This window comes from Salmo salar, chromosome 29 (genome assembly GCF_965601325.2).
Source record: "Salmo salar chromosome 29, fSalSal1, whole genome shotgun sequence".
Lineage (NCBI taxonomy): Eukaryota > Metazoa > Chordata > Actinopteri > Salmoniformes > Salmonidae > Salmo > Salmo salar.
This window is the reverse complement of record NC_138319.1, coordinates 21,166,959-21,237,152: the sequence shown is the minus strand read 5'-3', so window position 1 is coordinate 21,237,152 and position 70,194 is coordinate 21,166,959. Positions and strand designations below refer to the sequence as shown.

At 41.9% G+C, this 70,194-nt stretch overlaps 6 protein-coding genes across 9 annotated transcripts; 2 read left to right on the top strand and 4 right to left on the bottom strand.

Moving 5' to 3' along the window:
• Window positions 1-1,555: 1,555 nt before the first annotated feature.
• Window positions 1,556-20,152, bottom strand: LOC106590260 (phosphoenolpyruvate carboxykinase 2 (mitochondrial)). 2 transcript variants are annotated; one of them, XM_014181075.3, is made up of 10 exons: window positions 20,007-20,152; window positions 9,928-10,140; window positions 9,374-9,558; window positions 7,249-7,455; window positions 5,409-5,596; window positions 4,881-5,043; window positions 4,369-4,584; window positions 3,360-3,497; window positions 2,950-3,045; window positions 1,556-2,733 (listed from the first exon to the last, which is right to left on the bottom strand). In XM_014181075.3, the coding sequence occupies exons 1-10, from the start codon at window positions 20,075-20,077 to the stop codon at window positions 2,255-2,257; spliced, it is 1,956 nt and encodes a 651-aa protein (XP_014036550.3). In that variant the 5' UTR covers window positions 20,078-20,152; the 3' UTR covers window positions 1,556-2,254. The 2 variants fall into 2 exon arrangements, with proteins under 2 accessions (XP_014036550.3, XP_014036551.3); XM_014181076.3 differs by lacking the exon at window positions 20,007-20,152 and adding an exon at window positions 17,557-18,146.
• Window positions 20,153-28,749: 8,597 nt separating this feature from the next.
• LOC106590261 (proteasome activator complex subunit 1) lies at window positions 28,750-32,799 on the top strand. Its single transcript, XM_014181079.3, has 11 exons — window positions 28,750-29,010; window positions 29,316-29,348; window positions 29,450-29,512; window positions 29,668-29,769; window positions 29,912-29,969; window positions 31,214-31,311; window positions 31,476-31,544; window positions 31,690-31,757; window positions 31,897-31,951; window positions 32,055-32,141; window positions 32,478-32,799. Exons 1-11 carry the CDS (start codon window positions 28,972-28,974, stop codon window positions 32,556-32,558), a joined length of 753 nt encoding a protein of 250 aa, XP_014036554.3. The 5' UTR covers window positions 28,750-28,971; the 3' UTR covers window positions 32,559-32,799.
• Window positions 32,800-33,071: 272 nt separating this feature from the next.
• On the bottom strand, window positions 33,072-34,208 carry LOC106590238 (fat storage-inducing transmembrane protein 1). Its single transcript, XM_014181038.2, is given in 6 exon segments — window positions 33,072-33,272; window positions 33,274-33,363; window positions 33,365-33,620; window positions 33,622-33,693; window positions 33,695-33,772; window positions 34,030-34,208. Coding segments are annotated over 6 exon segments (876 nt in total).
• A 1,355-nt stretch (window positions 34,209-35,563) lies between these two features.
• Window positions 35,564-51,457, bottom strand: dcaf11 (ddb1 and cul4 associated factor 11). Of its 2 annotated transcripts, none has more exons than XM_014181081.3 (15): window positions 51,295-51,457; window positions 48,761-48,983; window positions 48,319-48,446; window positions 47,932-48,050; window positions 47,779-47,843; window positions 47,464-47,564; window positions 47,157-47,303; window positions 46,743-46,797; window positions 46,162-46,230; window positions 45,972-46,029; window positions 45,517-45,702; window positions 42,111-42,264; window positions 37,363-37,515; window positions 37,055-37,161; window positions 35,564-36,828 (listed from the first exon to the last, which is right to left on the bottom strand). In XM_014181081.3, the coding sequence occupies exons 2-15, from the start codon at window positions 48,970-48,972 to the stop codon at window positions 36,757-36,759; spliced, it is 1,626 nt and encodes a 541-aa protein (XP_014036556.1). In that variant the 5' UTR covers window positions 48,973-48,983; window positions 51,295-51,457; the 3' UTR covers window positions 35,564-36,756. The 2 variants fall into 2 exon arrangements, with proteins under 2 accessions (XP_014036556.1, XP_014036557.1); XM_014181082.2 differs by lacking the exon at window positions 51,295-51,457 and adding an exon at window positions 51,001-51,287 and having other exon boundaries at window positions 36,070-36,828.
• A 2,539-nt stretch (window positions 51,458-53,996) lies between these two features.
• On the bottom strand, window positions 53,997-56,108 carry thtpa (thiamine triphosphatase). Its single transcript, XM_045710521.1, has 4 exons — window positions 55,987-56,108; window positions 55,687-55,762; window positions 54,738-55,292; window positions 53,997-54,227 (listed from the first exon to the last, which is right to left on the bottom strand). Exons 1-4 carry the CDS (start codon window positions 55,990-55,992, stop codon window positions 54,127-54,129), a joined length of 738 nt encoding a protein of 245 aa, XP_045566477.1. The 5' UTR covers window positions 55,993-56,108; the 3' UTR covers window positions 53,997-54,126.
• A 731-nt stretch (window positions 56,109-56,839) lies between these two features.
• Window positions 56,840-69,957, top strand: zfhx2 (zinc finger homeobox 2). 2 transcript variants are annotated; one of them, XM_014181083.3, is made up of 5 exons: window positions 56,840-57,007; window positions 58,928-59,086; window positions 62,268-62,322; window positions 62,599-66,788; window positions 67,090-69,957. In XM_014181083.3, the coding sequence occupies exons 1-5, from the start codon at window positions 56,909-56,911 to the stop codon at window positions 67,489-67,491; spliced, it is 4,905 nt and encodes a 1,634-aa protein (XP_014036558.3). In that variant the 5' UTR covers window positions 56,840-56,908; the 3' UTR covers window positions 67,492-69,957. The 2 variants fall into 2 exon arrangements, with proteins under 2 accessions (XP_014036558.3, XP_045566476.2); XM_045710520.2 differs by lacking the exon at window positions 56,840-57,007 and adding an exon at window positions 57,219-58,334.
• The last annotated feature ends 237 nt before the right edge of the window (window positions 69,958-70,194 follow it).

The following is a 70,194-nucleotide window of genomic DNA, read 5'->3' as shown; positions in this document are numbered from 1 at the left end:
TGTGCTGTATTTTCAGGGCAAGAAGAGTCTGTTTACCTAATGGTTTTTGGGATTGTAGCAGAAACGTTTGGGTTCTTTTTGCTTGGCAGCCTGGGTGGTAAAGGATATTCCTGGCCTCAATGCAAAATTATTTATTTATGTTGTGTTTGTGCTTTGTATATATTAAAACCTTCTCAGTGCATTCAGAATACCTTTCTAAATGTCTTCCAGGAGGAGAAAATCTAGGACTTTTAGGGTGATGTGACCACACCGATGGCAATGCCACATCCTGTAAGAACATCGAATGATAACAGCATAGCTATGCTGTATCTTCTTTGATTACTAAGCATTTAGATTGTAGCTCATTTATTGACAAAATGCCAATCAATAATGTAATTCTCTGCTTCTCCTGAACCTACAGAAGACATTTGTATTAGCATATCTTCAGCATGTGTTGTTTAATCTGCTGTAAGGTCCTTAGAGCTTTACACCTGTTCCTCTCTATGTGTTCTCTTCACAGAACTCCCTGTTTGGGACGGTGCACACTAACCAGGCGACGGCCGAAGAGGAACCAGCAGAAGACCAGCCTGAGGAGATCTACTACGGCGAGGAACCAGAGGAACCTGCAGAAGACCAGCCTGAGGAGATCCACTATGGCGAGGAACCAGAGGAACCTGCAGAAGACCAGCCTGAGGAGATCCACTATGGCGAGGAACCAGAGGAACCTGCAGAAGACCAGCCTGAGGAGATCTACTACGGCGAGGAACCAGAGGAACCTGCAGAAGACCAGCCTGAGGAGATCCACTATGGCGAGGAACCAGAGGAACCTGCAGAAGACCAGCCTGAGGAGATCCACTACGGTGAGATAGACTTCTCCAAACTTCAGCTCAAAGAGACCCCAGCTGCAGCCCTGGACAGGGAACAGGGGCAGGAGAGTGAATACGCTGAAGTCAGTGTGACCGGGAGAGGGGCCCAGGAACCTCCAGTTAACGACCTAGATAGGGTTTACGCACAAGTGGATAAGAAAAGTACTTTTTAAGTATTTTTGGTATGTACAGTATGTATTGAGTATTTGTTTTCTATTGGCAGATTTTTTATTTCTAACTTTGTGCAACTCAATTATTTGCATATATGTTGAATTTTCTGGTGTGAAAAGTGCTTAACTGATTAAAAGTGTGGGTTCCACAAGCTATAGCGGATTCACCTGATTGTGCAACTGAAGGCTGTTTAAAGCCACATAAAGTCAACTATGACTGCAGTGCTTGCTCTCTTTTAGGCTCGGTTTCTGTATAAGCACTTTGTGACAACTGCTGTTGTAAAAAGGGCTCTATAAATACATTTAAATGGTTGATTGCATGAGGAGAGACACAAAATGAGCTGGAGAAAGTGGTTTGAATCAAGACAGGAAGTTGGTGAAGTAAGTGTAAATAGCCTGACTGATGATCAAATCTATTGGTCACCGTTTCCCTTTTCTTTAATACAGTTATCTTTATAATATTATATACAGCCCATGTATCTTTTTAAGAGTTATCATGTCCATTTTTATGTTGAGTGTTGATCAAAAGACACAATTAAGGCAGATTGAGGTTGTTTATTAATTGCATTGAAATAAAAACATTTAAATAACATTTCCATTGAATGTATTATTGGTCCAATATTGAACATAACGTAAACATTATATCATAATCATGCATTTTTATTGAAGACAATACAAGTTGCGAATCTTTCACCCAATGGAATTCAGTTAAAATGTTTTGGTTTCCCTGAGCCAATCAGATGTAATTCCTCCACATGTTCCAAGCCAATGGCCATTCAGTAATCTCAGTGACTAGTGAGAGGCCAGCAGTGCATTTCAAAAGATGTCGTTAATATTCTGCAAAATGTTAAAATGTATATGGATATTAAACCTTATGATAAGAGATGATTATTTGGGCTAATAGCTTGTAAACAAACTTCCAATGCCTTTGTACTTCATTGCAAGATGTCAGTAAGGCAGTACTACACATTGATTCTACTCAAATATCCATTGACAGTGAGTGGCGACTGAACTGCATTCATTAGTGATGCAGTCGCATCATATCATTGTATTGTCTTACAATTTAGAACCTTTGCTTTACATCTACCCACATATACTCAATGCAGTTTCCCCCAAGCTGCAATCAGTTTGTCAGTCACTTTTTCTTACCCCCCCACCCTACCCATCCCCACCATATTGCAACATAAGTGTAGTGTAATGTCCAATAGTCTAAACTTTCTCTCTTCGACTCATCTGGGTCTATGCCTCTCCATTCCTGACCCTGTCCTCCAGAGCCTTCAGCTCTCCCTCCACCTGTTGGGGGAGGTCGGCTCCCACCTGCTGGGTAAAGTACGCCCGCAGCTCCTGGGTCTCCTTCTCCCAGAAGGCCTTGGGCAGGTCGAAGAGGGCCCCCATGTCCACCTTGCTGCCCAGGCCCTGCAGGTTGATGGCTCCCTCCTGTGGCACCCAGCCCACCAGGCTCTTCTTTGCTGCCTCGTCCTCCCTCTCGCGGCCGCAACGCTTGAAGATCCACTCTAGCACGCGGGCATTGTCCCCGAAGCCTGGCCAGAGGAAGGAGCCCGACGTGGGGTCCTTACGGAACCAGTTGACGTGGAAGATCTTGGGCAGGTGGGTGGGGGCCTTGCGGGTCTCCATGCTGAGCCAGTGGGCCAGGTAGTCACCGAAGTTGTAGCCGAAGAAGGGGCGCATGGCGAAGGGGTCATGCATGATAACTTTGCCTGGGGAGAAGAAAATCGTTTTAATCAAAAGGTCATTGCTTTATACATTGACACTGCTGGAGAGGAATCAGGGGATATTAGCCCTAGATATGTTTTTCCTGTTCTATTCTATAATTTTACATTGCACCTTATAGACAGTTCATATTCACTTAAATTACAAACTAACAAATGTAATTCTATGACAAGCTCTTTAATGAGGTTTATGGGGTACTGTACCTTTGTACTCAGCAGCTGCTGTGGCCTCAGACCTCATAGAGGCTCCCACAAACACACCGTGACGCCAGCTAAACGACTCATACACCAGTGGGACACCTGGGAAACAGAGAGGTCAGGGGTCAGGACATAGCCAACAGTGTGACAGTGTCCCACAGTGTGACAGTGTCCCACAGTGACACACTGGGAGCAAGAACTTTAGAACATACAATTTCAAAACAGTTATAATACAGAATAATCTATTTTCCAGTTACATTAACCAAACGGTATAATTGGAACACTGGATATACCACCAGAGGCTTGCTGATTAGGAGTGTCTACTACATGAATACAATGACAATATAATATTATTCCTGTGGTATATGAGTTCCTAAACCAGTGTTTCAGTCATTGGATCAGTAGAGGCCACTCACCCTCTGGCCTCCTGCCCCCAAAGATGATGGCATCGATGGGCACGCCCTCGTCACTCTCCCACTGGGGGTCGATGATGGGACACTGGGCCGCCGGGGTACAGAACCTGGAGTTGGGGTGGGCACACGGGGCAGAGTCTCCTGTGGAAGAAGAGAAAGAATACTATTAACAGAATAAAACATTGACTGTATAGAAATTAGAGGGTACTAGTACATTAACATTTCTACATTTGATTTGATGGTATGCATATAAATAACATAGAAACATAATTAAATTGTTCTTAATGCTACTAGATTCATGGATACATGCTATGTAGTGATTTACAAAGAGTTTACTAATGGCTAACTATAAGTAGTTTATGAGCAGACATTCTACTGAAGTGTTACTGTGTACTTTCTACCCAATGACAACACAAGGACAGTGTCACACCATGTCTCCACGAGGCACTGTTAACACTGCAGTGGGTCAACTCTACCTGTCCACTGTTAACACTGCAGTGGGTCAACTCTACCTGTCCACTGTTAACACTGCAGTGGGTCAACTCTACCTGTCCACTGTTAACACTGCAGTGGGTCAACTCTACCTGTCCACTGTTAACACTGCAGTGGGTCAACTCTACCTGTCCACTGTTAACACTGCAGTGGGTCAACTCTACCTGTCCACTGTTAACACTACAGTGGGTCAACTCTACCTGTCCACTGTTAACACTACAGTGGGTCAACTCGACCTGTCCACTGTTAACACTACAGTGGGTCAACTCTACCTGTCCACCATTCTTTTTTTATTTTACCTTTGTTTAACTAGGCAAGTCAGTTATGAAAAAAATCTTATTTTCAATGACAGCCTAGGAACAGTGGGTTAACTTCCTTGTTCAGGAGCAGAACAACAGATTTTCATCTTGTCAGCTCGGGGACTCGATCTTGTAACCTTTTGGTTACTAGTCCAACGCTCTAACCACTAGGCTACCTGCAGCCCCACTACAGTGAGTCACTACACTACAGTCAACTCTACCTGCTTTCCAGGATTTGCCGTGCCAGTCGGTCAGGGAGACCCCTGCAGCAGGGGGGTCCAGTCCCTCCCACCATACCCCTCCGTTGCTGGTCTCGCCCACGTTGGTGAACACTGTGTTTTTGGCGATGGTCGCCATGGCGTGAGGGTTGGTCTTCAGGGACGTGCCAGGAGCCACGCCGAAGAAACCGTTCTCTGGGTTGATGGCCCTGAGTTTACCTGAGGAGAAAGGGACAAGGTGAGTCACAGACATACATTAATGGATTTGTTCCTTGAAGGAAGTGATGCAGTCAACTTAATCATTTCCTCTCTAAGAAAAGGAGGGGAAAGGACTTGACAAGTGGGAGTTGCTGGTTATAGTTGCAATGGGTTGTACAATTTGTCTGGCCATGAAACTAATAACTTGAGTGTGAATGCTCTAGTGTGTTACTGTTTGAGCCTTTACTAGTCTGTCACTGTCTCTACAGAAGCTCGGAGTCTCAGAGTGTGTGTTGAGTGTGCATCCCTCCCCTCACCCTGGCTGTCAAACTTCATCCAGGCGATGTCGTCTCCCACACACTCCACAGTCCAGCCAGGCAGCGCAGGCTTCATCATGGCCAGGTTGGTTTTCCCACAAGCACTTGGGAACGCCGCCGCCACGTAACGCTTCACTCCCCGAGGATTGGTGATGCCCAGGATCTAGTGGGGGAGGAGTGACAGAAAAGAGAGAACGAGAGAGAGGGAGATATTTTCAGAGAGGGTAGGTGTTGCATTGACTGGGCAGTTTCTCCGGTAATGTAGGAACATCAGAAGGGACTAACTACTCACTGCTACTGCATGAGGCACTGACTGTGTCACATACAGTATGCTCAGATTTGAATCTGGCAACCCATCTCCTGATATCGCAGGTCAGCACAGAATTCACTCTTTTACTCATTACTATGTTCCCTGTCTTCAACCCCTGTCTGCTCTTCATGTCTAAGATACAGTATTCCTGTTGGAACCCCTTCAAAAAAAGGGAATACATTCCTGTCTGTGCACTCCTATCAGGTCTCTGTTCTCACCAGCATGTGTTCGGCCAGCCAGCCCTCATCCTTGGCGATGCGCGAGGCGATCCGCAGAGCGAAGCACTTCTTGCCCAGCAGGGAGTTGCCTCCGTAGCCGCTGCCGAAAGACAGGATCTGCCTGGTGTCTGGCAGGTGGGAGATCAGCACCTTCTCTGGGTTACACGGCCACGAGTTGACCAGGGGAGCTGGGAGGAGCGGAGGAGGAGGTGGGGAGCATGGGAGGAAGATGGTGATGGAGGGGTGGATTTGAAAGCAAGGGATGGAATAGATGGAGAAAGACAAAATGAGGTGAGGCAAATGGTGAACGGAATACTGCTGAACATGTATAATTATGTAGGATACAGTTGAAGTCAGAAGTTTACATACACCTTAGCCAAATACATTTAAAATCAGTTTCACAATTCCTGACATTTCATCCTAGTAAAAATTCCCTGTCTTAGGTCAGTTAGGATCACCACTTTATTTTAAGAATGTGAAATGTCAGAATAATAGTAGAGATAATGATTTATTTCAGCTTTTATTTCTTTCATCACATTCCCAGTGGGTCAGAAGTTTACATACACTCAATTAGTATTTGGTAGCATTGCCTTTAAATTTCTTAACTTTGGTCAAACGTTTCAGGTAGCCTTCCACAAGCTTCCCACAATAAGTCATTGTCCATTTGGAAGACCCATTTGCGACCAAGCTTTAACATCCTGACTGATGTCTTGAGATGTTGCTTCAATATCTCCACATCATTTTCCATCCTCATGATGCAATCTATTTTGTGAAGTGCACCAGTCCCTCCTGCAGCAAAGATGATGCTGCCACCCCGTCCTTCACGGTTGGGATGGTGTTCTTCGGCTTCCAAGCCTCCCCCTTTTTCCTCCAAACATAATGATGGTCCTTATGGCCAAGCATTTTTATTTGTTTCATCAGACCAGAGGACATTTCTCCAAAAAAGTACAATCTTTGTCCCCATGTGCAGTTGCAAACCATAGTCTGGCTTTTTTATGGCTGTTTTGGAGCAGTAGCTTCTTCCTTGCTGAGTGGCCTTTCAGGTTATGTCGATATAGGACTCGTTTTACTGTGGATATAGATACTTTTGTACCTGTTTTCTCCAGCATCTTCACAAGGTCCTTTGCTGTTGTTCTGGGATTGATTTGCACTTCTCGCACCAAAGTACATTCATCTCTAGGAGACAGAACGCGTCTCCTTCCTGAGCGGTATGACGGCTGCGTGGTCCCATGGTGTTTATACTTGTGTACTATTGTTTGTACAGATGAACGCGGTCCTTCAGGCGTTTGGAAATTGCTTCCAAGGATGAACCAGACTTGTGGAGTTCTCCAATTTTTTTTCTGAAGTCTTTTGATTTTCCCATGATGTCAAGCAAAGAGACACTGAGTTTGAAGGTAGGCCTTGAAATACATCCACAGGTACACCTCCAATTGACTCATATGATGTCAATTAGCCTATCAGAAGCTTCTAAAGCCATGACATCATTTTCTGGAATTTTCCAAGCTGTTTAAAGGCACAGTCAATTTAGTGTTTGTAAACTTCTGACCCACTGGAATTGTGATACAGTGAATTATAAGCGAAATAATCTGTCTGTAAACAATTGTTGGAAATATTACTTGTGTCATGCACAAAGTAGATGTCCTAACCGACTTGCCAAAACTATAGTTTGTCAACAAGAAATTTGTGGAGTGGTTGAAAAACGAGTTTTAATGACTCCAACCTAAGTGTATGTAAACTTCCGACTTCGACTGTACGTGATATGCAACAATGTTGTTGTTTTCCAAGTTTATGATATAACTTACAAGATGGGGATAGAGAGAGAGTCTCTGGGCAGTGGTACCTTTCAGTGGGAGAGGTTGCCCGAGGGAGTGCTGGCAGCGCACAAACTCTGCCCCCTGTGACAGCTTGTCCATGACTGGGGTGCCCATGCGTGTCATTATGCCCATGCTGGCCACCACGTAGGGCGAGTCCGTCACCTGCACGCCAAACTTAGACAGCGGAGAGCCCACCGGGCCCATACTGAAAGGGATCACATACATGGTTCGACCTGAGGAAGAATGAGGAAATTAAGTAATTAACATTTTTATTGAGTGTTAGACATTTCCCATTACAGACAAGTCTCAGTTGGCTAGTTGAAAGCCTTGGTGTCTCAATAAAATGTTACTGTTTCAGAGATTCATTAAACCCCACACTTCATTCCTAAACTCTACCATTTGATATTTAATGACTCTTGACCCTCTTACTGTCTAAATAGTCTAATTAGTCCAAATTGGACTTCAGTAGTGTAACATTATAACACAACGTTGATAGACAACTATAACATTTGCCACTGACGCCTTAGCTAGTTATTTTAGAGGTTTAGGCCGGTTTTCTGTGAGGCAAAAATAGGCATTTAAAAAAGTGACAAACCCAATTTGAATGAAGACTGACAGTCCATTACAGACAACTGATACAGACAGCTGAAACTATAGAGAGGTTGTGTTAACCTCCCACCCTAGTCAACAGCCAGTGGAATCCCGTGGCGCGATATTCAAATACCTTAGAAATGCTATTACTTCAATTTCTCAAACATATGACTATTTTACACCATTTTAAAGACAAGACTCTCGTTAATCTAACCACACTGTCCGATTTCAAAAAGGCTTTACAACGAAAGCAAAACATTAAATTATGTCAGCAGAGTACCCAGACAGAAATAATCAGACACCCATTTTTCAAGCTAGCATATAATGTCACAAAAACCAAAACCACAGCTAAATGCAGCATTAACCTTTGATGATCTTCATCAGATGACCCTCCTAGGACATTATGTTATACAATACATGCATGTTTTGTTCAATCAAGTTCATATTTATATCAAAAACCAGCTTTTTACATTAGCATGTGACTAGCATGTGACTAGCATTCCCACCGAACACTTCCGGTGAATTTACTAAATTACTCACGATAAACGTTCACAAAAAACATAACAATTATTTTAAGAATTATAGATACAGAACTCCTTTATACAATCGCGGTGTCCGATTTTAAAATAGCTTTTCGGTGAAAGCACATTTTGCAATATTCTGAGTAGATAGCCCGGCCATCACAGGCTAGCTATTTTGACACCCACCAAGTTTGGTACTCACCAAACTCAGATTTACTATGAGAAAAATTGGATTACCTTTGCTGTTCTTCGTCAGAATGCACTCCCAGGACTTCTACTTCAATAACAAATGTTGGTTTGGTTCCAAATAATCCATAGTTATATCCAAATAGCGGCGTTTTGTTCGTGCGTTCAAGACACTATCCGAAGGGTAAAGAAGGGTGACGCGCCCGGCGCGTTTCGTGACAAAACATTTCAAAATATTCCATTACCGTACTTCGAAGCATGTCAAACGCTGTTTAAAATCAATTTTTATGCGATTTTTCTCGTAAAAAAGCGATAATATTCCGACCGGGAGTCATTGTTTTCGTTCAAAGACAGAGAAAGTAAAATGGACTCTTCACGTGCACGCACGCACCCGTCTCATTGTTCTCAGATCGACCACTTACCAAATGCGCTACTGTTTTTCAGCCAGAGACTGGAGAGTCATCATTCAACGTTCTGGCGCCTTCTGAGAGCCTATGGGAGCCGTAGAAAATGTCACGTTACAGCAGAGATCCTTTGTTTTGGATAGAGATAACAAAGAAGGCCAAGAAATGGTCAGAGAGGGCGCTTCCTGTTTGGAATCTTCTCAGGTTTTGGCCTGCCAAATGAGTTCTGTTATACTCACAGACACCATTCAAACAGTTTTAGAAACTTTAGGGTGTTTTCTATCCAAATCAAACAATTATATGCATATTCTAGTTACTGGGCAGGAGTAGTAACCAGATTAAATTGGGTACGTTTTTTATCCGGCCGTGCAAATACTGCCCCCTATCCCCAACAGGTTAAACCTCTTGTCTGAAAGCCCCAGAGTAGAACGGTGTGTACAGTACAGTACCTGCCATGCAGCCTGGGAAGCGGTCCTTCCTGGCCTTCTGGAAGTCACCCTCACTCATCCAGCTGCCCAGCTGGCTCTTAGCCCCCTCACCGGGGATGGGGATGGTGTCCCTCTGGTTCTTGGTGACGATCACCGTCTTACTCTCCACGCGAGCCACATCCTTGGGGTCTGTGCGTGCCAGCCAGCTGCCCAGAGAGAAAAGCCATAAACAGACTATTAATGATCTTGTAATTCTTTATGGCAATGAGTATAACAGGCCTGGAGTCTTTTGTTGATCTCAAGGGCCACAGTGGAAAAAGTGACCCAAGAGATTCTTTGATGTATGATTGAAATTGTTTCAGGTTAATATTACAGAGTCAGACAGATAACTTTGTTTGACAGACTTAGTACTCTAAATAACGTACATTCAATTTAAGAATTCTTCACTAACCAGAATATTTGTAATGTATTCTGCTCTACATTAACTTAGATCACTAGTGAACTTAACCTGCTTTGTGACATAAAGACCCAAATTCCTACTAAACCTGTGTAGCAGTGATCACAGCAGCACTCACCAGTTCTCATACTTCGGTAGCTTCTTCACCATGCCCTCCTTCTCCAGGCCAGCTAGGATGTGGGCCGACTCTTCTGCACTCCCCGTCACCACATACACATTGGCAGGCTTGCACTCATCCACCGCCCCCTTCACAAAGTCAGCCACCGCTGGGGGCAGAGAGGGGATCGAGGCCAGGGAGCGGACCCCCACAGATGCCCCCACGCCAACCCGTCTGTACCAAGACACAGGGAGGTAGAAGTGGGTGTGTTACAGAGGTTTACAGGGGAGGAACTGTATTCAAACATACTGTACCATACAGACATGATATTAGGTTGCTGGCTGATAGCAGCTGTAAGACGAGCAATACTATGATAATTTAGCAACTCGCAAGATGTGCCCCAAATGGATATCAAATTTAAATCTGGTGTTAAAATAGGCAACACAATAGGAACAACATTTAAATACCGGGTAGCAAGATGCACAATCAACCCCTTCAGTATGGTTTCAGGGATGCAATTCTATTGAGAGTAGATTACAGGAAAATGTGTCACTACATTCTTACTATTAGTGCTAGTATTAGAGCAATCCACAGGTAAATAATGCAATGGGGTAATCGACTAATGTAGTGTCACTGAGGAGTAGACTTGGGTTCTTCTCCAAACACATTCTTGGGAATTTTGTTTTACCTAAACCCCGGCAAGCACTGTGAATGTGTTACTTCTGAACATATTCTAGAATAACATTTCATTATCAGGTGTATGGTTAGAAACAAATAATACCCATACATGTTCACTATTATTTAATCATCTGCACGAGACAGACATCACTATGACCTAAAACTCAAATGACTTTTAAGAGGACAGGCCATCGACAGCCCTGACATATGCCTAACCAGCTTGGCTTTCCTGCTCTTCCTTGGGCTCCTTAATTATATAACTGAGTAGCAGGAAGTTGCCATTGGGATGCAAACTACAGCCAAGGGCAGTGCAACCTGAGACTTTAGCTCAGAGCTCTTTATAATGGTGGTGGCACGTAGGGGGGCTTTCTTTTGTTTGTTAACAGCACAGTGTTCACAAGCAAGGCTAAAACACAATCAGTTACAACATGTGTGAGAGCTCTGGCTAGCTGACTAGAAACACCAGGCGAGATGGTTGATGGTCTGACTTAAAGACAAGTCTGAGGAGGATTCTATGTGTGCTCAGATGCACTCTTCAATTGAAACTTTGTTAAAAAAAAATACAAAATAACTCTTTATACTGACTTGTCTAGGAACCTCTGGAGCTGGTTTGGCTTCCTCTTCGTCTCTAGGAGCTGCATCATAATTTGACTTGCATTCCAACTCATGGCTAGGTCTACTGACTAATTTGGCTAAGAATTTAAATCACACTATTCTTCCTTGGTTGCTAGGTGAAAGACAGGTTCCGGTAAAAGGGCTGACAAAGTCTGTCCCAATTGGCTGCATTGTGGGTGTCATTAAACTTCCTGTGTAAACAACGGCCATTTCTAAAGGAAGGGTTAAAGGCTGCCCAGTGTCCTAGGTGCAAACTGAGAATATAGATTGTTGTTGATGGGAAAGTGCCCAATGTCACAGGGAACAAGTATTGTTTAAACACTGTTTAACCATTTATGTGATGAGAAGTCATCTTAGATCTTCTCCAGTTTATGAAGTCTATTATAAGTAATTCATTTCTGCATGCAGTCGACCAGATGTGTGTATTGAGAAACTTCAGACTGGGAGGGAAGGAGAGAGAGACCTTTTGCCCACAAAGTACTGAGCAGGAAAAGAGAGAGCAAGCAAGAATACAAAAAATGAACCATAAGAGGAGAACTGTTAGGCTTTCCACCCTTTCCTCTGTGTAGATTGCCATTCTCAGGAACAGGTCACTGCAAGCAGACTACTGAACATCTATTGAGTACATACTGTAGGAGCTTTTGTCCTTTCATGTTGAGCCCAATTGTTAGAGTAATCACTTGAGCGTCTGTCTATAACTTAACTCACAGTAAATAAGAATTAGGGAGCCAAGAGTGAGTGGAGGTTGGTTTCTCTTTTTCCATTAAACCAGGGATCATCAACTAGATTCAGCCAAGGGGTGATTTCTTTTCTTGAGCAGATGGTCAGGGGTCCGGAACATAATTACATATCATTTGTAGACTGCAAATTGACCGCAAGAAGCCCAAACAGATATAATATTTGACTAAAATTTCATAATTTCAAACCTTGCTTACATTTCTATACATTCTCGCTATAATGCTTGGGAATTCTTGAGAACAGATTTTCAAAATGTAAATAACTTGGAGCTGATTTCCTGGTGTTTTTACAGTGTTTTATGTATGTCCAACAATGAAAATAAAAATGAATAAAATAATATATATTTTGCTCAGAAAACTTGGGGGCCAAATAAAACCACCAGTGGGCCAAATTCGGCACACATGTCGTCAGTTGGGGAACCCTGGTTTAAACTTTCTTCCTCTTTTCTTACTTTTCAAAGGTCTCCCTCTCCTCCGTTTCACCTTTGACCTTTGATAGCTTATTTCATCCTCCTGCCCTCTCTCTCTCTCTCTCTCTCTCTCTCTCTCTCTGCCGCCCCATCAGTCCTCTTTATCCATCCCCCACTTTTGACAGATTGCCATGGTAGATTTATAAGGTAAAGGGAGGACTGTGCTCAACATATAACATGTGCTCGTATGTATTGTATAAGCGCAACATGTTTCCATTTAAGGGTATGGCAAAAGTCCCAGCTTCCACTACAAGTACCATAGCAGCACTTCTGTAGAAATCTGCTTGTGTAATTTTTCAATGTAGCTCACCATACCTATGTATGATATGTTACGAATTGCATTTTATAAAAAACATTTGGGTGGTGGTATGTGCTTCAATATAAAACACTTCTTTGGGCGAATTCACTTATACCCAAGTTTTCAGTCACAATTTGCTTATACCACATAAAATGACTTGCATGATATTAATAAAAATGAAGCGTGGTTTGTTGAAATGTTGTAAGATAGGCCTAATGCACTTTTATATTCGTATGAAAGGGTTAATAGTTCCTTTTTGATAGGCTAACGTTACTTGATGAAGACATGCTGTTATAGCAACTCTGTGCTTTTGCCTTGAAACTAAAAGGTAATGAGTGTAGCCTACAGACAAGAAAATAAACCCTTTAACTGTCTGCACACACATGCTTGTGAATTGTTGCATTATTCAAGAGTGTAATATGGTTTGGTTGCATTAGATTGAACTTCACTCAACTTTCTAGAGTTTTCCCCATTAGTTAACACTATCAATGTTTCCCTTTACTGTGGGAATTGTGATCGAATCAACGCAATATTAGCCACTTTCAATGCAACATACCGAAACAAAACGAACTATACAAGATTTAGTATGCAAAACTAACTATGCAAGAGGTTTTGTTCTAGGCAAAACGCATCGGAGTAGGATTCTATTGCATTGACAGGCGACTCAGGCCCATACTCTACACAGACAAGTGTGTCAAAGCCAATCAGAGCTGCAGTAGGCCAATATATGCAAACAGACCATTGCCATATATGGATTTGTACCATTCACCAGTGGTGTAAAGTACTTAAGTACAAATACTTTAAAGTACTACTTAAGTCGTTTTTTGGGGTATTTGTACTTTACTTTACTATTTATATTTTTGCCAACTTTTACTCCACAACATTCCTAAAGAAAATAATGTACTTTTTACGCCATACATTTTTCCTGAGACCCAAAAGTACTTGTTACATTTTGAATGCTTAGCAGAACAGGAAAATGGTCCAATTCACACACTTATCAAGAGAACATCCCTGGTCACCCCTACTGCCTCTGATCTGACAGACTCACTAAACATAAATGCTTTGTTTGTAAATGATGTCGGAGTGTTGGAGAGTGCCCCTGGCTATCTGTACATTTTAAAACAAGAAAACTGTGCTGTCTGGTTTGCTTAATATAAGGAATGTGAAATTAGTTATACTTTTACTTTTGATACTTAAGTATATTTTAGCAAGTACATTTACTTTCGATACTTAAGTATATTTAAAACCAAATACTTTTAGACTTTTATTCAAGTAGTATTTTACTGGGTGACTTTCACTTAAGCCATTTTCTATTAAGGTATCTTAACTTTTACTCAAGTATGATAATTGGATACTTTTTACATCACTGCCATTCACTTTGAACTTGACTGTGTTTACAGCATGAGCGGTCGTGAGTAGATGAGCTTGTTTTAAGATAAAAGCAAGAGCTACAGTACCGTTCAAAAGTGTGGGGTCACTTAGAAATGTGCTTGTTTTTGAAAGAAAAGCAACAAAAAAATTGTCCATTAAAATAACTTCAGATTGATCAGAAATCCAGTATAGACATTGTTAATGTTGTAAATGACTATTGTAGCTGGAAACGGCTGATTTTTTATGGAATATCTACATAGGCGTACAGAGGCCCATTATCAGTAACCATCACACCTGTGTTCCAATGGCATGTTGTTTTAGCTAATCCAAGTTTATCATTTTAAAAGGCTAACTGATCATTAGAAAACCCTTTTGCAATTAAACAAAGAAATCTGTTGTCCTGATTAAAGAAGCAATAAAACTGGCCTTCTTAAACTAGTTGAGTATCTGGAGCATCAGCATTTGTGGGTTTGATTACAGGCTCAAAATGGCCAGAAACAAAGACCTTTCTTCTGAAACTCGTGAGTCTATTTTTGTTCTGAGAAATGAAGGCTATTCCATGCGAGAAATTGGCAAGAAACTGAAGATCTCGTACAACGCTGTGTACTACTCCCATTACAGAACAGCGCAAACTGGCTCTAACCAGAATATAAAGAGGAGTGGGAGGCCCCGGTGCACAACTGAGCAAGAGGACAAGTACATTAGAGTGTCTGGTTTGAGAAACAGACGCCTCACAAGTCCTCAACTGGCAGCTTCATTACATTTCTTGCATGGAATAGCCTGTAGATATTCCATTAAAAATCAGCCGTTTCCAGCTACAATAGTAATTTACAACATTAACAATGTCTACACTGGATTTCTGATCAATTTGATGTTAATTTAATGGACCAAACAAGTGCTTTTCTTTCAAAAACAAGGACATTTCTAAGTGACCCCAAACTTTTCAACGGTAGTGTACATGTTGCGACTTGTGCACATTTGTACATTTCCTTTGCTAGTTAGTGAGTTATTAGCCCAGTTATAGCTAATTTGTAGTCAGCAATGGCACAAAACATGAGCACAAAACATGTGCATTTCTTGACATCTTTGAAAAGCGAGTCAGGTAAAGAGCTTTTTTTGTCTTAAAGGGGCAGTGTTGTATTTTGAGACAGGCTAAAATAAGCTAAGTAGCCAATAGGCAGAGGGTAGCATAATTTGGATGATTCTCTGTAATAATGGTATGAGAATATTTATGCATTTTATTTTGAAACAATATTTTCAGTCACATCCTTGTCTGAATGACAAGTGGATAAACAAGTTAATGTCACGCCCTGCATGTTTTTTCAAAATTCGCATGGAATGTAGGCCTACATTGAACACCACGCATTGGCCGGCTCTGTAGGCTGAACGATAGAACAACTATTTCCATGTTAAAATGTTATGGGACGCATTTTCTCCATAGTTTTTTATGGTAGGCCACTCTGGTAGGCCTACATTATGATCAAATAGCCACAGTAGCCTACTTGAACACTGTTAAAAATTACTTAAAGCGGGTACAGCCTCAGTGTTCACAGTAAATGTGCCCCGGAAGTTACACAGAATTCTCACAACGTTCAAGTTTGCACTCAGCAGAACGGAAGTTTGTTCAGTGACAACAACAACAAAAAAGAGGGAACATTGCTTGTGACTACTGTGATATTTACAGTCAATTTGAGCTGTGGACCAAGAATGTTGCTTTGCCAGCGAAAACTAAAGGTAAGGCAAGGATGTAATGTGAATTGAAAAGTAGAATTATCTTTAGCCACCACGCTCCTCAGACTCTCCTTCAGATCTCGTAGTGGGAATAGGGCCTAGTCAGGGAGAAATGCGAGAACAAAGATAGCCATGAAAATGTATAATTTCTCAACCCCTGTGGCCCTCTCTTTGGGTTCCAGCTGGGCTTTGCTTAGTCTCATTTCCACAAGGACAATGCAACACACCTCCAAAAATGTAGACCAATCACTGTGCACCACACACAGTCACACCCACACTCCCCCCAAATTGAATGTTAATAACTTGGTCCATAGTGCATTTTCAGGAACTGAGCAGAAATGCACATATCACATGCAACCTACATACAGAAAAACATATTTCATAACACATAGACATGCAGAAGTAAGGCATTGAAACTTCTATGTCAGGCGGCTACACAAATCCTGACAATCTCGAATTCACTATGATGCTGTTTCAACACACACACACACACACACATAGAACCCTCTCAAGTTTGTAAGACTGACAGTGTCATGCAGTTCACTCTGAAAAGTAAGGCAAGATGCACTCAAGACTGCTCACATACTTGTTAGTCTCTGTGTGACGTCACCAAACAGCCTAGAGAAAGAGTGGTGAAGAGAAAGTGGAATGACAGAGATTCAAAGCAATAGGATCTTGAAATTCTGTCCGTCATTTTCTATCTCAGAGGCGAACAACTTTTGAAATCTGTCCGGTCAGGTTTGTGTACCGCCAAATCGGTCAGACACAAACCAAGACGCACAAAGTTGTGTGTGCTGTGCTATATGTCTGTGGCATTTTCTATTAAGATCTTTCTTTATAGTTCAGTGACATTGGGGTCATTCCATGTCATTTCAGCAAGCCATTACACCCACCATCTCAGATTGTTTTGAAATCATTTCTGCAGTTAGAAACAGATAAGATTAGCATTCCTGAACCATTATTTTGTTGAAATTTAATTTGATTTATGAGAAATAAACTATTTGATGGCACTCAAATTGTACCTTTGAATTTATAGGATTCACATAATATTCAACAAATTATAGTACCCAACATCTGATTTGGACCAAACTTAATCCTACCATTGAGTAAGACATGAGGAATCCAATAAAATGGTCAAAAGCCTGAGATCTGAGATGGTGTGTGTCGAAATCCTCTTTCTTGTGCTTTTTGAGGTGGAATGACTACTCATTGGCTAGCTTGGACTTATTCTTTCCTCTGATCATTTTAAAACAAGACTGTCAATTTAACAACAATTGACAATCAAGTTGGAGATGAATGGCAGTGCCTTGCATAGTCTTCAATATGACTTTCCATTCAACAATGAGGATATTTAATCCTAACTTTACGGAGATGTAATCTCTAGTTTATGTGTCCTTAACATTTGGTTACAATGCATCTTTGATATTCCCTGAGTTTTCCATCATAAATGTATACCCTATCATCATAAGGATGTTTACATAGGATTGCTGCCAACAGCCATATCATGAGCGAAATTGAGATAACTGGTAAAAGTATCCTATCCACTATAGTGATATTACTAATTCATGACAACTCATTTTATACCATCATCACCATTTAATAATTTGCCTACTGCAGTTGCAACATTTTAAATGTAGCAAGGCTGGGAACAGTTCAAATAGACATCGAATACACTATGTACAGCATACTGTGCCATGGTTAGTCAATACGGAAATAATAAGTTTCAAATTGCAATATGCTAGATACTCACCTTCTGATAACTCCAAGCAAAAGACACGACATCTTGTAAAATATGAAAATTAAATAGATATCTTTACAAAAAGAGGAGAGACGTGTGCGCTTTAGGACCAGCCACAACTCATATCGTATTGGCCTATGAAAAATAACTCCTATGTTGAGGTAACCTGGTGTAGGCTAATGAGCAACGAGAGAACCTTGTACTTTGCAACACGTGTAACTTATCGGAGAGGCATACGCCTTGATCCAGGTTCTGCGCTTCGTTGTCCAAACAGCAGCCTATTGACGATGCCTGATAACTTCAATGCAAACAAATAGCCTACCGATTGCATATATACACCAAGCTAAATGTATATTTCTTTCGTCAAGTAATCCAGCAGTAGTCTTGGCTATTGATAACGCTGTCCGTTCAGCAAAGGTTAGGCTATTAAACAGGACTGTCTGAAAACAAATAGGTCTGAGTGGTGTCTCTCATGTTAAACTTGTTTGTTTTCTATAACACTGCAAACAGGAAAAACAAAGTAGATCATTTCATACAACTATCTTATCCTGTCCCTGCTCCTACTGTACATATCCACTGTTTACAGCCCATGCAACAAAAACGCCTCTACCGGCTGATGCAAGTTCTGACGTTTCTGTATCAGCCAAGACAGAACAGCCACCGTGGTGACTGGCACGTACGGCATATGGATGGAGAATCAAATGTTTTGGAAGATAGTTGTCCACTTTTGGGTTGTGCTCGAAAGGGACGTGAAGAGTCAGCTGAATAAATGCAAAGTCGTTGAAAAAGTAGTACAGCGGAAGGATGTCTCATAATGACAACTGGCTATTGAAATTCTCTTGACCCAGATGGTCTAGATGCGGGCAATCCAAAAGTGTTATTTATAATGGGCATAAAATAGTAGGCATAACTGCGTTATTACACCCGCGACATATCCAGTGCTTAGGTTTAGCAGGATTCTGTCCGAACAGGATCATCCACCTCTCTGTTTTGGCCTGTTTCGTTCCGGAACCGGTACCTCTCGTGGCATGAAAAATTATTGTAACTTTTTGCAACGTAAAGTAGATTATAATAAACGCGATCAAAGTTCATTCGAGTTGCCTCTTCGTTAACCCCCCCTCAATAAAGAATGTATTGAAAAAAATGGCTAGCTGTGGAGAGTAACCCAATAACACCGTAAGGCCTGCAGTCAAAACGCGCGGAAAATATCTCAGTGAACAAACAGCATGCAGAAAAAACAGGCCTTTCGCAATGTTTCAAATAGTCTACAATCGCGGGAAAACTCAGGTTGGAAAGCATATGGCTCCTGCTGAGAAGACTCTCAGTCTAATCTGTCAATTGTAGGTTACCAAAACAGTTGACCAACTTCCAAATATTGTTTTACAAAGTAAAACAAGAGAGAGGGAGAGTGTAAGAGGAGTGTGGCGCAGAACGGAGCACATATGCCGTCACTAGGCAGTGAGATGTGCATCATTGGGTGAGTCAGTGAAACTAGAAAGCATTTTTAGGATTATAATTTCCTCCTTATATTGTAGCATTTAATACGTCTCCACACACATAGGCTATTGATGGATTCAAGACAGGGTCGTTTTCATTGAGCTCAGTTTGTCAGTGTCAAAGTAGCCTGTCATTTACGATCATGCAGTATTATGGTGCTTTCAGGACAACTGGTTGGAAAGTCGGAGCTCTAGAAAGAGGCCAGAGTTCCCCACTTGGAATTCCGAGTTGGATGACCGTTCAAAATCAATTTTCCCAGTTAGGATATTTCCCAGTCGTCTTGAACGCAGTAAAATCAGAAGTTGGAGATTTCACAGCTCCGAGTTCCCAGTTGTTTTGCCAGCATTAAAACAAGATTATGCCGAAGTCTTCAGTCATGTAAAATGACGTAGAATTGCATGAAATGCGTTTATAAAAGACCAAACATTTCCCGGACCCTAGGTCACAGAAAAGGTTTCAACTACGCAAATGTCATGATGTGCATGCAATGATTTAGTATAACGGTTCCGGTACCTCAGAGCTCCCAATGTCATCCCCCTCTCACGCTCACTTTTTGTTCCAGCAACAAACCGATTTACAAATGAAGCACAGCATATGCCAACCTGTAAGATACATGGGCCTAACAAATTACCTAGGCTATGCCATCATGATTGACACCTGAGTTATGGACAGATAACGCCATAACCAATCTTTTTTGTTATTGTTAACCTTTAATTTCAGCAGGGGGTCATGCGGAGACCACGGTCTCTTTAGCAGATGAGCCCTGCATGAACACATCAATAAACAACAATTACACTATACATGAAAAACAAAACACGAAAAGCAAAACACAATCATATGAAATAAACATATTCTTCAGTAAAAAGGCCCTCTAACATCCACCGGAATTACCCTAGAGGCACCAACTTTAAGGACTTTAGGAGATCGTTCCCCATGAGGCGCAAAAAAACTTCAAGCAGATTTACCTAACTCGGTGGAGATTGAAGGGATCTCCAGGGTTAGCGATCCCTGAGTCCGGGTCTGGTAATTTATACATCTGAAGGTTAACAATGAGGTACTGTAAGGTATGGTGGAAGTTTATGCAAGAGGGCTTTATTAACCTAGGGCGTTATAGACAAAAAGAGCGCAGTGCATCGATCTACGAGACTTCAATGAGGGCCAGCCTACTTTCTGTTACAAAATGCAATGATGTGTACTGAGCCTATTGCCCATAATAAAGAGCAATGCGCTATGATAAACCGCGTCCAATGGTTTCAATACAGTGGCAGCTGCATTCAAATAGACCAGGGGTCCCAAATTACATTCAGCTGTCTGCCGATTTTTCCTTAAGGCCAGAACATACACTACCGTTCAAAAGTTTGGGGTCACTTAGAAATGTCCTTGTTTCTGAAAGAAAATACAATTTTTTGTCTATTAAAATAACATAAAATGTATCAGAAATACAGTGTAGACATTGTTAATGTTGTAAATTACTATTGTAGCTGGAAACAGCAGCTTTTTTATGGAATATCTACATAGGCGTACAGATTCCCATTATCAGCAACCATCACTCCTGTGTTCCAATGGCACCTTGTGTTAGCTAATCCAAGTTTATCATTTTAAAAGGCTAATTGATCATTAGAAACCCTTTTGCAATTCTGAGCACTGATGGAGGGATTGTGCGTTCCTGGTGTAACTTGGGCAGTTGTTGTTGCCATCCTGTAACTGTCCCGCAGGTGTGATGTTCGGATGTACCGATCCTGTGCAGGTGTTGTTACACGTGGTCTGCCACTGCGAGGACGATCAGCTGTCTGTCCTGTCTCCCTGTAGCACTGTCTTAGGCGTCTCACAGTACGGACATTGCATTTTATTACCCTAGCCACATCTGCAGTCCTCATGCCTCCTTGCAGCATGCCTAAGGCACGTTCACACAGATAAGCAGGGACCCTGGGCATCTTTCTTTTGGTGTTTTTCAGTCAGTAGAAAGGCCTCTTTAGTGTCCTAAGTTTTCATAACTGTGACCTTAATTGCCTACCGTCTGTAAGCTGTTAGTGTCTTAACGACCGTTCCACAGGTGCATGTTCATTAATTGTTTATGGCTCATTGAACAAGCATGGTGAAACAGTGTTTAAACCCTTTACAATGAAGATCTGTGAAGTTATTTGGATTTTTACGAATTATCTTTGAAAGACAGGGTTTTGAAAAAGGGACGTTTCTTTTTTTTCTGAGTTTAGTATTTGACATAACAGAATAATTTCAAACTTTGATTAATCTGTATTTAACTAGTCAAGTCAGTTAAGAACAAATTCTTATTTTCAATGACGGCCTAGGAACAGTGGGTTAACTGCCTTGTTCAGGGGAAGAACGACAACTTTTCACCTTGTCAGCTCGGGGATGCGATCTTGCAACCTTTCAGTTACTAGACCAACGCTCTAACCACTAGGCTACCTGCCGCCCCAGATTGGGATAAGAAGTCACATGTGCCCCTATTTATGCATGGGAATACTTGGGAAAATCACTTTGAGCTGTATTCCTGGTGATTTTAGTCTTATGTCCAACAATGAAAACTATTTGAAATAATTTTGTTCAAAAACTATCTCAAACCCTATTTTTATCCCCAATAAGACTTGAGGCTGTAATCTCACTCAAAGGTGCTTCAACAAAGTACTGAGTAAAGGGTCTGAATACTTATGTAAATGTGATATTTCAGTTTCTTATTAAATTAGCAAACATTTCTAAAATCCTGTTATTGCTTTGTCATCATGGGGTATTGTGTGTAGAGTGATGAGGGGGGAAAAACATTTAATCCATTTTAAAATAAGGCTGTAATCTAACAAAATGTGGAAAAAGTCAAGGGGTCTGAATACTTTCCGAAGGCACTGTACATGAGATTCATCTTCAGGTAATTTCTATCCGTTATACCATTATGTTTTTTTTTCTTTTTCAAAGTGTAGTAGGCCTGAACTGCAACCAGTTCTGTCCACAAAAGTATTGTCTCCTTTTTCAGAATCTGCAATGCATTGTCTGAGAATGATGCAAATTGCACATTTCCTGTTAATGTTTCCAAGTTAGAGACAGAAGGAGATAGGAAAACATGAAGGGGGAGGGGACATTGTATGGACAAAGAGAGAGAGACTGACAGGTGGGTAGACAGGGGTCAAAGTAAGAAAATTCCACAGTGCCTCTGGTTAAACTTCAGCCTGTAAACAGTGAAATGGCCTGCAGAATCAGCAGCCATATGCTTTTCAGGCACGTGGAGAACACCACGCACATTTTGAATTAATGCACTCACTCAACCGCCTACAGATGCAGTCCTCAGTTATCAAAGAGAACATTCAGAAATGCTGCTGCTGGCAAAAAAAAGGCATTTGAAGCTCAAGTAATGGTTGCAGTGTGGGCTAATACACTCCTCTTATCTTACATTGAGAGTCCATGAGCGAGGCCTAAAGAGGCCCATCATAGGAGGTTACATGTAGGCTGATATGGGATCAACAACTGCAACAAGTAAAGTCTCAACCAGACCCTGGTCAGGCCAAGGAATGTCTGTTGTTCATTTGTTTGCATTCTCAAATCAGGTCACAGAACCAGGAAAGAAACTCAAATGTCATCTTCAAATACACATTCAAAGAGAGAAGGCAGAGAATGCTATTATGAATCTGGTTTGGTTGAAATATTTTTTTAATGTTTGCCTTTTGTTTTGAACCAAAAGGAAAACTATTGGGCTGAGAATCAAACAATAATTCTTGATGCTTGTACTTTCATAACGTGACTAATGTGTCAATAATTAAACTTGATTCAGAATTGCATTTTTTGTTTGAAGGTATACTATTTCATTGAACACGTTTATGGTACAGAACACAACTTATATTAACATGTCAGTCAACCTTTGCCACTCCCCTTTGTTTCTCTCCTAAATGCTCCCCTCCCCTTTCTCATCTGTCATCCATTGAGGAAAGACCTTTGGTCAGTATATTTCGCAATTAGGCAAAAGTGAAAAACAACTCAAGTTTGAATCACTCACTCAATCACATCAATCAATAATTAATGGTTTCGCAAACACTTCAAGGTGACTTTTGCCCTTTGGATTAAATGCATCACAAAGTCTAACAAAATGTTCTGGCCCAGGAAAGGAGAGGAAAGGAGATACACTGAGTGGACAGAACATTAGGAACACCTGCTATTTCAATGACAGAGTAACCAGGTGAAAGCTATGATCCCTTATTGATGTCACTTGTTAAATCCACTTCAATCAGTGTAGATGAAGGGGAGGAGACAGGTTAAAAAAGTATTTTTAAGCCTTGAGACAATTGAGACATGGATTGTATATGTGTGGCATTCAGAGGGTGAATGGGTAAGACAAAATACTTAAATGTCTTTGAACAGGGTATGGTAGTAGGTGCCAGGCGCATCGGTTTGACTATGTCAAGAACTGCAACGCTGCTGGCTTTTTCACACTCACCAGTTTCCCGTGTGTATTAAGAATGGGCCACCACCCAAAGGACATCCAGCCAACTTGACACAGTTATTATTATTTATTTGACTAGGCAAGAACAAATTCTTATTTTACAATGACGGCCAACCCCGACCAAATCCTCCCCTTACCTGGTCGACACTGGGCCAATTGTGCGCCGCCCTATGGGACTCCCAATCACAGCCAGTTGTGATACAGCACAGGATCAAACCAGGGTCTGTAGTGATGCCTCTAGCACTGAGATGCAGTGCCTTAGACCGCTGCGCCACTCGGAGCCTCGGAATGTGGGAAGCATTGGAGTCAACATGGGCCAGCATCCCTTTGGAATGATTTTGACACCTTGTAGAGCCCATGCCCCAACGAATTGAGGCTGTTCTGAGGTCAAAAGGGGGTGCAACTCAATATTAGGAAGGTGTTCCTAATGTTTTGTACACTCAGTGTAGACGTTAAGTACATAACCAAGAGAAAATTCAAGACATTTTCAAGGAATTTCCTTGTGTGCTTGTAATGGTTTGCATCTTTCTCCTTGGACTGAAATTGATTATGAATGTCAGCCAAATTAGATAATTCCATCATTGCAACACACCATAGCAAAACAAGGACCCTCAGCCAATACAGTCCTATATGATAAGTAACTAAACTGCTGATGCTTTATTGGAGGCCTGGAGCAGAGAGGGGGTCGTAATCACTGTTGCCTGGTATACATTTCTGGTCTTGTCTCATCGTTCTGTAGGGTAAATACTGGATGTCTGCAAAACTGATATGCTCCCACAAACATGTTTGAATACACTCTTAGAAAAAATGGTTCCGAAAGGGTTCTTCAGCTGTCCCCATAGGAGAACCCTTTTAGGTTCAATGTAGAACTCTCAGTGAAAAGGGTTGTACAAGGAACCCAAACGGGTTCTACCTGAAACCAAAAAGGTTTCTCCAAGGTGTTCTCCTATGTGGACAGCCTCATAACCCTTTTAGGTTCTAGATAACACTTTTTTGTCAATAACAATTGTAGCTACACTCTTAGAAAAAAAGGTTCTGGAAAAGTGGTTCTATGTTGCTTCATATATGGTACCCTTGGGTTCCTTAAAGGGTTCTATATGGAACCAATTTCAGTTCTAGAACCGTAAGGGGTGCCATATATGAAGCAAACATAGAACCCTTTTTTATAACCATCTCAAAGATGTTCCTAGAGCACAACTACTGAGCAAGCCCAGAAGCCCTAGAGCTAGACCCTCCATTCAACTGATCACTACCTACACCCTGCAAAGTCCAGAACTACTAGGCATCATCAAAAACATTGGGATATTCTACGCTCAGACCCAGCACTAGGTAATACATTTCAGCAGCCTCCAGCAGTGCTTACTGTAGAGCTAAAAACATTAAATACAGTGCAGCCTGGTTTCAGAGCATTTCTTATTATTCTGTACATAAATCCAAGACACTCCATTTAAGATTTTAGCTAATTAGCAACTTTTCAGCTACTTACTACTTTTTAGGTACTTTGCCACTACTTAGCATGTTAGCTAACCCTTCCCCTAACCCTTTTAGCTAACGTTTCCCCTAACCCTAACCTTAACCTAATTCCTAAACTTAACCCTAACCCCTAACTCCTAGCCTAGCTAGCGCTAACGTTAGCCACCTAGCTAGAATTCGTAACATATCCTACATTTTGAAAATACGTAACATATACTGAACAAAAATATAAACGCAACATTTAAAGTGTTGGTCCCATGTTTCATGAGCTGAAATTAAAGGTCTCAGACATTTTCCATATCCACAAAAAGCATTTTTTCTCTCAAATGTTGTGCACACATTTGTTTACATCCCTGTTAGTAAGCATTTATCCTTTGCCAAGATAATCCATCCATCTGACATATCAAGAAGCTGATTAAACACAGGTGCACCTTGTGCTGGGGACAATAAAAGGCCACTCTAAAATGGGACGTTTGTCACACAACACGCCACAGATGTCTCAACTTTTGAAGGAGCGTGCAATTGGCATGCTGACTGCTGGAATGTCCACCAGAGCTGTTGCCAGATAATTGAATGTTAATTTCTTTACCATAAGCCACCTCCAATGTTGTTTTAGAGAATTTGGCAGTACGTTCAAGTGGCCTCACAACTGCAGACCAAGTGTAACCATGCCAGTCCAGGATCTCCACATCTGTCTTCTTCACCTGTTGGATCGTCTGAGACCAGCCACCCGAACAGCTGATGAAACTGTGGGTTTGCACAACTGAAGAATTTCTGCACAAACTGTCAGAAACCATCTCAAGTAAGCTCATCTGCGTGCTCATCGTCCTCACCACGTTCTTGACCTGACTGCAAGACCGTAGTGTCTGTGACCAACAGATGCCTATCTGTATTCCCAGTCATGTGAAATCCATAGCTTAGAACCTAATTAATTTATTTAAATTGACTGACTTACTGATATGAACAGTAACTCTGTAAAATATTTGAAATTGTTGCATGTTGAGTTTATATTTTTGTTCAGTGTATAATACTAATTGTAATTTGTAACATATCATATGAAATGGGTGATGGACATCCACAAATTAATACATACCATACGAAACGTAACATATACTAAATGGACAGGCACGGATTTACGTACAGAGTAATACGAAATGCTCTGAGACCAGGTTGGACAGTGTCGTCAGATCCAATGTCAGCCAAAGCACAAACAAGACCAGGTTCCTGCTTATCCACCCTGGCAATTGTGGCAATTGTACCCAATGCCAGTACACCAAATGTATGAAAAGTTTCTCGCACTGGTGGAAAAAGTACCCAAAAGTCATAGTTGAATAAAAGTAATAGAAAGTTACTCAAGTAAAATGAAAGTCACTCAGTAAAATACTACTTGAGTAAAAGTCTGAAAGTATTTGGCTTAAAATAGACTTAAGTATCAAAAGTAAATGTAATTGCTAAAATATACAGTTGAAGTCGGAAGTTTACATACACTTAGATTGGAGTCATTAACTCTTTTTCAACCACAAATTTCTTGTTAACAAACTATAGTTTTGGCAAGTTGGTTAGGACATCTACTTTGTGCATGACAAAAGTCATTTTTCCAACAATTGTTTACAGACAGATTATTTCACTTATAATTCACTGTATCACAATTCCAGTGGGTCAGAAGTTTACATACACTAAGTTGACTGTGCCTTTAAACAGCTTGGAAAATTCCAGAAAATTATGTCATGGCTTTAGAAGCTTCTGATAGGCTAATTGACATAATTTGAGTCAATTGGAGGTGTACCTGTGGATGTATTTCAAGGCCTACCTTCAAACTCAGTGCCTCTTTGCTTGACATCATGGGAAAATCTAAAGAAATCAGCCATGACCTCAGAAAAAAAATTGGAGACCTCCACAAGTCTGGTTCATCCTTGGGAGCAATTTCCAAACGCCTGAAGGTACCATGTTCCTCTGTACAAACAATAGTACGCAAGTATAAACACCATGGAACCACGCAGCCGTCATACCGCTCAGGAAGGAGACGCATTCTATCTCCTAGAGATGAATGTATTTTGGTGCGAAAAGTGCAAATCAATCCCAGAACAACAGCAAAGGACCTTGTGAAGATGCCGGAGGAAACAGGTACAAAAGTATCTATATCCACAGTAAAACGAGTCCTATATCAACATAACCTGAAAGGCCGCTCGGCAAGGAAAAAGCCACTGCTCCAAAACAGCCATAAAAAAGCCAGACTACGGTTTGCAACTGCACATGGGGACAAAGATTGTACTTTTTGGAGAAATGTCCTCTGGTCTGATGAAACAAAAATAGAACTGTTTGGCCATAATGACCATCGTTATGATTGAAGGAAAAAGGGGGAAGCTTGCAAGCCGAAGAACACCAACCTAAATGTGAAGCACGGAGGTGGCAGCATCATTTTGTGGGGGTGCTTTACTGCAGGAGGGACTGGTGTACTTCACAAAATAGATGGCTTCATGAGGGAGGAAAATTATGTGGATATATTGAAGCAACATCTCAAGACATCAGTCAGGAAGTTAAAAGCTTGGTCGCAAATGGGTCTTCCAAATGGACAATGACCCCAAGCATACTTCCAAAGTTGTAGCAAAATGGCTTAAGGACAACAAAGTCAAGGTATTGGAGTGGCCATCACAAAGCCCTGACATCAATTCCATTAGATAATATGCGGGGAGAACTGAAAAAGCGTGTGTGAGCAAGGAGGCCTACAAACCTGACTCCGTTACACCAGCTCTGTCAGGAGGAATTGGGCCAAAATTCACCCAACTTATTGTTGGAAGCTTGTGGAAGGCTACCTGAAATGTTTGACCCAAGTTAAACAATTTAAAGGCAATGCTATCAAATGCTAATTGAGTGCATGTAAACTTCTGACCCACTGGGAATGTGATGAAAGAAATAAAAGCTGAAATAAATCTCTCTCTACTATTATTCTGACATTTCACATTCTTAAAATAAAGTGGTGATCCTAACTGACCTAAGACAGGGAATTTTTACTAGGATTAAATGTCAGGAATTGCGAAAAACTGAGTTTAAATGTATTTGGCTATGGTGTATGTAAACTTCTGATTTCAACTGTACTTAAGTATCATAAGTAAATGTAATTGCTAAAATATACTTAAGTATCAAAAGTAAAAGTGTAAATCATTTCAAATTCCTTATATTAATCAAAGCAGAAGGCACCATTTCACATGTTCTCTTGATAAGTGCGTGAATTTCACCCTTTTCTACTGCTAAGCATTAAAAATGTATTTTTGGTTGTCAGGGAAAATGTATGGAGTAAAAAGTACATTATTTTCTTTAGGAATGTAGTAAAGTAAAAGTTGTCAAAAATATAAATAGTAAAGTACATATACCCCCCAAAATTACTTATGTAGTACTTTAAAGTACGGCAGTTAGCCTAGTGGTTAGAGCGTTGGGCCAGTAACCGAAAAGTTGCTGGATCGAATCCATAAAAATCTAAATTACCATAAATTGAAATTCTCGCATTGCGATCTGCCAGTGCGGGTTAATTTGTGTCGGAGAGACCTCAAGGGAGTTACACACTAGAATGTGTGAGCACCGAAGTGCCATTCAAGGTGTTGACCCCAACAGCCCAGTGGTCCTCCGTTTCATTTCCCCATAGCCTTTTTGCCAACGAGCCATGGCAGCGTTCGTGCCTACAAAAAGACGCCATTACTATTGCTTTCTATAGCAGGGGTGTCAAACTCATTAAATGGAGGGCCTAGTGTCTGCAGGTTATTAAAGCCACAATTAAACTACAAATCCCACGATGCTGCATCTTGAGCTTCAAAACTGGAAAGTACGGAACACTGAAAAGTGTTTACCTACTTTCATTTTCACTTTTTGTGCTGACTAACTGCGACTGTTTTCCGCGTTGTGTACCATTAGACATTTAGGATAATCGCGCATTCTGTCAACTATTTAATTCTTGCCTATTATTGCATTGAAACGGGTATTTTTTTGACTATCAAATAAATATATTCCCATCACACAAGATGACTTCCATAGACATTCGCCCGGAGTCCAAGAAGATGGTAGGTTGTCAATTTAAATTGTGTAATAACAAACAGAAGCCAAATGTAACCTATAATCATTCATGGCTGTAGCCTACCAATATCGTGTGTGTTTAGATAACTTACCAGCCCTGATAATCTTCAAGGCGTTTTGATAATTAGACCAACAGTAGATCCAGGTGAGGCCACATCAGGTGACCCTTACCCCGGCTATCGTAGTCAGGTGTAAAGTAGAGACAGTGGGAGTTGGGTTTGCTGCTGTGCCTTGCATACAGTTTCATTTACAAAAATAAATAAATCGTATTTCTTTGGTTTCAATTTCCTAGGTCGATGACTTCTGCACTCGGCTCACTAAAGAGGTAACTGACATATTTATTTTGATAGTCTAATAAGCACATTTTAGATGGTAATCATGACTATGTCCAACGTTGGTAACTGATGTATTTCCTGCGCGTTATAGGCAGAGACCCTGGTCACATCATTCTTCCCTCAGAAGATTGCAGAGATGGAGATGCTATTGAAGGTATGGACAGATGTTGACTATGAAAAAACACCTTTCGAAAAAACACCTTTCGATTTCAGTCCAGATACATTGACACAGTGCTATTGTAAGTAGGCAAATACGAGCTGTTTGTCAATGCTTTGTTTATAATTCATACCCCTTGAAATGGACCCCAGAAATCCTTTAGCACTGATGGCCTGGCAGCTCTGAAGTCACCTCTGGACATCCCAATGCCAGACCCAGCAAAAGAAGAGGCAAAGAGAAAGAAGAAAGAGGAGGTACAGACATTTCACTAATTCAGCATTATATCATGATTAACCCCTTGGATTACACTGGAATCATTAAAAGTAGTGTCAACCATGCAAATTGATGAATCTTGCAAATCCTTTACCCCATTCCTCTTTTCACTTTTTTTGTCAGAAAGAAGCAAAGGAAGGAAAGAAAGAGAAGGACAGCGATAAAGAAGATGAAGATGCAGGTAAAGACACAATACCACTGATGTACCACCACAGTTGGATGTTAAATTGCCGTATGCACAGATCTGGGATCATCTCCTAATTTAAAAAATGTCCTCCAGAGATTTTTTTACTTTTACTGTTGAAAAGCGATATCCCCACTTGTGCTATGTCATGACATACCTTGACCATCTTTTGAGATATACATTTTATTAAGTAAATCAGGTTAAATGAGGTGAAAATTAGACTAGAGTGACACTTTAAAGGCCCAATGCAGTCAAAAATGTGTTTTACCTGTGTTTTATATATAATTCCACACATAGGTTGAAATAATTTCAGCCTGTTTTGGTGGGATGGAGTTTTGGCCTGCCTGGTGATATCATCAGGTGGTCAATTTGGGAATAGACCAATAAGAAAGAGTTATAAACCTCTCTGCCAATAACAGCTAGTTTTCCCCTCCCTCTTCAGACCACTGCCAGACGGCCCGAGCAAAATTCTTTCTTGAGAAATAGCTTTTTGCTAAGAAGCTACTTTTGTTTTACATTCAAATGGTCAAAAATAAACAATCACAGTAAGGTACTTAATTGTTACCCAGAAATGGTTTGATATTGAGATACACCAAACATTAGGAACAACTTCCTAATATTAAGTTGCACCCCCCCTTATGCCCTTAGAACAGCCTCAATTCGTCGGGGCATGGACTCTATAAGGTGTCGAAAGCGTTCCACAGGCATGCTGGCCCATGTTGACTCCAATGCTTCCCATGCCCCTGCTTCCCACAGTTGTGTCATTGGCTGGATGTCCTTTGGGTGGTGGACCATTCTTGATACACACAGGAAACTGTTGAGCGTGAAAAACCCAGCAGCGTTGCAGTCTTGACACAAACCGGTGTGCCTGGCACCTACTACCATGCCCCGTTCAAAGGCACTTAAATATTTTGCCTTACCCATTCACCCTCTGAATGGCACACATAGACAAACCATGTCTCAATCGTTTCGAGTCTTAAAAATCCTTCTTTAACCTGTCTCCTCCCCTTCATGTACTGATTGAAGTGAATTTAACAAGTGACATCAGTAATGGATCATAGCTTTCACCTGTATTCACCTAGTCAGTCTATGTCAAGGAAAGAGTTCTTAATGTTTTGTATGCTCAGTTTAAAGTAGCTGCGTCTGAACTTTTAACCATTAGAGGGGACACTCAAATCTTAGATCAGTGCATTGGGATAGCTTCGTCCTACTCTGGGTTTTCTGATGGTGTTTTTCCCAAGGGCCTGCCTGTGGTCCGATCCCCTGCAACGAGAGAGTGGAAAGTCTTCTGAAGGAGATCAAGCCTCAGATCCAGATACTGAAGGAGAAACTCAACACCGTCAGTCAGCCTTTTGTCTCTGTTACTCTGTATTGGCCAAACTGTTATTTTACATCTAAGATTCACTAGCACATCTCTATTGCTAAATAGGTGAGAAGGCATGTGTAATTGCAAGGCAAGTGTGTATAGAAATGCATACATTCTATAATCTCTTGCTCTGGCAGGTGTCAATGTGGGTGCAACTTCAGATTCCCAAAATTGAAGATGGGAACAACTTTGGGGTAGCTGTGCAGGTCAGTCTTATGACTTTCTGAGATGAATAAGATATTATTGTCATATCTGTTTTATATATATATATATATATATATTATAGCCATTCATCAGTTATATTATGTTTGTTACCTGTGCAGGCCTATATTCATGAATGTTTTTCCACAGGAAAAAGTGTTTGAATTGTTGACCAACACTCGCACAAAGATTGAGGGATTCCAGACACAGATCTCAAAGTAAGAGACTTAGACCAAAATATCAAAATGATTTCAATTTGTTGTGTAATTACTCTTTACCTACATACTATCTAATTTGTTATGTAATCAATGTGTTAATGTGACTAACACACACCTTCATTATTTGATGTGTTGTCAGGTACTACAGTGAGAGAGGGGATGCTGTTGACAAGGCCTCAAAAGAGCCACATGTGGTTAGTATAACTCTGTGTTTTGTGTGTGTGTGTGTGCATGCATGCACATGCTCACTTTCATTGGTGTGTGTGTTAACCATATTGTGTATACTTATAACTCAAGGGAGACTACAGGCAGCTGGTGCATGAGCTGGACCAGTACCAGTACTGTGAGCTGCGCATCGTGGTTCTGGAGATCCGCAACACTTATGTAAGCCAAGATGCCTTATGTATCATTCCTTTTTTCCCTTCATTAGAGTTCAAGTGCTCAGCATCCCCATAATGTTCAACCCAGAGTTGAATAACATTTACCAGTGTGAACAAGTATTAACCTCAAGAGACCTCAAGTTGTCATTGGAAACCTTACCCTGTTAAGAAATTGATTGATTCGATAATTACAATGCCTCTCCTGCTATTTTCATTGTACTTACCTACCCTGACATCTTCCACTGTTTGTTGCCCTTGTCATGAAAGGATGGTGTAAGTGATGATGATGAAATATTTCAGTGATGTAATTACCCTGCTATTTCTGTCACCCACTCACCAGGCCGTGCTGTTGGACATAATTAACAAGAACTATGACAAGATCAAGAAGCCCAGAGGGGACTGCAAAGCCCTCATCTACTGATGATCAACTGACTGTTTTATGTGCACTGGAGACGGCAATACACCTACTCCCACGCAACCATTCACTGGTTATGATACAAATCGTGTAGTGTAACATGTTAAGATGGTTGTTGGGTAACTGAATACATTCAGACAGTTCATTTAAAAACGTTTTCATTTTCATCAATGATAAAAATAACCCTGCTGTATTACACAATCATTTTTATTCAGATTTCAAAATAAAGCAGTGATAACTGACATAACATGAAGTGAGTTGTGCTTTTTTGCCTCAAGGTGAGATTTGAAAGTATTTAAATATTTTGTTTAGGAAACATGATGTGAAAAGTTTGAGACTTCACTCAATCCTGTGGTAATGTACGTCATCGTCCTGTTATCATCCAATTCGATCTTATTGGTGTTAGGAGTTATCCCATTGAATATAAAGCACCAGAAAAGCGCAAACAAAAATGATAACTTACAGTTTTTATAAAATATCAAGCAGAGACTTTTTTTTGCTGTGGAGTGGCAACCATTCTTATCTGAAGACATACATTTTTTGGTCAGTGCCTCCACACGTCATGGACATCTCTCTCACTGCTCTCTGAGTGGTGGTGAGTAGTCCCTCTCCAGGCCACCCAGGACAGCATCAGCTGGGTTGCAAATGATACCAGCCCTGGTACAGCCCCCTCCAGACCAGATATCCTAGAGCTCCCCCCAGCAGCTGGGAGGGGAACCTATGGTAAGTGAGCCAGCAGCCAGAGCAGCATGATCAGCCACAAGCCCAGCAGGGAGACACAGAGCAGGAAGAGCAGGCACCGTGGGGCCCCCTGAGGGACCTCCTAGTGCTAGGTAGGGCCTCAATATGGCATTCTCTTCAGCCAGGAGCAGGCAGCAGAGGCAGAGGGTGTCCTCGGAGACCTCCCAGCCTTGTAACAGCATGTCCGCTTTCAGGCATGAGGCCTTGCCCTCATGGAGCAAGAGTAAAGACTGCCCTGGGACACTGGTTCCCTGGCCCAGATTCAGGCCCCCATCCAGGGTAGCAGGCATTGGCTTGTAGCCGCTACCTGCTGCATTCTCCAGCAGTCAGAAGATGGTGACAGCACCACCACAGCACTCACATGACAGCTATCCGTGAGAGGTGGCGAAGGGAGAGAGGGGGATCGACGGATGGAGAAGAGGAAGATGAAGGAGCCCGTGAAGACACAGGCCCAACCCCAGCACGATCACAGGAACATCCTGAGAGAATTCAAAGCAGACTTCTACAGTAAATGTAAGATGGCTATATAGCTCGGGACAGAACTAGATGGTATAGATACTGGGTGAATATTATCTGTGTGAAATCAGGTAGCATAAACAACACATTCATTATCACAAAGCAACAGTAAGAGAGAAAGAATGTAACTTTTATGTACTCTCTCCAATATTCTATATCATGCCCATTTAATCCCCATAATACTGTTGGGTGTTGGTCTATGTCGCGACAGTCTTCTCACCTGCAGAGGTAGTGGTTTCTGTTTGCAAAGATGCTGTACTTGGACACCCACAGACTCAGCGCTGGTCCAAACAGAACCCCGCCTGACAACAGGAGGTGAAAATGGTGTCTGAATATGGCACTACCAAGCAGTCCAGCCCAAAGGTCTGTCACAACCACCAGAACTGTGTTGAGGAACATCATGACGAGCTTCCCTGGTCGGCTCTGTTCCTTAGCCACTGGTGTAGTTTACATATGTTCATTTTCAAAAATTCCATTTGATTTTGTTTTCAATCTTTCGGTCCGTTGTTTCTATTCACTTTTCTTCAGTCACATCTTTATATTCTTTCATTTTTTTATCATCCTCTTCCTACCTCTTCTTGTTGGCCGAGAGTGTACTCTGTTATGGAGTATGTACTGCAGCTTTATCTGTTCAGTGCTGTGCTGTGCACTCCTATCCTTGGTGTTCCAGTGTTCCCTCTACTTTATCTCTATACATTTAAACTCAGAAATCCTAAAAATGCCTCTGCTCAACTGTAGCCTATGCCACATTGCAAATGTTATCATGGCTTTATTATAAAGTGCCTTTCTCTTCAACAGTAAATTTTACCACACATTGAATTGCATCTTGGTGCACATATTTGTTTACAGAAAATGGTGGTGTGCCTGGGCCTATGATTTCTTAATCTGGCTCTGCACACAGGAGCAGCCTAATTGTGAAATGTTTCCAACCAGAGTTGGTACTGTACTAATACAGTACAATAGTCTTCATACCCCAGTATTGTGAAGTAAGTATAATTGTGTCATGTCACAAATGACCATATAAAATTGTTAATACATTTAGAGTAAAAGCCAGTCTTTTTTTGGCCAAGTCCTCTTTTCTAGGTCCTCCATTCAAAGGCTCAGATATCGATGTCAAAGCTTATTTGAATCCATCCCTGTTGTCTGTGTTTGTCACAAGCAACACATGCCTCACAGAGCGTTCTCTAAAACTCATTCCACCACTTAACATTCCATTATATGCTGCTCCATGTATCCCACCACTTAACATCTGCCTGTATTCATTCAGATACGAGCCCCTGGTGGTTTATCAGAGATACTTACTAATAGCCTCAGAGGCCAGTCTCCAGACAGCTCCCATCCTATATTTGTGTTAATTGTTCACTCGTTCTCCTCCCTCGCTCTCTGAGAGTGCCAAGAAATCTGACTCTAATATTAGAGTATAAACAACATTCCTGCCGTTACAATACCCCCCCACGGAACTATGATGTGACTCTATAGCAACTAATTGTCTGTTAGCTGTGGTTGGCTATGCACTAATTTAAAACTGTTGTGTTCAACAAAAAAATCCCCTCTTGCTTCTTATTGCTCAAGCAGCGACTTTTGTGAAAACCCACCTGTAAAGCAAATTACTGCAAAGACAGGTGGCTTAAGTAGTAACAATTACAGTTGTTATCAGATAACTTTTCCTGATATCAATCTGGCAATTCCCTTCATATTATTTCTGACGACTGTATTTGGCAGGTTATGTACTTCTACAAAATAACTCCGGTGAATATGTTCAAATAAATGTTTTATTGATATTGTAAAACAATTGAGATTGGAACATGAACATCGATATAAACACACAGTCAAACAACATACACACATTAATATGCGTGTACCCACTGGGCAGACGTCTAGTTTTGATTTACAATTGGTTGAGTTGTCAGCAAATGTGAATTCAACGTGAAATCAAAGCATTTCATCATTGGATTTAGGTTAAAAGTTTGGTGAAAACAATATTAAATTCCCTTAGGTTGATGACTTTTTGTAATTCCAAATCAGTTTTCTACGTTGATTCAACTTCACATAAATTGTTTAACATTTTTTAGTATGCGGAAACAATGTTGTTTCAACCAGTTTTTGCCCAGTGGGTATCCACACGTGCACACACACACATCCCCCAACCCTTCACTGTGTCTTAAACCCCAACACACATTATTCACACATTCAAATATTTGAATTGGAATTGTTGGACTCCAAAATAAGTTATTCTTACCCATGGACATTAATACCGTTAAAGTATTATATCTTATACAGAATTGTCATAAGTCTTGGTGGCTGTTCACAATTCGCCTGTAATTTATAACATTGTTTTCGTCTACATACAGTATACATTATTTGGGTGATGCTTTTTACTCAAAGCAACAAAAACATACTGTTGTTAAGAGGCTTGTTGGGGGCTCTCGGAGCAAGCATTTAGTTAGCTTTGAGCTTTAATAGGTTCTGCATAAAAGACACCAGCCCAACTTAGAAAAGGCTTTAGCCTTCTTTAGCCTATACTTGCATGAGAAGAGACATCAACTCTCCTTAACTGTCATGGTCTTAAAGTTAGATAGCATGGTTCCGTCTGCACTGTCGGTGGATGGACTAGTGCTGTGTAGGAATAACACCACCTGTCAGAAGACAATGCCTCAACTGTCTCGCTAAAATTTTGCCGTTCTCTGCAGATTGGCGAATACGGGGGGTAATAATGGCTTCTGTACCAACACAGAGAAGTAAGAAGATAGAATTGGGAGATTAACACTTCACAATCACACTATAATTATTGTTATCCAGCATTGAATCAATGAGATTTCACGGTTCGCTCTGAGCTTGTTGTTTCGCTCTCTCCCTCTTATGGTTCCGCCTCTCCCCAGAGTGATGTCACTGACTGACACGGTCAGGCTATCCCATACCTATGACATCATCACTTCCAGTCCTTCTTTCAGTCCCTCTCCCTCTCCTCATCCAGTGGGTGGGTCTGCCTGTGCTCCCAAACACGCACTGCTCCGTCCCACTGTGAAGAAAAAAAGAAAGATTGAGGGAGAGAAATAGAGAAAAATAAAGAGGGAAGTGGGAATTAGAGGGAAGAAAAGGAACAATATGTTAAATGACAGGAAAGATAAGAGAACTTACAAGCACATTGATTTAATGAGATAGGTATTCTGAATGGTCTAAATTAACTTCCTGAATTGATGCCAACCCCTCAGTGGAGTGGAGCAGAGCCAGCTAGAGAGACTTACGGAGCTGCTGATGATGTTGTCCTGGTAGGGATGCCAGCTGACATCCCTCACACACGCGTCATGCTCAGAGAGTCTGGTCACCACGCTGCCCGTCAGCACGTCATAGACTGGACACACAGACACACAGTCCTTTATACCCCTTTACAATGCTTTTGACTCCCTCTAGCACACGTGTTGGCAAACACAGTCACACACACAATATTTCTCTCTCCCACAAATACAGACCAACACACGTACACACTTTACATTCTACACAAACAGAATCAAACTATATTTCTCTCTTCAACACACACACACACGTCACCCACCAATGATCTTCCCAGTGGAGCAGCCGGTGTAGATGAACCTCTGTCCGGTGGTGAACTCCGGGGAGAAACGGCAGCGTATGAGTGTGTGCAGAACACCGTGACCCCTGTAGGTCATCACCGAGGTGTCGCCGGTCAGCTTGTGTCTCTTCAGGGCTGGGTGGACAGGCGATAGACGCACAGCAGGCAAATGACAGGTCAGTCAACACCGCCTTCTATTTACACAGTCAAATACAGCTGCCTTATGGCCAAAAATTTACAATAGGACATGTAGTAGAGGATGAATGCTCAAAAGATACTGTAGGCAATGTTCCCTCTAATTGTTCCCGGCACTGAGCAGATTTTCAGGTCTTCCAGCGCATGTTTACTGTGAACACTGAGGCTGTACCTGCTTTAAAGTTACTGTTAACAGTGGCCACGTGGGCTACTGTGGCTATTTGATCATAATGTAGGCCTACCAGAGTGGACTACCATGAAAAACAATGGAGAAAATGTATCTCATAACATTTTAACATGGAAATAGCTGTTCTATCATTCAGCCTACAGTAGCAGACTGCGTGTGGTGTTCAATGTAGGCCTACATTCCATGAGACTTTTGAAAACAACACGCAGGGCTTGACATTAACCTGTTTATCGACTTGTTCTTCAGACAAAGAGGTGACTGAAAATGTGTTGTTTGATGCAGGAAACCACTTTACTAAATAAAATGCATTATTCCCATTATTCCCATACCATTATTACAGAGAATCAGACAAATTATGCTACCCTCTGCATATTGGCTACTTAGCTTTTTCAAGCCTGTCTCAAAATTACAACACTGCCCCTTTAAGACAAAAAAAAAAGCTGTTCACCTGACTCGCTTTTCAAAGGTGTCTAGAAATACACGTTTTGTCCTCTCGTAGGAAGCAATCACTCCCCTATTGCTGACCACAAATGATCTATAACTGGGCTAATAACTCACTAACTAGCAAAGGATAAGAACAAAATGTGCACGTGGCTACATGCAGCTCTCGCTTTGATCTCAAAACAACTGCATCTACTCACGACCGCTCATGCTGTAAAACACTGTCCAGTTAAAAGTAAATGGCACAGATCCGTATATGGCAATGGTCTATTTGCATATAGGCCTACTGCAGCTCAGATTTTTACACAGAGCGGTGCGGCATAGAGTATGGGCTGTGTAGTGCATGTCAATGCAATAGAATCCTACTCCGATGCGTTCTGCATTTCTTGCATAGATAATTTTGTTTCGGGATGTTGCATTGGAAGTAGCTAATATTGCGTTGTTTCGATCACAATTTCCACAGCAAAGGGAAATGTTGATAGTGTTAACAGGGAACAATCTAGAACAGTGGTCACCAACCTTTTCTGAGTCAAGATCAGAGTCAAAATGCAAGCCAAGATCAACCGCTCAGATTTGACTTCAAAAACATAAGCCTATGCAACATTAACCAATTAAAATAAAAATTAAAAGTACTGTAGCAATGAGGTTTGTGCAGTAAGCTATTGGCCTAATACATTATCACCGCATATTAGCTTTGCTTGAATTGCCCTGCCAACGCATTGATGTTTGTGCCATTATATTTAAACATTTATGGTAGGCTATATGATCACACCGGTAATAGATCTGTTGTTGTATTACTTATGAGGCACATCTGAGTGAGCATACATTTAAATAATTAGCTTTTTATTTTACTGGGCTGATGGTGCCTGCATCTGATGGTCGGTATCAGCGGAGGGAGAGAGCAGAAGACTGAAGGTTCGGCACTCAACATCCCTTCGCTCTCCCTGACCAAAAAGGGTCAGTCTTCCAGCTGATGGCGCAACACGAGTCGCACTGCGTTATTTCTGCCTCATGCACAAATTCATGTTGTTACTCCTATGAACAGAGAACGTGAAATATTCCTCGATATTAAAAAAGATTCTAGCCGCTAATAATAACACAAGCCTATAGATACACTTCCCTACTAATTCATTACTGCTGCACTGCTTTTTTATAGCGTCGAGTGTAAATTACATTTACATTTTAGTCATTTAGCAGACGCTCTTATCCAGAGCGACTTACAGTAGTGAATGCATACATTTCATACATCTTAAGAAGACATCAGAACAATCTAGCTAAAAATCTACCGCCTACATCAAAATAGACTCCCTTTTGACATTGACTTGATCTCTGTACTGATAGGAAGACGTTGGTTCTTCACAACAGCCACCCCAGATAAGAGCATGTTTCTCTGGCAGGACCAGGAACACGAGTAACAGTCATGATAAAAACCTATCCACTAATTAAAACGGTATGAATAACATTCAAATTAGGCTAGGTGTTCTATTGGTCAATGGCCTAATAGTGGAAAAAACATAAAGAAGCTTCAAAGCTTGCCCTGAAACAACTTTAAAATGTTGAAAATACTTATCCAAAAAAAATTCTAAATAAGGTCAACCAAGAGACACGAGCATTATACTGAGGAGACAAGTCGACTCATATCCTTACAGATCTTTGCTTAAAACCATAACAGGAGTAAGCTGCTTAATTACTTACACATAGGCCTAACTAAACACATAGGCCTAACCCACTTCCGGGTTCGATCCCAGGCTGTGTCGCAGCCAACCGGGAGACCCATGAGGTGGTGCACAATTGGCCCAGCGTCGTCTGGGTTAGGGGAGGGTTTGGCTGACAGGGATGTCCTTGTCTCATCATGCTCTAGCGACTCCACGTGGCGGGCCGGGCACGCTGACTTCGGTCACCAGCTGTACAGTGTTTCCTCTGACACATTGATGCGGGTGGCTTCCGGGATATAAGAGTTGTGTGTCAAGAAGCAGTGCGGCTTGGCAGGGTCGTGTTTCGGAGTACGCATGGCTCTCAACCTTCACCTCTCCCAAGTACTTATGGGAGTTGCAGCGATGGGACAAGACTAAACTACCAATTGGATATCACGAAATTGGGGTAAAAAGTAACAAACAAAAAAATATATATATATATTATATATAAAAAACACACACTTGAAGTCAGAAGTTTACATACACCTTAGCCAAATACATTTAAACTCAGTTCTGCACAATTACTGACATTCAATCCTAGGAAAAATTCCAGTTTGCATCACCACTTTATTTTAAGAATGTGAAATGTCAGAATAATAGTAGAGAGAATGATTTATTTCAGCTTTTATTTCTTTCATCACATTCCCAGTGGGTCAGAAGTTTACATACACTCAATTAGCATTTGATAGCATTGCCTTTAAATTGTTTAACTTGGGTCAAACGTTTCAGGTAGCCTTCCACAAGCTTCCAACAATAAGTTGGGTGAATTTTGGCCCATTCCTCCTCACAGTCAGGCCTCCTTGCTCGCACACGCTTTTTCAGTTCTGCCCACTATTTTTCTAGTGGGATTGAGGTCAGGGCTTTGTGATGGCCACTCCAATACCTTGACTTTGTTGCCCTTAAGCCATTTTGCCACAACTTTGGAAGTATGCTTGTGGTCATTGTCCATTTGGAAGACCCATTTGCGACCAAACTTTAACTTCCTGACTGATGTCTTGAGATGTTGATTCAATATATCCACATAATTTTCCTACCTCATGATGCCATCTATTTTGTGAAGTACACCCGTTCCTCCTGCAGCAAAGCACCCCCACAACATGATGCTGCCACCTCCGTCCTTCACGGTTGGGATGGTGTTCTTCGGCTTGCAAGCCTCCCCCTTTTTCCTCCAAACATAACAATGGTCATTATGGCCAAACAGTTCTATTTTTGTTTAATCTGACCAGAGGACATTTCTCCAAAAAGTACGATCTTTGTCCCCATGTGCAGTTGCAAACCGTAGTCTGGCTTTTTTATTGCGGTTTTGGAGCAGTGGCTTCTTCCTTACTGAGCGGCCTTTCAGGTTATGTCGATATAGGACTCGTTTTACTGTGGATATAGATACTTTTCTACTGGTTTCCTCTGGCATCTTCACAAGGTAATTTGCTGCTGTTCTGGGATTGATTTGCACTTCTCGCACCAAAGTACGTTAATCGTCTCCTTCCTGAGCGGTATGACAGCTGCGTGGTCCCATGGTGTTTATACATGCGAACTATTGTTTGTACAGATGAACGTGGTACCTTCAGGCGTTTAGAAATTGCTCCCAAAGATGAACCAGACTTTCTGAGGTCTTGGCTGATTTCTGTTAATTTTCCCATGATGTCAAGCAAAGAGGCACTGAGTTTGAAGGTAGACCTTGAAATACATCCACAGGTACACTTCCAATTGACTCAAATAATGTTAATTAGCCTATCAGAAGCTTCTAAAGCTATGACATTTTCTGGATTTTTCAAAGCTGTTTAAAGGCAGAGTAAACTTAGCGTATGTAAACTTCTGACCCACTAGAATTGTGATACAGTGAATTATAAGTGAAATAATCTGTCTAAACAATTGTTGGAAAAATGACTTGTGTCATGCACAAAGTAGATGTCCTAACCGACTTGCCAAAACTATAGTTTGTTAACAAGAAATTTGTGGAGTGGTTGAAAAAAATAGTTAATGACTCCAACCTAAGTGCATGTAAACTTCCGACTTCAACTGTGTAATAAATAGAAACAAAATGGTTGGATCGATTTAATCATGTATACTTGCATAGTATCTTATGATTGAAGATTGCAATTGGAGTGGCCCACTTGCTATCTAATGTGCAAGCTAGAAGAGGAACCAGTAATGTATAACAACCTTTTTGCCTCAAACGTCCCTAACACCCTGACCCCCTTCCCCAGGCCTCTCACCTCTCTGGGGCACCTGCTGCCAGCGGTAGTCCCAGTTCTGCTGGGTAACGGCCAGCCGCGAGGCCGCCAGGCCCTCCTTGGGGGAGAACTTCCTCACATCCCACAGCTTGATGGACTGGTCCTTGGAGTTACTGATCAGATAACGTGCATCGCCCTGCCAGATGGAGAGGGCAGATTAATGATAGATGTGTATCTTCCTGACAGAAATAGTTGTCCCTGCGGGTGATTTGTGCAGTCAACGGACACACAGAAGTTTTTGTTACCACAGAATGAGGGTAAAAATACTAATACATCCTTCCTCACTGATCGAAACCCTTTCTGATTGGTGAAACAGCACAGCATAGCTTTGACCTGTCCAGTTGTGTATAAAAAATACATTTTACCATGTACAGTGCCTTCAGAAAGTATTCACACCCATCGACTTATTCCACATTTTGTTGTGTTACAGCCTGAAATCAAAATGGATTCAATGGTTTTTTTCTCTCTCACCTACCTACACACAATACCCCATAATGACATGTTTTTAGAAATGTTTTTTTGAAGTACAGAAATGTCTAATTTACACATACAGTACCAGTCAAAAGTTGACACCTACTCATTCAAGGGTTTTTCTTAATTTTTCTACATTGTAGAATGACAGCTTTTTATTCTCTCAACCAGGTTCATGAAGAATGCTTTTCCAACAGTCTTGAAGAGTTCTCACACATGCTGAGCACTTGTTGGCTGCTTTTCCTTCACTCTGCGGGTCAACTCCTCCCAAACCATCTCAATTGGGTGGTCGGGTGATTGTGGAGGCCAGGTCATCTGATGCAGTACTCCATCACTCTCCTAGCCCTTATACAGCCTGGAGGTGTGTTTTGGGTCATTGTCCTGTTGAAAAACAAATGATCGTCCCACTAAGCGCAAACCAGATGGGATGGTGTATCGCTGCTGAATGCTGTGGTAGCCATGTTGGTTAAGTGTGCCTTGAAATCTAAATATATCACAGACGGTGTCACCAGCAAAGCACCCCCACACCATCACACCTTCTCCTCCATGCTTCACGGTGGGAACCACACATGCAGAGATCATCCGTTCACCTACTCTGTGTCTCACAAAGACACGGCAGTTGGAACTCTGGGTCTTCCTTTCCTGTGGTGGTCCTCATGAGAGCCAGTTTCATCATAGCGCTTGATGTTTTTTTGCGACTGCACTTGAAGAAACTTCCAAAGTTTTGAAATGTTCCGTATTGACTGACCATGTCTTAAAGTAATGGACTGTCATTTCTCTTTGTTATTTAAGCTGTTCTTGCCATAATATGGACTTGGTATTTTACCAAATAGGGCTATCTTCTGTATACCACCCCTACCTTGTCACAACACAACTGACTGGCTCAAACACATTAAGGAAAGAAATTCCATAAATTAACTTTTAACAAGGCACACCTGTTAATTGAAATGCATTCCAGGTGACTACCTCATGAAGCCGGTTGAGAGAATGCCAAGACTGTACAAAGCTGTCATCAAGGCAAAGGGTGGCTACTTTGACAAATCTCAAATATACAAATGTTTTGGTTACTACATGATTCCATGTGTTATTTCATGTTTTTGATTTCTTCACTATTATTCTACAATGTACAAAATAGTAAAAATAAAGAAAAACCCTGGAATGAATAGGTGTGTCCAAACTTTTGACTGGAACTGTAAGTACTCACACCCCTTTGCTATGACACTCCAAATTCAGCTCCGGTGTATCAAATTTCTTTTGATCATCGTTGAGGTGTCACTACAACTTGATTGGAGTACACCTGCGGCCAATTCAATTGTATGGACATGATTTAGAAATTAACAACTGTCTATATAGAAGGTCCTACAGTTGACAGTGCATGTCAGAGCAGAAATGATGAAGTCCAAGGAAATGTTCGTAGATCTCCTAGATAGAATTGTGGAGGCGGCATATATCTGATTCAGATATGGTCCCATGTGGCTCAGTTGGTAGAGCATGGTGCTTGCAACGCCAAGGATGTGGGCTCGATTCCCACGGGGGACCAGTACAAAATAAAAAGTATAAAAATGTATGCACTGGCTACTGTAAGTCGCTCTGGATAAAAGCATCTGATAAATGACTCAAATGTAAATGTACAATTCAGAGGGGTTGAGTTAAATGTGCAAGACACATTTCGGTTGAATGCATTCAGTTGTGCAACTGACTGGGTATCCCCTTATATCTCGTGAGGGTAAAAAACTATTTTTAGAGTGTTGAAAGTTTCCAAGAGCACAGTGGTCTCCAACATTGGCCATCTGACCAAACTCTGCAACCGGGCAAGAAGAACCTTGGTCAGGGAGGTAACCAAGAACCCAATGACCACTCTGACAGAGCTATAGAGTTCCTTGGCTGAGATGGGAGAACCTGCCAGAAGGACAACAGTCTCTACAGCATGTCACCAATCTGGGCTTTATGGGAGAGTGGCCAGACAGAAGCCACTCCTGAGAAAAAGGCACAACATCACACCTGGAGTTTGAAAAAAGGAATGTGAAAGACAGAACATAAGTCAAAATATTCTGTGGTCTGATTAGAAAAATGTTACTCTTTGGTCTGAACGCATAACGCTATGCCTGGAGAAAACCAGGCACAGCTCATCACCCGTCTAACACCATCCCTACCGTGAAGCCTGGTGGTGGCAGCATCATGCTATGGGGATGCTTTTCAGCAGCAGGGACTGGGTGATTGGTAAGGATAGAGGGAACAATGAATGGAGCCAAATACAGGCAAACCCTTGATGAGAACCTGCTTCAGAATGCAAACGACCTTGGACTGGGGCAAAGAGTTACATTCCAACAGGACAATGACCCAACTATACAGCCAAACCAACACTGGAAAGGCTTCAGAACAAAATTGTTAAAGTCCTTGAGTGGCCCAGCCAAAGCCCAGACTTGAATCCCATTGAAAATCCCATTGCTGTTCACTGCCACTCCCCATCTAACTTAACAGAGCTTTAGAAAATCTGCAAAGAAGAATGGGAGAAAATCCCAAATCCAGATTTGCAAAGCTGATAGAGACACCAAAGACGACTCAAAGCTTTAATCGCTGCCAAAGGTACTTTTACAAAGTATTGACTCAGGGGTGTGAACGTGTATGTCAATGAGATATTTCTGTAATTAATTTTCAATAAATTTAGAAAAACGTGTTTTCACTTTCTCATTATGGGGTATTGTGTGTAGATGAGAAAAAAAATATGTAATCCGTGTTGAATTCAGGCTGTAACATAAAATGTGGAATAAGTCAAGGGGTATGAATACTTTCTGTGGGCACTGTACGTATTCAAATAGTGCTTTGATATGGATGATCACATACACTGTATCCTAATGTGTAGAGTGATTACAAATGCTGGACACATACACACGCAGCTAGTGTTTTTTTCTATTACCTTGCTGTGTATGAAGGTGATGCCATCTCTGTGTCCAGACAGCTGGCCCACGGGCTGGGGTCTGTCCTCCCGCAGCGTCCGCCTGTCCCACACCTTGCAGAGCGCGTCGTCGCTGCCTGAGAACAACAGCTGGGACGAGCTGTCAGCAAAAGCCACCGCATTCACGTCATCCTCGTGAGCATCAATCTAAGGAGAAGGAGAGGAGGGAAGAGAAAGGGGGGAGAAAGAGTGTGTAAAAGAGTGAGGAGGAAAGAGATAGCAGAGGTCAAGAGTGAGGTGGGTTGTGATATACACAGAGGGGTTCCAAGATAAGAGGGACGCTCTGTATCGTCAGCAAGGCGATAGTGTGATGCTTGGTGGGCAGACAGAGGGTGACCAGGGTGTAACTAAATACTCGCAGTGCCAATGTCAACAGCAACAGCAAATATGGTCTATAAGCAGACACACACACAGACCTTAAGGGTTCTCCTATTCTGTTCACGATCAAAGACGTAGAGGCAGCCATCATTTGCTCTGTGAAGAAAAAAAAGAAACGGAGAGTGAGATATGCACTGTAGGCTATTAAACGTGGCCCTAACCAACTAAAAAATATTAGAAATTGATCTGAAAATGTACAATTGGGATGAAGAAATTGGGTGCACTAACCCTCCAAGGATCTCTTTTCCGTCTGTGGAGGCAGCCAGAGAGAAGACACAGAACCTCCTCTCGTCTGGGCTAAGAGGGAAGAACAGAACATTAACCAGCCTCCTCCACTGAGACACATCTCCAATTATGGAACATCATCTACAATCCATGGAAATAATTGGCCTAAAATGGTGCTGCTCTCAAAAAGTTGAATCCTAGCTTCAGAGAAACATGCGCGTATCTCAAAGTTCAGTGCAAGTGTAGCCTCACGAGCCACCCTGATGCAGTGAACCCCTTTTACACGAATTCATATAATTTAAGTAAATGTTGAAGTTACAAAGAAGTTAGGATTTAGCCCAAACAGCAGGAAATAAAAAATCACATAAATGGAGTCCCTCAGCTTTTCATGTAATACATTATGAACTCATCTAATTGAAATGGTTCCTGTTGCTCCATTAGAGTGGCACACAAAATGAACAATGGCTGGTTGAAATGATAGCTAGTTCCAAGGTCAGGCATCCTTGTGAATGAAGAGGATTGCCGGTAGAACAGTTTATTACCCGATTGGTTAAGCTATAAGTACTATGAGGGGAAACACTAACTTGAGGTCCAGGGCGGTATGGGTTTCACTGTCTCCATCTACACTGCAGACATGAACTAGAGGGGTACAAGAGAGCACACATCAGTACAAAATACACCCCAGTGACATGACAAGAAGCCCAAAATAGATATATTCTGGTGAAGATCGTGATGGCAAAAAAAACATCAGTTTTAATGTTTAGAAATCATTTATTTCCAAATGAGTTAGAGTTGAGTTCTTTTATATTAGATCGACATAGCTGTGATAACCGACTGCGCCTCGTCTCATGTTGGTTGAAGCGCGGTCCTTCCACCTCACTATCTTCAAATTAAGTTATAATCCTACCCATTCCTTCATCTATGGTAAGGTCAGGGTGACTAAAATAGCAGCACCCCCCAGTGTGGGTGGTATCTTTGCTCTGGTGGCCTAGCCTTACTGTAATCAGACCAGCTGGAGTAGAGCACGTTGTGGGAGTCGGGGGTGAAGCATACGTCCAGCACGCTCCAGCCCACGTCCCTGGCCTTCACAGTCTGCTTCAGGTTAAAGCGCCCGCTACTGGTGTCATACAAACGGATGTTCTGGTCTAGGAAAGCCAGGGAAGGATGCATGTTTTAGAAATCAGTGGTCACTACAAATAAAAATGTGAAATTGTTTGTACATGTAAACACAGCGATGTGGTTAAGAACTAAAGGAATTTCAATCATTTCCCCAGTCTACTGTAACGGTTGTGTTCACGTCCTTACCTTGGCAGGCAGAGAGGAACATGTTGCCATCGTCACTGTACACACCACAGAACGCTTTCTGCTGGTATGTGTCCTTGTGTGTCACATGATTGGGCAGGAAACTGAGGAGAAGTGCAAACGGAACACCAATGGATTTCAGCAACAACAGGCTCCTCATCTGTCAACATTCAGGTTAATGGTCCGATAAATAAGGCTTTATTCATTACAGCTTTTAAGTGGAACAATTCATAACACATCCCCTTTCACTTGTTTCTGCAATGAGTTTACGGTGCTTAGTTTTAGTGTGTGGATGTGAGGCGTTTTGGTAATACTCACTGTGAGCGAATGCGACTACACTCTCCGTGAGAAAAACTGGAGCCTCGACATCGGCCTTGTTCCCTCTGAGAGAGTAACACAAATCAGAATCACCCTCTAGACCTGAGGAACACAGTAGACCCAACATGCTTGCCCAACAATGCTTGCCCTCACCTCTGTTAGCATGTGGGTGAAGCTTTGCCTGCCTTTCAAGTCAGATGAGGCCGTGGTCAGGAGGATCCGAGTCCGGATTTCACTCCGGTCCAACTCCTGAGTGTCTGGCTGGGAGTCCACTGACAAGACACAGGAGCAGTGAGCAAGAGACCAGTGAGGCATGCAAGTAGGTATACATTTGTAAACACACTTGTGTAACAAAAATGCCAATACTTTTTATTTTAACTGTGATGTCAAGTGCATTGGAATATCTATATGAATAGCACTATATCAGATAGAAGGAATAGCGTTATGTTTTTTGGTCATTTTTCTTCCATTGCTTGCACACAAAGTAAAAAGTAGGATTAAATGTGACTAGTGCACTCAATGAAACCCCGCTTGGTTTACCGGGAGGGTTGTAACGGTCTCCTAGACGCCCCTCCCAAGCCCCATCGCTGTCCTCGTCAGAGTCTGAATACGACTGGACGAGCTGCAGGCCTGTTGCTCCACTCCCATGGACCAGCCTCACCTGGCCCCTTCATGTACACACAAAGATGAGGAGAGGGATGGGGAAACACTTGTGCTCATTGACATGAACTAGGACTAGGCTACACATAGGACACAACTCCAGTGGAGAAAGCACTCCATTCTGCATTGGCATGATTTCCTTATAAGTGCAACGATGAAGGAAAAACTAAAGTTTTCCCCTCTGCTGAGAAGCAGTAATGTGAGTTTGTGTTGAGTATTTATTTAAACTTGGAGCAGAGTGAACTTCTTTAGTGCTAGGTCTACTCTTTGGCTACTGTATAGGCTATGGTCAGACTGTCTCCCAGTCCCAGCTTCAACTTACCTCCTCAATAGGTAAGCCAGCACTTGAGCTAAATCGACGTCCTCCTCTGCTGTTGACTGCCTGTCAACCTGCTGCCCCTCAGCCGATCTGCGACTTCTACTGCTGTTACTGTTATTACTGCTGCTGCTCTGGTTGGATTCCGATTCAGACTGGTCAGGGTTGCCGCTGGAGCCCCGACCGCCGGACATCCCAGAACTAGACTGAGAGCCCATATACCGAGAGCCTGCCAGGGAAGTCAATAATGTTGTCTATGAGAAGTGAATAATGATGACAAATGCTTTAAAGGCCCAGTGCAGTGAAAAACGTTATTTCCTGTGTTTTATATATATTTTCCACACTAAGACGAAATCGCTCCGCCATTGCCTAGTTGCAAAAATTCTGATAGTACAAGGATTCCATACACTATACTTGTTTTGTCACATAGTTCGATTCATTTCAGTTTCTCTAACACTGAAATATCTTTTCCATAACCAAAAATATTGTTTTCTCATCTGTTTGAAGCTGGTGTACAAAACTGAAAATAAAATACGCAAAAACTAAACTTAAGAACGGGAGCATAGAAATAGTGTACATAGGACAGATCTACCGCTTCTTAGACTTGCTTCCAATGAAAATGACAGATCGAGCCTTCCGAGTTGCACAGCAGTCTAAGGCGCAGTGCTAAAGTAGTCACTACAGATCCGGGTTCGATACAGGGCTGTGTCGTAGCTGGCCGCGACCGGGAGACCCATGAGGCGGCACACAATTGGCCCAGCGTTGTCCGGGTTAGGGGAGGGTTGGCCGGCTGGGATGTCCTTGTCCCATCTCGCTTTAGCAACTCCTTGTGGCGGCCAGGCGCAACCACGCTGACTTCGGTCGCCAGCTGTACGGTGTTTCCTCCGACACATTGGTGGGGCTGGCTTTTGGGTCAAGCGATTAGTGTGTTTCGGAGGACACATAACTCTCGACCTTCACCTCTCCCAAGTCCGTACAGGAGTTGCAGCGATGGGACAAGAATGTAACTACCAATTGGATATTACGAAATTGGTGAGAAAAGGGGTAACAACCACCCCCCAGGCAGCGCAGTGGTCTAAGGCACTGCATCGCAGTGCTAGCTGTGCCACCAGAGATTCTGGGTTTGAGACCAGGCTCTGTCGCAGCCGGCCGTGACCGGGAGGCCCATGGGGCGGTGCACAATTGGCCCAGCGTCGTCCGGGTTAGGGAGGGTTTGGCCGGCAGGGATATCCTTGTCTCATCGCGCACTAGCGACTCCTGTGGCTGACCGTGCTCAGTGCACGCTGACTAGGTCGCCAGGTGTACTGTGTTTCCTCCGACACATTGGTGCAGCTGGCTTCCAGGTTGGATGTGCATTGTGTCAAGAAGCAGAGCGGCTTGGTTGGGTTGTGTTTCGGAGGATGCATGGCTCTCGACCGTCACCTCTCCCGAGTCCGTATGGGAGTTGCAGCGATGAGACAAGACTGTAACTACTTCCAATTGGATACCACGAAATCGGGGAGAAAAAAGGTGTAAAAAAAAAAAAAAATACCCCCCAGAAATTTTTATGACAGATCTATAACACAAAAAGTGACATATTACAGCTGTAAGCCTGGAGGCAAATAAAACATATGTTGCCATTCAGAGGGTGAACGGGCAAGACAAAAGATTTAAGTGCCTTTGAACGGTTTGAGTGTGTCAAGAACTCCAACGCTGCACGAAAAAAAGGCGATGCAACTCAATATTAGGAAGTTGTTCCTAATGTTTTGTACACTCGGTGTATATGGCTCTGATGCTTGCTAATTCCTCATAGAGGATGTCATCCTCCTAAGGAGAATGAACTGGCAAATCAGCTGTCTACACGCATGAATATTTTTCATGACATAAAACCACACCATTCTGTAGTTGGGTTACACCCCACACCATTCCAACACAGAAAAGCTGCTTATTAACATAGTTACTTAAAAAGGTAAAATATGCAGAAATCGCTCCGCCATTTGCTGGTTTTTAAAATTCTAATAGTTCATCTAATATCAGTTTATGTGACAAAACAAGTAACGTTGATGTCGACAAATATTGTCAAAACCGCTGTGAAATAGCTTTTCAATGCGAATTTTGTCGTGTCGCCCCAAAAAGTTACATATAGCTGCTTTAATTAACATTTTAGGGAAGGTAAACTATTTAATTCATGTTGTAATTAATTATAAGTAATATTTCATAACAATCTGGAAACACAGGATAGTTACTTTAACATTAAATCTGTTCACCTGTATGGGTGAGCTGCCTGACGTGTAAGAGATTGACCGTGTCTTCTTGACACAGACATACAACTACTATCAAAGACTTAGTTTGCTAAAAAAAAATGCAATGGCAAAAATCATCAAGCGACTTGCTCTAACGGTCGTTACAAAAAACGAGGTAACCATCGCATGAATTGTCTGACTAGCTAGCTAGTTAGCTAATACAGCTAGCCTAGCCTAAAGATACCTACACTGTTCTAAGTATAAGGTTACACGCGCTTGACAGTTATTTGTTGCTGTATATTAAGCTAAATAACTTGCCAGTTATGTTGTCACGAGTCCGTTTAAGAAAACGGTTTTTATCTGTGGATGATACGCCGTTTTCGCTGCCGATGTTTTCAAGATAATACCAGACCGAAGTTGCGAAGTCCGTGATGCGCCATGTTGTTTACAACATAGAAACTCATTATTTTTTCTATGGTTTACAATACTGGAGCAACCTGCGCGAGAACCCCAGCCCTTTTGGTGTCACATGACCTTCTCCCGCGAGAACAAGCTACCAAGTCAGTCAATTTGTGCCAGTGAAAATTGACAAGACATGTCGAAACTTGGATGTGTCGAAAATTCACCTCACGCCTACAAAACTCTACACATGGATGGCATTCTCCACAGGAAAACTCTGCAATGAGGACATCCATAAAACCGCAGGGATAGCAACACATTATAGGGATGACATAAGGTTTAGCACTTTACCTAGCACTTCCCCTTTGCTAGCCAACTGATGACTAGTATTGATTTGTTTCAAACCATGTGCAAATAACCAAATAATACAAAAACGGTGACGATTTCAAACGGGTATATAAGCAAGAAAATTATAAAATCGAATTATTTTTATATCTAAAAAATGTACTGTATTTTCTGACATGAGCTGAAGAATTGTCAGGTCATTGTTACAAAACTGGAAATATGCTAGTTTTAGGATAACATTTTGATTTCATAATCTCATATGGCTGCTATACATTTGTTTTTGATAATATTTCTTAAAAATATATATTTTTAGTTTATTATAGATATACAGTTAAAAGTCAGAAGTTTACATACACCTTAACCAAATACATTTAAACTCAGTTTTTCACAATTCCTGACATTTAATCCCAGTAAAAATTCCCTGTTTTAGGTCAGTTAGGATCACCACTTTATTTTAAGAATGTGAAATGTCAGAATAATAGTAGAGAATGATTCATTTCAGCTTTTATTTCTTTCATCACATTCTTAGTGGGTCAGAAGTTTACATACACTCAATTAGTATTTGGTAGCATTGCCTTTAAATTGTTTAATTTGGGTCAAACATTTCGGGTAGCCTTCCACAAGCTTCCCACAATAAGTTGGGTGAATTTTGGCCCATTCCTCCTGACAGAGCTGGTGTAACTGAGTCAGGTTCGTGGGCCTCCTTGCTCGCACACACTTCTTCAGTTCTGCCCACAAATTTTCTATAGGATTGAGGTCAGGGCTTTGTGATGGCCACTCCAATACCTTGACTTTGTTGTCCTTAAGCCATTTTGTCATTGTCCATTTGAAAGACCCATTTGCGACCAAGCTTTAACTTCCTGACTGATGTCTTGAGATGTTGATTCAGTATATCCACATAATTTTTCTCCCTCATGATGCCATCTATTTTGTGAAGTGCACCAGTCCCTCCTGCAGCAAAGCACCCCCACAAAATGATGCCCCCACCCCCGTGCTTCACGGTTGGGATGGTGTTCTTCGGCTTGCAAGCCTCCCCCTTTTTCCTCCAAACATAATGATGGTCATTATGGCCAAACAGTTCTATTTTTGTTTCATCAGACTAGAGGACATTTCTCCAAAATGTACGAGCTTTGTCCCCATGTGCAGTTGCAAACCATAGTCTGGCTTTTTTTATGGCAGTTTTGGAGCAGTGGCTTCTTCCTTGCTGAGCGGCCTTTCAGGTTATGTTGATATAGGACTCGTTTTACTGTGGAAAAATATACTTTTGTACCCGTTTCCTCCAGCATCTTCACAAAGTCCTTTGCTGTTGTTCTGGGATTGATTTACACTTTTCACACCAAAGTACATTCATCTCTAGGAGACAGAACGGGTCTCCTTCCTGAGCGGTATGATGGCTGCGTGGTCCCATGGTGTTTATACTTGCGTACTATTGTTTGTACAGATGAACGTGGTACCTTCAGGCGTTTGGAAATTGCTCCCAAGAATGGACCAGAGTTGTGGAGGTCTCCAAGTTTTTTTTCTGAGGTCTTGGCTGATTTCTTTTGATTTTCCCATGATGTCAAGCAAAGAGGCACTGAGTTTGAAGGTAGGCCTTGAAATACATCCACAGGTTCACCTCCAATTGACTCAAATTATGTCAATTAGCCTATCAGAAGCTTCTAAAGCATGACATCATTTTCTGGAATTTTCAAAGCTGTTTAAAGGCACAGTCAACTTAATGTATGTAAACTTTTGACCCACTGGAATTGTGATACAGTGAATTATAAGTCAAATAATTTGTCTGTAAACAATTGTTGGAAAAAGTACTTGTGTCATGCACATTGTAGATGTCCTAACCGACCTACTTCAACTGTAGGTACACAATTATCTTAAATGTATGATTGCACAGATGATCTTTTTTTTTTTTATATGTCTTGTATTTCATTTTTGCAAGGGAATTATATACTATACTAACTCAATGGTATTAGTTTATTTGTTTTTTTCAAGGTTGGTAAGCAGGACAAGACCAACCACACCCTATGGCGATAAGAGGTTGGAAGACATTCCCATTCCCAATCATCCTATGTCTCCAGCAAAAGTGGATCCAAAAAATGCTGAATGGCAGATGTGATTATCATTCAGTGACTCTGCAAGTGGACAGGGTGGTAGTTCATTATTCTTTAGAAGTGGTTGAATACCATGTACTAGGCCTATGACACCCAAACAGCATAGCAGGACATATGAGATTATGAAATTATAAAGTCTTGTGAAAGCAAAATCAAGGGCACCAACCATAATAACTTCTCATTGTTTATTGTAATAACAAAAATAGACCATCATTTTTGTGTTAACCACTTGAATTAGATAAAGTTAAGGACATGCAGAATTTTCAATGACATTAGTCAGCTACCTTCCAGCTACTATTTCTTACAATATATGTGCACTTAGTAATTTTGCATAGTGTTCTGGGCAGTATCTTTGCAGGTACACATCCATTTTTCCTTGAACCCTCTGATGGCCAGACAGACCTAAAGATGAGGGGGAGAGGGTGAAATAGGGAAAAATAAAGAAAATATTAAATATTTCTAACATAAATATAACATATAAATACAAAATGAACAGTAAGATGTGACATTACAGCACAGAATAAAGTTGTAATAACATGGTAATGATATGGTAACAAGTTATAGTTACTCACATTGAAACGTTATTTGCCCAGATACCCCGTAATTTCAGTATAATTATATTCTTATTTTAGGGTTACACCACATACTTTGTGCCATAGTATAAGGGGTAACAATACAGAGCCCTTTTTCCAACCATCTTTTACTATTACCATGTTATTACCATTTTATTCCATGCTGTAACATAAAGTGCTACCAAATTATCTTTAAGAAGCCATTAGTACAATACATATATGCCATCAATCTGTATGATGCATGCTTTCTGGCAGAAACAACCATTACCATGAAAATTAAAAGAGAAAGAATAATGCATAAATGTGCATAAATGACTGATACCCAGCATCCCCTGCTCACCCAGTCTTTGGGCAGTCTTTTCAATCTTCCTCAGTGCAGACTGAATATCTTCTCCCTTTGGCACGAGAACCTCTATTTCCCCAACACAATAGCCAAAGTCGGCCTGGTCAAGGTCTACACGCACTCCACTTTCATCTCCTTCCCCCCCAAAAGTGAATGAACACCTCTGTGTTGTAAACTCTGCAAAGCAAACCAGATTCAGCTCCATCAGCCAGGATTCATTTCCTGTGGGGCAATTCTTTGCACCTTCAGTTTTGGGTGTGTCTTGATGGACCACTGGGTGCGTCTGGTTGGCAGTTTTTTTCTCCCCATTACCTTCTTTCATGACCTCTCTCACTTTCAATTGAATTTGGGACAGATTGGTTATCTCCTGATAGCGTGAACACAGTTCTGCCTTCTGAGGCTCACCCACTCTGTCTTCTGCCTTCGTAACTGTGGCGCATTTGAGTTCCCAACATCCCTGGCGACAACGCAACCACACATCTCTCAAGGTGAGAAGGAAGTCTGGGGTGTCAAAATACTTGTCTTGGAATTGTTTCTGACCAATACACACCGCTGGTGAGAGAAAAGTTGCAAGAAAGAGGGAAGGGTGCATAGAAAATGTATTACATATTGTTTGAATGAATAGTTTTCACTGCTGAAAAGGATGCAATTTTGTTTTTAATTTGTAAGTATACTGAGAAATGATATCAAGTAAGTATTAAAAATAAAATCTGTCCCGATAAAACTAAATTAACATTGTAGTCTACATTTGAGTTTTCTTTACCAACCTTCATCAGCAGCATTCCACTATAATTAATCTAGTAGTTAGCCCACATTATACATTCAAATGGTGTATTCTATATTGTAAGTAGCCTACATCAATCATATTTTTTTGTGTTTTTAATATAAAATCTAGAGTTATGGAGATGCCCTCTGGGCACAATGGTACAACGTGGAGGCTACACACCTCCTATCTCTTCCAATTGTTTCTGAATGTCAGCGTCACAGACAAATTTCCTCTCCACTTCCACACTCATTGTACTCTGTAATGACACAAATTTATCAGCATCAAAATGCTCACTGTGAAATAAATTAATCTAACAACTACACATGATAAATTCCATTTGGGAAATAGTATATGGTCCCAATATTGGCCTTGCTGCCGTGTGGAAACGTAGCTACGATCTGTAATAAATACAGAGCGCGTGCAGAAGTAACACTAGACTAGTACGTTAGCGTTATACATTTCATATAGGCTACCCCTCACCTCCATTTAACGACCGCTATTACCGATTCAACAGTCATGTAAAATAGGTTCAAGATTGTTGATTGAGCTTTCACTAAATCACTGACAGCCGCAAGTATTTTAGACAGGCGCAGTGTGGACACCTAGGTGCTTACTGCATTCCCGAGCATCATAGCCCGTCATAATAACGCAGAACAATTACTTTACAGAAATTGGAAAACCACTGTAGTACCGTTTTTAAACCTATAATTTATACTATTTGTATCTTTGTTATAACCGTAATCCCCCATATTTCGTGAATAATTAAACTATTGTCATGCAGTACTACACAATAAAATGTACAGTAATATAAAAGGGCTTGGTGAACATACTGTAACAAGTGTCCTAATTGGACAGGGGTCCTATTAGGCCTAATTGGAAAATGCCAATCTCATTCAATAACCTATTGATGTATTGAGAAATTTACCAGAGACCAAATAGCTCTAATCAAAGACATATATTGTCTCACCATGATTATAAGTAAATGTAAAACTTTACGCAACGGTTTGTCTAGATACATGTCCTATACATGTTGTGATTGTTTAACATTTCAATCTGTAGGCTGTTCGCTCTGCTTGTTTATTTTCATCCTAATCTGATGACCCCATAGAGGATCAGGATTTTGGGTATGCATTCTGATTCAATCTGTCTGATTGAATTCTACAAATGCTTTTTCAGATCAAGGGACATGACTCTGGAGAAGCCCTCTCATCATGCTTCATTACATTAAACTGCAGAACTGGCTCGACGAGACAAATATTAGGCTATTTGAATCAACTAATATTGTTACATAAAGGTTTTATATTGACGCCAAATGTATTCTTCCCTGCTGAATGTCAGAAATCAGCCTTGGGGGGAGCTGTCGTGTGTTTACCAGAGGGAAGAGGGGAAAGAGAGAGGGCGAATGAGGGAGGGAGAGAACAGGCGAGGGAGGGCGAGCAAGAGAAAACTTTTCAGTTTTAAAGAGCGAGAGGAAGCGTGCGCTGGAGCGACGACCATGCAGGTAAATGCATTAGCTAATTGCTCTGAAGTTAATTAAACGATATTGGCGTTTGCTTAATTGCGATTGTGTGTTTGAAAGATTGCTATGCAAATGATAGTTTCAATCGAGCGATGAATGTTGTATATCCAATGGTTCTATTCACCGGATTCGAACATTAAATTCCAAACTTTTCAACCTCCGTCCGTTTCTCTTCACCCCACCACCCCTTTTGCCGTGCGCAGTGTGCAAGTAGTCTGTTTCAAGTAGCTTAGCATTTGATTCTTTTGTCAATTATTGCACGAAGCCATCTAAAATGGTTGTTAAGATGTTCATGAATACTAAATATTTTGTATAATGAAGTAGATCATTAAAATGTGTTATCAGGTTTTGTGGAATGGTGGGGGAGTAGGGGGCGCGCCGTTTTTTACACATCTGTAAAGGGAACCCATATTCATTAATTAAATAGCTTAGTCCATGTAGGCCTCAATTTGCGCTGTTGAGCAGGCAGCGGGTGGTGTAATACTGGATCCCCGATTGGCAGCCCACAATCCGAGGGATAAGGGAAGCACTCGAGGCCGATGTTTTGGACGGAATAACTAAAGCCTACAGTGTATATATTTGTAGTAGATCGGTATACTTCCGAATGTGTAGCCATGTACACCTGGGCTTAGTTTTTTTTTTCAGACTAGTTGAGGAAGGTTGACAGCGACGGGTTAAGTTCTTGTTAGCTAGTAGGCTAAGTGCCACGACTGTTATTTTGGTCCTTTTGTTTAATTTCGCAACGTTAATGAATAGACAATGCGGTACGTAGTTTCGAGTCTCTGTTTTTAACCGTCTTTATAGTTGCAGGACAGAGTTGGTGTGTTTCTTGCATTTCATAACATAAGCTAGAAACAACTATTGCGACGTTGATAGCTTGGCTAACTAACGTTAGCTAGCTTGCTAGCTAATTGATTCAACACTTCGGCGTAGCTAATTAGGTTGGACGTTAATTAGCTAAAGAATCACGAGCATTTGGGCATTTTTATCCACACCGTTGTTATATAAAGCCTTAAACTATGTTTTATTACTCACTGCACTTTCTCAACAATAATAATCATGCAACCTTGCTGGTAAAACGATATTTTCTGGGCACGGCTAGATAATTGGTGAGGACGGAAGTGGGCAAATACAAGTGTTGGTATTTGGGATTTGTTTTTGTTCTTATCGCGCCTCGATTAATTTAGTAGTATTCAAATTTGGATGTTAATAATAGCGACAATGTAAGTCGTTAAACCTAATCACAAAATTCAATTTCTGCCGAGTAGCATTGGAAAAGGACAATACTGCATTGAGTTCTCATGGTGAGGTATGTTGGCCATTAGGCTGTTTTGTTAACGTTAGTGTGTGTATGATGTTCAAATGGCCATTATTCGCTTATTAGTTATAAAGCGACATAATATGTTTTGCATGACCCTAAATATCATGCTAGTCGCTGACAGTTTATGCTGGTCAAGGTCAATAATCAGGCCATTCACTTACATTTTAATTTAACTGGTTTAAATGTTTCTTCGTGTCACATGACATTGCAATTACATGTCAGAAATATAAAGTATTTTTATTGCACTCTGTTAATTTGTTAATTGGTAGTCCTCAGAGGAATTTAATTTGAAGTTTATTAATTGATTTGGAGCAAGTTTAATTGATACTATTTTGGGTAGGTCTAATGTAGCCTAAACAATTAGGCTATCTATTTCTGTTATCTAATAGTTAATTATCTATATTGAGGCTGAACTTGGATTACTTTCTGTTTAGGTTTATTTTTATTTCCAACATACTTACTGAAAACATCTGTACTGTATAGATTATTTTATTTTGGTTCTACCGAGAAACAGCCCTGGACATGGTCATGATTTAAAAGCAATATTTTTAATTCCACTAAAATACATTTTCATCTTGCAGGAGGAGTCTGGTGAGACAGTGTGCGGTGACAGCAACAGAGTGGCGGTGTGGTTGTGCCCCCTGTGTCAACAAGGGTTACCAGACAGGGGCTCCCTTGCTCTGCACCTGAATGATGGGCATAGTGTGCTTCCTAACTGTGTAGACAAGCTGCTGGACATTGTAAGTAGCGCAATGCAAGTTCATTCTGGACGAGTGTTTCTCTTTTTTTTACCCATGTAGACTACATCGCACGAGGCAACAACTTGACTTTTTTGTCTTTATGTTGATGTATTTAATTAATAATTCTTGGATGACGTCAAACATAATACATTATCAATTATTGTACATGCATTGTTTGTATATGTTATTGTAGGATTTTAGAACGTTTCCCAAAAGCCTCTTAAGAATAAGTTTAACTAACTTAGAATCTTTGTAAGAACATTGTTAAATCTTCGATCTGTTTCCCAAAACCATCGTTACTAAAGCTGCATTTGAAAACGCTTGTTATTTACGGACTGCCTTAGACCACTCGTAGAACAGCTAATTGCATCGTAAGCAGTTTTTTTTTTGTGTGTACCGTGCCACTTTATACACAGATCTCCACTAAACATAGAATCAAGATGTTTCTGTCTGACTGTTAACTTCACAACGAAGTTGCAAATGTCTTTAACTGTTACAAACAAGCAAAGGATAAAAATATGCTTCAAAGGAAACCAAGATGACTGCATTAAAAGATAAATAGCCTACAGTATAAGCTATGTAGACCAATATAATTCAAGAATATTTAAAAACATTTAATGTTCATTCAATTGAGTTCTATTTTGCTACTGTCTAATTTTGCCTCAATATACAGTACCAGTCAAGTTTGGACACTTACTCATTAAAGAGTTTTTCTTTATTTTTACTCTTTTCTACATTGTAGAATAATAGTGAAGACATCAAAACTATGAAGTAACACCATATGGAATCATGTAGTAACCAAAAGTGTTGAACAAATCAATATATTTGAGTTTTTCAAAGAAGCCACCCTTTGCTTAGATGACAGCTTTGCACACTCCTGGCATTCTCTCAACCAGCTTCACCTGGAATGCTTTTCCAACAGTCTTGAAGAAGTTCCCACATATGCTGAGCACTTGTTGGATGAGTTTCCTTCACTCTGCAGTCCAACTCATCCCAAACCATCTCAATTGGGTTGAGGTTGGGTGATTGTGGAGGCCAGGTCATCTGATGCAGCACTCCATCACTCTCCTTCTTGGTAAAATAGTCCTTACACAGCCTGGAGGTGTGTTGGGTCATTGTCCTGTTGAAAAACAAATGATAGTCCCACTAAGCACAAACCAGATGGGATGGCTTATCACTGCAGAATGCTGTGGTAGCCATGCTGGTTAAGTGTGCCTTGAATTCTAAATAAATCACTGACAGTGTCACCAGCAAAGCACCATCACACCACCTTCATGCTTCACAGTGGGAACTACACGTGCGTAATCATCTGCTCACAAAGACACGGCGGTTGGAACCAAAAAAGGACAGATTTCCACTGGTCTAATGTCCATTGCTTGGGTTTCTTGGCCCAAGCAAGTCTCTTCTTCTTATTGGTGTCCTTTAGTAGTGGTTTCTTTGCAGCAATTTGACCATGAAGGCGTGATTCACGCAGTCTCCTCTGAACAGTTGATGTTGATGTGTCTGTTACTTGAACTCTGAAGTATTTATTTGGGCTGCAATTTCTGAGGCTGGTAACTCCAATGAACTTATCCTCTGCAGCAGAGGTAACTCTGGGTCTTCCTTTCCTGTGGCGGTCCTCATGAGAGCCAGTTTCATCATAGCGCTTGATGGTTTTTGCGACTGCACTTGAAGGAAGTGTAAAAGTTTAGAAATTTTCCGGTTTGACTGACCTTCATGTCTTAAAGTAATGAACTGTTTCTCTTTGCTTATTTGAGCTGTTCTTGACATAATATGAACTTGGTCTTTTACCATATAGGGCTATCGTCTGTATACCACCCCTACCTGGTCACAACACAACTGACTGGCTCAAACACATTAAGAAGGAAAGAAATTCCACAAATAAACTTTTAACAAGGCACCTGTTAATTGAAATGCATTCCAGGTGACTACCTCATGAAGCTGGTTGAGAGCATGCCAAGAGTGTGCAAAGCTGTCAAGGCAAAGGGTGGCTACTTTGAAGAATCTGAAATGTAAAATATAACACTTTTTTTTGTTTACTACATGATTCCAAATGTGTTATTTCATAGTTTTGATGTCTTCATTGTAGAATAATAATGTCAAAAGTAGTGAAAATAAAGAAAAACCCCCTTGAATGAGTAGGTGTTGCCAAACTTTTGACTGGTACTGTATTTCATGATGCGTAACGTGTGCAATGTGCCAAATCTTTATTTAGTGCATTATTATACAGACCTTCCTACATGCACGCATTTTGCGTACCTACTACGCAATTCTCTGTCCATGTACGAGATCTGAGTTAAAAGTACGTAGAAATGAATAGGGCCTGGTTTTTTTTCTGGTTTTTTTCTTAATTTTAACAGAAAATGTATCACTGAATAAATGTAACATCCCGTTTCTCGAGTGGCAACACACGTACAGAGTTTGTGAATGGAGGTGAATACATCATTATTGGACGTAGCTACCCCGTGTCTGCCCCTCCTGTTTGTTGTGATGCTGAGTTTGCCGACTGTCAGCTGTATGTAAACACATGGACAAATCTCTTTTCGACTCCATGTGTTGTGGAAAGGTAAACACTAATTGTTTCAAGCAAACATAAGATGGACATTCAGTGGGCTCTGAAGTGCCAGCACTTCACTCGCATTTGCTAGTGAAAGAAATTAAATTCAAATACGAATAATAACTTGTTGCATTTGCGAGTGTGATATACATTTAATTCTGCGTCCCATTAGTTGTATTTTCCACAACATTACGAGGATCATGCAACATGAGACTAACTTATTTGTTTAATAAAATAAAAACTCCAAGAATAAAGGCCCTTTGTGTTCTTTCTAATTAGATCTTGTTAGTGATTTTTACCATCTGTGTAAATGGAATGCTGTCAAAGTATTCCAACTTCTTGTAGACTTGATTTGGTACAATTCTAAAATTGCGATCAGACTCACAAACAGCGTGCTGGGGGAAAGAGAACCCCAATTCGGCGCATTCTGTGCGCGAGTTGAATCTCCAATTTGCCGCGCGCGTCTGATACTCTAAAAAGTTGGACAGGGTTGGCGGATCATAGAATGAGTCACCAATTTATACCAAGATGCTCTCTTGTTGGACTGTAGCACTAAGCAGTGGGTTCCTGTGTCAGCAAAATTGAGTCTTAAGGTAAAATGTTAGTTTTCTTTTCTTTTACCAGGCTGCTCCCAAACAGGGGGCGAGTGGAGTGGACACCGATGTTAAGCATGATGCAGGTGAGTTTGTCCTCTGATTAACGGCACTACCTATGGTTTTGCACTGTCTTTATGAATTTGAGTTATGCATTATTTGAATAGATACAAGCACATTGACATATTGAGTAGCCTAAACAATTAGCTTGTGTTAATTGTAAACGCCTATCCCTTGAAGGTTTAGACCTTAAAGTATCAATATGCTATGACTGTATTTGTGTTGTCAGTTAATCAGGATCTGTCAGTGTTCCATGGACCAAAACATCTGCTGAAATATCTTGTCTTTCTGCTTCACATCAGATGCTGCATCATTACAACTGAAGCTTTTAGAAGTTTCAGCCTCCCTCTCAGACCCATGTCAAAATAATGAGAACTCTGAAGGACCCCAGCAGAATTACAACAGTAGGCACACTCTCATTGGGTCTGGCGACAAGGATAAAGAGATGGATAAGGAAGTCGGAGTGAAAGACCCGGAGGGAGGTGGAGTTGTCTTGGAGTCGGATCAGGAGATAGATCAGTCCACACAAACACCTGTCGACAATGAAAAGTCCACAGGAAAAAATGGTGTAATGGCTGATGGCGATGACAGCCGTCCATTCAAATGTAATGCGTGCTTAGAGGCTTTTCCTACCAGGACCACATTGTGTGTTCACTACAACTCTGCATCCCATGTGCAACGGATGAGAACAGGATCCCTAAAACAGGGTGGCGAAAATGACACCCCTGCTCCCTCAGTCCCTTTTCTGTCTCGGCCATATTTATCAAACAAGCCCTACCAGTGCGCTGTGTGTCGAGTCTCTTACAACCATGCCATTACCCTGGAGAGTCATTTGAAATCTGTTTTGCATCAGACCCGCAGCAGAAATGCAGGAGTCTCTGCCAACAGTGGAACTGGAAATTCGGGAACTAACAACATGGCTACTAACTTAGTTGTTACCTCTGGGGGCAGCACTGCACAGTTAGTTTGCACCACCAGCAGCAATTGTGTCATCCCGGCAAGCCTGACAGCAGCAGCAATGACTACCAAAGACGGAGAAACTATTCAAACTCAGCCGGCTCCCTCGCTGCTTTCCTCCCCTGTAGCCTCTGCTCAGGCAGTCTCTGCCTTTCTCACCCTCCTCACGTCCAGCCCAAGCTCTCTCTCGCACTCCCTCCTCCCCTCTCTGTTTGCGGCTGGGGCGTCCCCTGCCACAGCCACACCTCAGCTCATACCCCAGCATCAGATGCTCATGCCCTTTATCGTGAATGGGCTCCAAAGCCAGAGTCTAAACCCAGAGCTTTTGACACAGTCTGTTCCCCTTCTAGGTCTCAATGCTGCCCAGCAAGCTATCCTGGCCCAAAGACTCAGTAGCTTACAGAACCAGTGGCCAGCTGTCGGCCTCCAAGCAACCACACAAACCTGTTCAGAAGACAACCAAACAAACAAGAGCAAATTGAAGGAAGAGACGAACGAGACGACAATTGAGGAGAAAAGGTCACTTAAGGCTGAAAAGGGGAAAAATTGGCCCCTGGAATGTGATGGAGAAAGAGATATTTGTGAGGAGGATAGTGAAGGATATGCACAAGAGCTCATCAGCGCCTTAGTAAGCAAAAATAACAGGGTTGAGTCATGTAGGATAGATGGAGATAATGAAGTGAAAGATGGCACAACATACGAAGGGAACTCAGCAGATGGAAAAGGGGAGGACATTGACAAGTGTATTGACCGCTCACCGTCTGTTACCAGCAACTCAAGCCTAAGTCCTACCACTTTAAATCTTATGCTTATCCCTGATTGTACCCTTCAAAAATCTCAAGTTGGCACAAGCCCTTGTGCCTCTGTCTTGTCACCAAAATTGAGCCCCTTTAAACGCGCCTTAAATTCCTCTGATCCAACTCATCCCCATGCTAATTTGAGGGCTCGGCACTTCTCCCCAGGGCCCCCGATACTGTCAGAGTTCCAGATACAGGTTCTGCGTGCGTTTCTGGAGTCGCGTAGTGGGGCTGACGCAGCCAGTCCTCCCCGTGATGACTGTGAGTCGTTGGGCAGGGAGGTGGGGCTCACCGAGGCGGAGGTACACAAGTGGCTCACTGACGCCCGACGTGCCAAAGAAAAGCAGAAAGCTAGGGGCGCAGGGCACATGCGCAGCATTGCAGCCTACGGTAAAAGATACAACCGTCTTGATAACGAAGAGGAGGAAGGTGCCCTTACAATAAATATGCTTGAGGGAAGGGACAGCGGTGAGGCCTCTGGCAGTCACGCAATGGATCTGTCCAATAGTGGAGGAAGGAGGAAAGAGTTGGGGAGGGAGAGCCAAGGGGACTCGTGTCTGGCCTCTGATTCAGACAATGAAGAATTCTACACCTCTGTCATCGTGAGTGAGGAGGACAGCCTGAGTGGCTCCATGAGGGAGGGGCCAGGCAGCCCTGCTAAAGAGGAGGCTCTGGTAGAACTGGCAGGAGACAAGGGCTCGGGAGGAGGAAAGGTGCTGCGCTCCACCACTGTGTTTCTCTCAGACGCCGAGGATGACGATGATGACGAGGAGGCTGCATCTCAGAGAGCAAAGAGGAGAAAGAGAAAGAGGGAGTTGGAGCGGGAGGAGGTGGAGGTCAAGAAGGAGAGATTAGACCCCGACGTGGATTTGGAACTAGAGGCCCAAGCTGATCCTCCTTCCCAACTTTCTATCGCCATTGACCATCGAGGGCTTCCAAGTGGCATTCTACACTCCCTCCCTCTGTCTTTGTCCCTGGCTCCATTCTCTACTCAATTCCTTAGCCCCTATGTTCTCTCTCTCCCTCCCTCAGTGGTTGGGCTTGGAGTTGCAGAAGGAGATGGAGGCAAAGTACCTGCCTTTCCAAACCCTCCTAACATCACCCGGTTCTCTGACCCTCTCATTACATCACCACTCTCCCTTCATACCCACACCTCCCACTACATGTCTAATGGTGGAGACTGTGAGGCTGCTTTAGATCTCAGCATCAGGAAAAGCCACAGCTCAACATCTGCTTCCTCCACCTCTCTCATGGGTGACAAGACTTCAGCACAAAAGGGCCGTCTGCTTGACGGGCTAGGTCTAAGGCCCACAGCTTTTGGGTTACCTGAGGAAGGGAGACTCGGTGTGGTCAAGTTCAAACCTGAGCAAGTAGCGTCCAACAGCAGTGGCTTTGCCCGTGGCAATAACATGGCTAAGGCCAGCACTGTTTACATGCGGGCAGCAGAGAGGTTGAACACCTCCATCATTGAGAGAGAAAAGGAGCGGGAGAGGGAAAAAGAGAAGGAGAGGGACCAGAAAGGCAGGCCCAAAGCACGACGGTACAGGGACATGAGACGTTCCAGGACCATCATCCAGGCTGAGCAGCTCGATGTGCTTTATGGCTGCTATTTCAAAGATCCAAATCCTGGGAAACATGAGTTTGAGCAGATATCAGAGTGGGTCCATCTCCCAAAGAAAGTTGTACAGATCTGGTTCCAGAACATGCGGGCTAGGGAGCGCAAGGGTGAGGTTCGCTTCGTCAGTGATGGCACTCTGGCAGCTGTGGGCAAACCGCTCATCAAGTTCACCTGGCCACTGTCACAACCCATCTTCTCCAGCACCCCCAAATCAAACACCAACAGTAGCGTCTCAACTGTAGCCAATCCAGTACGGGCCCTCCCAAAGACTGAGGTGAAAGAGGAAATTGTCAAAATCAAAAACCAAGTTCCTAACAGGCCCAAGGAGGTGGCCTCTTCCATTTCCTCCGTGAGCAGCAGTGTGTCTGCAGTGCCAAAGACCAAAATGGAGGTGACAAACAATGTCACAATGGTCAAAATTGCCCCCAAAAGCATCGCTCTATCTCTCCCTGTCGTACCCAAGGAGACCCGTCCTACTCCGCCTTGCCCCCCTCCCAAATATGCACCTGAAGAGGATGTTGGGGAAAATGACTCTGATGAAGAAGTGGATGATCATAACCAAGAGAAGCCACTAGCAGGGCCTGGATCCACTAACCGCATGGTACCAAAAATGCCCTCCACTCCAATTAGCAAGTCCCTTGCTGCGACATCTCAAAAACAAAATGGGCTCAACTACTGGTCGGCCAAAGGCCCCTTTAAGATCAACAAGCTTTCTAGGGAACAGTTGGGTCTGTCAACCCCCCGTGCTCCCACAGTTGTTGGCGCCACTGCTGCCACCACTGCTCTCAATATTTCTGCTGCTGCCTCTACCGTAGCAACCACCACCACCACAACAGCAAGCGCAAGCCCTCAGACCACTGTCAGCATTGTCACCATCGCCAAGACTGCTCCATCGGAGGGAAGCTTCCTGCACCACTCCACCACCCGCAGGCCGCGCACACACCTGTCCTGTCTGCAGCTGTCCATCCTGCAGTCTTGCTATGAGACGTGCGCCCACCCTAACGCGCTGGAATGTGAAGCAGTAGGGACGGAGCTGGGGCTGCCACTCAAGGTGGTGCAGATCTGGTTCCAGAATACCCGCGCCAAGGAGAAACGCTGGAGGCTGCAGCAGGAGAAACTGGTGAGACATTTGACTGTACAGTATGCTATGCATTGGTGTGTGTGAAGTTATTTTTACTTTAAAGGCTATTTTCCCAGACACAGATTAAGCCTAGTTTTGGATTAAAAAGATATTTCAATAGAGATCTCCACTGTGCAGGATTTTTGTTCTAGGACTAGGCTTAATCTGTGTCTGGGCAACCGTCCCTAAAACTTTGCTCCTTGTCTAGAAGTGTGTATATGTACATTGAGGTAACTCACCAGTAACCTTTTTTGTTGGAGTAATGTCTTTGTCTCTCTGTCCCTCTCTCTCCCTCTTCTAGTCTCCAGTGTCGTCAGATCCCTCCAAGAAGGTTGACATGAGCTCAGGCAGCTATCTGCAGTATAATGCTCTGCGAGCCCACCGTCCTATCCTTCCCAAACCGGTTCAGCTGACGGTCCTGGAGCCATCTTCTCCCCCAGCCAGGGGCCAGCCAGCAGGTCGAGAGATGCTGAGAGGCAGGTGCGAGGCCTGCAATGCAGGCTTTGAGTCCAGAGCAGCAGCAAGATCCCATGTCTTCTCCCCTCGACATCTAGCCACTCTGAGAACCACTAACTTTGGCCAGCCGGCGGCCGTCATCAACAACGGATCTGATACCGGGTCCAGTTCTGTCTCCGCCTTAGGGTCTGTTGTAGAGGACCCTCCAGCTTCCCCAACCCCACCCCCAGCCAGCAGCACCAGCTAAGGCACCCGTCGGTGCTGGTAGAGACTCGGGACCCATTGGGCTCCTTACATTTTAAGAAACAAAAATTGGGCACTGGTCTTCCAAGCTAATATTCTTTGGTTTCCGATGTTTGGAAAGGCCCGGTTGCCCCTTCTCCCTCTCCTTGGATGTCTTTCTGCCGAGTTCTTGTTTCCAAACTGGACTCATTTGGATACACTATTGTTACACTGCTTCACGCTTAATCAAAAGTTATCAAATGACTGATGAACATGTACGAGTCCCCTTTGATATTTTCCTGGTCTGCAGTTATAATCCTTGTCTCATCCTTGTCCTTAAAATTACTCTTACAATACTTGTGTATTATCCCCTGAAGACTGCTTATGCAAAACGATTAGGCCATTATATGACTGACTGCAAGATTCTTATCCTCATAAGTGCTCCTAGAAATTGAAGTTTTAATAGTGGACCAGGCACTTGTGTTTGAGACTGGGTCGGATATTACATTTCCCACAGTATACTCCTTCCCAAGTCATTTTGTTAGTCCAACTGCATCCTATAAGACTGGGACTGCTGGGATTGACTGTACATGGATAGATTTGACCAGAACAAATGAGAAGTAGCTCTGTTTTAGTGGCTTTGAACAAAAGCGGTCTTGATTTTATCTGTATCCCCAACTTTTTGTTAGGATACAGGTGGAGTGTGTTCAGTCAGAGATGGTGTATTTCACTTTTACTTGGATTTTAAAGGTACTTTTAACTGGTTGTGACTAGAATTGGGCTGTTAAACTGAACAGATTATTATCCCCTCCTGTTAGCACATTGCCTGCAGCTGAAATCGTATCATATTCCCTATATAGTGCACTACTTTTGACTAGAGCCCTATGGGACTGGAGACCAACCCACTCTGTTTTCATGACAATCCTCTACAGACGGGGGGAGAAGAGGCTGAAGAGGGCAGACTCTCATTATACAGCACTTTGATGCGTTTCACATTGTATGAAACGTTTTTATTCTTAAGCATTCTTATGCAGAGCGTATTTTTACTTAATGAAATATGCGCATGTTGGATGTCTTATGGTGAGTCACAATAATTAAATTGAAACATTGTTTTGTTGCAGTCTGTCAAAAAAAGGAATGTTTTGGCTTATTAAACTCCAAACAAAAAATGGATCAGACCTTAATGCCGTGCAAGGAGAGTCTTAGTCCAGTCACTATTGTTAAGTTATTTCCAATCTATTAATTCATTACTGGTGTGCAAGATCTATTGAATGAGTATGTGGAGCAAGAAAATTGTATGTTTCCTCCCTTTTTTCTTATTTGGTCAATGAAAATATCCACAACGGATCATTGCATAAGATTGGAACAAGTGCTATCGCTTATAACCGTCAATATACATCAACTTCCTGTGGAGGTCAAATGAAAGACTTGACTAAGAAAAGAACAGGGTTTGAATTTTTGGGGTTTAATTTATGTATTTTTTTTGTCTTGAAACATATGTGGTTGCAAGCTAATACTCGTCGTCTTTGTACTGGGTAGAAATAATGCAACTTGCCCAGAAACCAAGAGAAGGGAGTCAGTTTGGTACTCTAGTCACCTTTTGTAAGCAATAGGGACATACAAAATGTCAAGACGGAGCTAAAAAGAAGGTGCTGTTTTGAAGGACACATAAACTACTAAATATGTTTCCCTTCGGTTTTATGTTGTATATTATTGTTATTAATGTTACTATTAATAGTTTTAACAAAATGCTAAACTAAATGATTTTTTTAAAAGAAATATATTACGAAAAACTGATATTCCAAAGTTACCCTTCCTTTTGCTTTCTGTCATTTAAAAAAACCAAAAAGCAATCTTGAGGTTGGCAGAGAGCAGGAGAGATGTTCTTCATGCAAACTGTAAAGTAACTCCCATGGCTTGACACTTGAGCCAGTCCAACATTTTTACCATGAGCTACAGATTAATGCATTTCAGCCTTCACAACATGAGGAAGGCACTTTTATTAGGCTCAAAGACTAAAGGTTTTCAAATGTCCTCCATAATTACTAATCATTTTTTAATGGTGTGGAGCTGTAGCATTTGTCTAAAACAAGGACTGGGTTGCAGGGCTTCAAGTATGGGATTACCCAATGTTGCATTGTCCAAGGTAGATAAGTTTTATGGAGATCTGCTTTTTATTCTAATCATTTTTCATCGTCACTTGATTATCACAATTGTTATAACTGTACTACTTCTGCTATTGTTATCATTACTCTCATCACGGTTTTGATTATTATTGAACCATAACGGTTTTAATGATGCCTCTTTTCACAAGAAAGATGGTATTGGTATGAATATTGAACAATAATGGTGGCAGTGTGTTTTAAAAGATGTTTAGAATATTGGCGACGCTTATTTTTCCTCACTTGTACTTTCATTTTGTGTTGGATCTCCCATTCTGTTTTCTTTTGGTATACAGAAAACAAATAAAATAAATTGAACAACAAAACCAGTCTACTTAGCAAGTTATGGGTATGTCAACCAGGTTCATTGCTTGGTAAATTAATTTCACTAGTCTCTTGTAATAGGCTACATGTTATCATAGCCAAAAGAGTTGCTGTATTTGTAAATTCATGATGAAAGTATAGCATAGCTGACTTTTTGACATGGTTGTACTCCGCTGCATGTAAGGTGTGACTAGTTATATGGTAATGAGAGTTCTGTCTCCATCAGGAACCTGGTGCCTCAT

Bases quoted from the DNA above. Each gene is read 5' to 3' on its own strand.
- thtpa (XM_045710521.1), bottom strand. The intron at 55,293-55,686 runs GTGTGTAGCCTC...TTCTCTCACCAG, and splicing joins ACAATTGGAAGAGATAGGAG to CGGTGTGTATTGGTCAGAAA. The intron at 54,228-54,737 runs GTGAGCAGGGGA...CCTCATCTTTAG, and splicing joins AAAGACTGCCCAAAGACTGG to GTCTGTCTGGCCATCAGAGG.
- zfhx2 (XM_014181083.3), top strand. From the start codon at position 56,909: ATGAGGGAGGGAGAGAACAGGCGAGGGAGGGCGAGCAAGAGAAAACTT. The intron at 59,087-62,267 runs GTAAGTAGCGCA...TTCTTTTACCAG, and splicing joins TAGACAAGCTGCTGGACATT to GCTGCTCCCAAACAGGGGGC. The intron at 66,789-67,089 runs GTGAGACATTTG...TCCCTCTTCTAG, and splicing joins GGCTGCAGCAGGAGAAACTG to TCTCCAGTGTCGTCAGATCC.
- dcaf11 (XM_014181081.3), bottom strand. From the start codon at position 48,972: ATGGGCTCTCAGTCTAGTTCTGGGATGTCCGGCGGTCGGGGCTCCAGC. The intron at 48,447-48,760 runs GTAAGTTGAAGC...GTGTACATGAAG, and splicing joins CTGGCTTACCTATTGAGGAG to GGGCCAGGTGAGGCTGGTCC. The intron at 45,703-45,971 runs GTCTGTGTGTGT...CCTTCTCCTTAG, and splicing joins AGAATAGGAGAACCCTTAAG to ATTGATGCTCACGAGGATGA.
- LOC106590260 (XM_014181075.3), bottom strand. From the start codon at position 20,077: ATGTATAAATTACCAGACCCGGACTCAGGGATCGCTAACCCTGGAGAT. The intron at 3,498-4,368 runs GTAGAGTTGACT...CTTCTTCCACAG, and splicing joins CGGCAAATCCTGGAAAGCAG to GAGACTCTGCCCCGTGTGCC. The intron at 3,046-3,359 runs GTGAGTGGCCTC...TCTGTTTCCCAG, and splicing joins TGGGGGCAGGAGGCCAGAGG to GTGTCCCACTGGTGTATGAG.
- LOC106590261 (XM_014181079.3), top strand. From the start codon at position 28,972: ATGACTTCCATAGACATTCGCCCGGAGTCCAAGAAGATG. The intron at 29,349-29,449 runs GTAACTGACATA...TGCGCGTTATAG, and splicing joins GCACTCGGCTCACTAAAGAG to GCAGAGACCCTGGTCACATC. The intron at 29,970-31,213 runs GTAAAGACACAA...GTTTTTCCCAAG, and splicing joins TAAAGAAGATGAAGATGCAG to GGCCTGCCTGTGGTCCGATC.